Here is a 51,842-nt window from a genome sequence, read left to right on the forward strand (position 1 = left end):
CCTGGTCCCGCCTCCACCAATCACAAGCGGCAGCACGGCTCCATTGTGTGTGTGTGTGTGTGTGATCCGCGTGATGGAGAGAGTCAGATAGTTCTCCAACTCTGTCGCAGACAGTGAAATCCTGGTTGTTCCCCACCCACCTAGGTTATCTAACTATCGCGCCGCGCCGCCGCCACAACTAGAAACAATGACCTGGCAAAAAAAAAAAAAAATTATAATAATATATATATATTTTTTTTGTTTATAATTTTTTTTTTATCTGTGCAGGCCAGGCCACCGGGAAAACTCCCGGTGCTCCCGATGGCCAGTCCGGGCCTGCTTAAGGGTAAATCAGAGTGAAATCAAGGGCAAAATGGATATTGCAGACAGCTTTAATAATCATTTTATTTCTGCTGGCTCAATCTTTGATTCTCGCAACTCAGGGATGATCGCTGCAGAAGGAGAGCCAGGTCCTCCGCCACTTGACCCTGATCAACTGTTCACCTTTGCCCCCATCTTGACCTCTCAGGTTCACAAAGCCTTAATGAGCCTAGATGTAAAGAAATCTTCAGGCCCAGACAAGATAGAGCCGTTCTTCTTCAAAGTTGCTGCAGGTCTGATTGCAGAACCCATAACCTCTATTTTGAATCTCAGTCTTTGTGCTGGTGAATTACCTAGCTCATGGAAGTCGGCCATGGTTCTCCCCTTGTTAAAGGGCGGAGACCCCTCTGACCTAAATAATTATCGCCCTATTTCCAGACTGTCTGTAATGGCCAAAGTCTTTGAATCTCTTGTAAACGAACAACTGAAAAAGTTTCTAACTGACCATAATATTCTTAACGAGTCTCAGTCAGGCTTCAGATCAGGCCATAGTACTACTTCAGCCACTATGCTAGTCTCAAATGACATACTTGAAGCACTAGACAAGAAAAAACACTGTGCAGCATTGTTTGTTGATCTGTCTAAAGCTTTTGATTCTGTGGATCATGCATTGCTACTACAGAGGCTTGGCTGCATAGGTCTTGTTAAAATGGCTTTGAGCTGGTTTAAAAACTATCTATCTGAAAGAACTCAGTGTGTTTCAGTAGAAGATTATACCTCAGCTGCTCTTACTGTAAACAAAGGTGTTCCACAAGGTTCTATTTTGGCCCCTGTCTTATTCTCCATCTTTATAAATGAACTAGGAAATGGGATAAACCCAGCACGTTTTCATTTATATGCCGATGATACAGTTGTTTACACAATGGCTTCCTCTTTAACTCAGGCCATAGAGCTTCTACAGGATGCTTTTAATACACTGCAACACTCCTTGCTAAGGCTAAGACTGGTCCTTAATGCAAAAAAGACCAAGTACATGACCTTCTCTCGCTCTTGAGCTAATACAGCTGTCCCTCCGATTCTGACACTGGAAGGGACATGCCTTGACAAAGTAACATCCTACAAATATCTGGGCATATGGATTGATGACAAGATGGCCTTTGATGTTCATATTGGGAACCTACTGAGAAAACTTAGACCTAAACTGGAATTTTTCTTCCGTCTAAAGAAATGTTTCCCGTCTGTAGCCAGGAAGAGAATTGTGCAGAGCTCCTTTCTGTCTGTATTAGACTATGGCGATGTGATCTATATGCATGCTCCTTCCTCCCTGCTTAAAAAGCTGGATTCTGCGTACCATACTGCCATACGTTTTGTAACAGGTGCAGGCTCTCGCACCCACCACTGCACTCTGTATCAGTCCTTAGGATGGTCCTCTCTGTACCAAAGAAGACAATCACACATGTTGATTTTTATCCTTAAGTCATTGCTAGGTAAGCTGCCCTTATATATCTCCAGACTTCTGTCCTTTTATACTTGCTTTTTTAATACCAGACGAGCAGCTAATGGGATGCTTTTAAATGTTCCTTTGATGCAGTCAGAGCTTGGTAAAGCTGCATTCTCCCACTATGCTCCCTTTTTATGGAATACGCTGCAAGTAAAACTTTGTCTAGAGACACTTCCTACTGTGAATGCTTCTAAAGGTATGCTACGATTAGCCCTTCACGAAACATGTAACTGTTTTACCTGATGCTATTGTTGATGTGATTATGCTCCTTGCCACTGCACAAATGACCTTCGTTTTATGTTGAAACTTGTTGTGTGCCGTGTTGGTCAGGACTCCCTGGAAGAAGAGATCTTGTATCTCAATTGTAATCTAGTGTACTTATCCCACTGGTGGTGTCACACTTCAAGCCGACTACTGGGAGTCTAGGTGTCACTTTTGATCCATCTGGCTCACATTTGTCGTATATTTGGCTCGTACTCTGGTGATCTGGCTGGTACTCTGGTCTTCTCTGGCTACGTGTCTGGCTCGACCACCGGTCTTTGCAGGTGTATTCTGCAGAAGAATCGAGTCCACACAAGAGCAATTTGGAGTGGTATCAAACAGAGCTTTATTTAAGGCTTCCTGGTGATGGCAGTCTTAAAGCTCTCTGAATATCAAAATACACACTCTTTTCTGGATTTCCCAGTATTACAAAAGTATTTCAGCTGGTTCTGGTCTTAATCAGCATGGAGCAGTAGTTCAGCAACAGGAGCTGGGAGTCTTCATCAACGTACAATTCTGGTCTCCTCTCTCGTTCTCTCCGTTTTGTTTCTGTCTTGTGTGTTTTTTTATCTGTTCTCCGTGCCGTGTCTTAAACTAATAACCACGCCTCCCACCAGCATCGTCTGGTGACGACGCCTGTAAGAGTTTCAGCCTATCAGACCAGTTTGAGACCATTTGGTGCGGTCCTGGGTTGTATCAAAACTCCCCCTGTTAGTTCTTTAAGAGAATTTAGTTCTTCAAATTAAACCCTTTTGGATTAATTCTTTCAAATTGGCATTAGGAGATTAGTCTCTAACTCTTAAACACCAATGTATATTCAGATTCAGATTCAGATTCCTTTATTAGGCCATTTGTGTAAAAACACATTGGTAATTGTTGCAGCAATACAGTGTATGCATTTAATTCATTTCTTTTTTCACAGTAAACGACAAACACCAACACAGACACAGGACAAAAAAAACAGTGCAGTGGAGGATTAATCAATAAAATACATATATATATAAAGTGAAGAGTGCAGAGTTCCAGTGAGGACTAGTGCAGTGCAGTCAGTGTCAATGTGCCAGTGTCACTTGGGGGCAGAGGGGGGGGGGGGGGGGGGGACCTGAGGCATTGATCAGCCTGGCGGGGGAAGAAGTCTGTGACGAGCTTTCACAGCCTTTGGGATCCTCAGCCTTCTCCCAGAGGGGAGCAGGGTGAAGAGGCTGTGACCGGGGTGGGAGGGGTCGGCCATGATCTTCCTTGCCCTCTTCAGTGCCCTGGAGTCATGCAGGGACCTGAGGGAGGGCAGGGGACAGCCGATCACCCTCTCCGCGGAGCGAATCACCCGCTGCAGCTTGGCGAGATCTTTTGCCGCTGCAGCGGGGAACCAGGAGATGATGGAGTGGGTGAGGATGGACTCAATGATGGCCGTGTAGAATTGGGCCATCAAGGTCCTCTGCAGTTTATATTTGTTCAACTGCCGGAGGAAGAACATCCTCCCCTGGGCCTTCTTGAGCAGGCCCGTGATGTTGAGCTCCCACTTCAAATCCCGGGAGATGGTCATGCCAAGGAATCGGCATGACTCCACGGAGGCCACCTGAGTGCCTCCCAGTATGATGGGAGGGGGCAGGGCTGCTTTCCTCCTGAAGTCCACTACCATCTCCACTGTCTTTTGAGCATTGAGCTCAAGGTTGTTGCAGCTGCACCAGCTCTGCAGCCTCTCGATCTCCCTCCTATAGGCCGACTCGTCCCCCCTGGAGATGAGACCCACCAGGGTGGTGTCGTCAGCGAATTTCAGGAGTTTGACCGAGAGGTGGAGAGAGGCACAGCTGTTGGTGTACAGGGAGAACAGTAGTGGGGACAGGATGCAGCCCTGCGGGGAACCGGTGCTGGTGGTATAGACTCTTTCCTTAACATTTCTACTGTTGATTTGAGCTGAAAACAGTTAAAAGGATATTATACATTCATGGCTTATCACAGTTTTAATGTAACACATAATATTCATAGTTTTAAACAGGTGTTTGTCTGTTGATGGGGTTTATTTTAATTACTTTCAACCTGGAAATGACTTATTGATTAATTCAGTGTTCTTGTCTTCCATTTGATAAATGTTTTATATTCAGGTAATTGCCTGTTAGAAATATCATTAATGCCTTTATTTTTAACTATCTTCTGATTTGTTCTAGTCCTTTTTTATCCACTTTTCCAGTTTTCTGGATACAACTTAAATGCGTGTTCTGAATGGCTTCCTCTGTCTATTTTCAAGGCAGTTTCTTTCAACCACAGCTGGCGATGAGATAAGACTAGAGTTCCCCTATATGGTGTCTCATAAATTCCTACAGTTCTATTCTAAATAGGGATGCTCGATATTGGCTTTTTTACCGATACCGATATTGTCCAACTCTTAATTTCCGATACCAATATCAACCGATATCACATTTTAATGCCGATATCGGCTGATAATATCGGTAGGCCGATAATATCGGACATCATTTCTATAGAAATGTAAAAAAAAATTATAATAATAATATATATTTTTTTGAAAACCGATACCGATATTTTCCGATATCACATTTTAATGCCGATATCGGCCGATAATATCGGTAGGCCGATAATATCGGACATCCCTAATTCTAAACATGTCTTATCGGCTCTCGGCTAAACCTGGCCTGGTCACCTGCTGGTTTTGGTCACAGTCGACTGAATTTGACTAAAGCTTAGTTGTTTATGGCCCTTTATCAACAAAACCCATCTGCTCTCGCTCTGCAGACAAACGATTTGTCCTTCAGGGCTCTCTCCACAGCTGAATCTGCTCAGGGTCCGTTCTGACCAATTGGTAACATATTATTTATCATATAGAGTCATATTAGCCTGTAGGCCATTCGAACCCTTCTGGACGATTACCTCACATTCTTTTTTAGAAATATTGTCAAAATCAGATCAAACCTCCTGTCTCTTCCCAAACCTGGGGATAATCCTTAATCCGCTAATCTTACTTCATGCGGCCGGACAACGTGTAGCCACTCAGTCCTGGACCAGCTCCAACTGTGTCATATGCTGCACTGAGGCTTTTCAATAAATCGAATCGTCATCTTCTGGACTCCTCACGGTTGGCTACCGCTCAAGTTTAGGGTTGATTTTGAAGTTATTTTTGATTATTTACGTCACCTTCCTTCCTTCAGACACAACTCCGATCATCAAGCCAGTGTAGCTAGTGTAATTCATGACGAGGATGTCCAGATTGTTGAATCGTACAAATACCTGGGAACTGTGTTTGATTGTAAACTGAAGTTCAACTTAAATACAGAGTCCATTGTCAAAAAAGGTCAGCAGAGGATCTACCTGCTGAGAAAGCTGAACTCTTTTAATGTTAGTGCGAAGATCCTGATAGGAACAGCCTACAGTATATTGTGAAAGTGTGCTCCAAAATAATTGGAGTAAAACAGAGAGACCTATGTTCTCTCTGGACGGACCAGGTGGTCAAGAAGGGGACGAGCATCATAAATCAACCTCTCCACACTCTGTCTCAGCGGGTTTCACTGTTGCCTTCTGGCCGCCGTTATGACGTTCCACCAAGTAGGACCAACCGTTACGCCAAATATTTTGTCCCCTCGGCTATCAGACTTTTAAACACAGACAGTAGTCATTTTAAGTAGCCTTTTACACTTAGTTGTCTGTTTTTACTTTTACTTTTACTGGATTGTGTATTGCATGGAATGTTGTTGTTGCCGTGCTGTCATTGAGATGTTTTGTTTTGTTGTTTGTTGTTACTTGTTACCTGTGAAGCTACAAATATGAATCAATAAAGTTGTCTGAATCTGAATCTGAATTCTTTCTCTCTTCCCAGAACTGGCCTCCTGTCTGAAGGTTAAGACCTCCTCCAGCCATAGTAACTCTGTTGGTGGGGTGCGCTGGAGCTTCCCTGACGAGAATAGCCAGGTCCACAGCTCAGCCCCCAGCAGCCCCATCAAGACCAGCGGTACCTCCTCACGCTCGCAGGTTAGACGCGTTCTCATGCCTTGTGGCGACTTTCAATTGACGTATATTTATTCCCTTACCCCTAACGTTAACCATGAACACTTTAACCTGACACACACACACACACACACACACACACACACACACACACACACACACACACACACACACACACACACACACACACACACACACACCACACACACACACACACACCACACACAGATGATCATCAACGTAGGCATTATTTCATCATTGAGACTATCGACCCATTTCTCTTATCTCATTGGATATCAAATTCAATGTTTGTTCTACTTACCGACTGAATACATTTATAAACTATACAGGTGAGTTCCCTAACAAGGTTCATGAGGTTATGTTACATTTAATCATATACTGTATAGGTCTGCGATGTTATAAAATCCATGAAGATGAAATGCATACTGTATGTGTAAAGTACTATGAATGTGTATGTGTGTGTGTGTGTGTATCTAGAAGACAAAATTTAATTACTGTGAATTGACAATAAAGTAATCTTCTGATACATGTATACATACATGTAAATTGTAAATATTGGTAAACACAGTAAACATGTATTTACATGACCTCCTGATGTCTTGTCCTGTTGTGTCCTGCAGCAACATCCTCGGCAGAATGGTCTGAAGGACCTGCGCTCCTTGCAGGAGTGTGTTCAGTTCATCAACCACTGGAAGGAGCAGGTGGACCAAGTCTGCAAGGTAGAAACCCAGAGAGAGAGAGAGAACATTTGTTTTTTTGATCCACTTTTTCTCCTTATTTTTTTCTATTTTTCTCCCATCCCAATTTCGTATCGCCAATTCTCCCCTTCAATTCTCCCCTCCCCTGTCTTGAACGTTGCTAGACTATGCCTCCCACTGGTCGGCTGTAGTGAGGATAGAAGCCTTGCATCACGTGTCCCCTCCGGTACACAAGGAGGCAGCCTGTTGCATCTTTTCACCAGACAGCGCGGAGTCTCAGTGGCGAGGAGTAACGCGTGGGAGGCTCACGCTGCCCCGATACTTCCTGTCTCTGCTGTACAGGCGTCACCCAACCGACTTGTAGGAGTCGCTGTCCACAACGTCCAATCCCCACCCATCGACTTTCCACCCGCTACCTCTGCCAATTGAGATAGTATGACGACTGGCCCAAGCCACAGGCAACGCTGACTCGGGGAGTCGAGACCGGAGTCTCTTGCATTGGTGACGAGCGCAATCTCTGCTACGCCACCCAGCCGCCCCCAGAGAGAGATAATTTGCGATGGGATAAGGTTATCCTGGCTTAAGTGGGAGCCTGGGCCCTCATTCATCAACGTGTTCTACGCACAGATCTGTGCTTACCCTGTGCGTACGATCATTTCTAAGCAAAGAGTGGGATTCATCAATTTCGATTTGAACTTGACTCCGTGCTTACATCTACGCACAGGTCAGACCAGGCGTACCTGGCGCCCAGTGGTAGAATATCGTTACTACGCATAAGCACTCCTCAGTCCTGCATTAGTTTCAAGGCGGAAATAAGCTTCCGTGCATTAGTGTTCAACTTCTGTATGACCCGTAATTCATTATAGTTCATTGTAAAATAGCGACAGTAGTGTAATTATAACGGGCTCACACGCGAACAAGAGGTTGGCCTGCTTGTTTGGCACGGGGGGGCAGACGCAAAACACCAACCTCCAAACGCGATTAGATATTGTTTCAAATAAAAAGCAAATTATTTTGTGTGTCATGTTTCCAAATAAGATTGGTCACGAAATGCTTTCTACTTCAATTTGTTGGTTAGAATAGATGACCTCCGTTGAAACTTCACTGAGACTAACAGTCTATTTGTGAGCTCCCGCACAGATGTGATGATAATAATAATAATAACAATAATAATAATAGCTTCATTTTATATAGCGCCTTTCAAGAGACCCAAGGTCGCTTTACATAGATAGGGGGGGGGGGGGAATAACAAAGTAACAAACATAGTGGACAGACACACAACATATATATATGATGATGGAATTCATTCAAGATCCTCTCCACCCTCGGGTCTTTGCCACCGCGGCACGGTCCATCGTGATATTGGAGATGGATCGACCAATAGACTGTTACTGTAGCTGTCAAAGCTCCATCACAAATGCAGTTATGTGAATAGAAAGGGATTCCACTCAGTCAATGTTGCGATGCGCATTTGCCTGATACATGTTATTGCTGGATGCCGGGAGGAAGGCGATGCTGAATGTTTTCAATTCATTAAATAAAACGGATACTTTTTGCAAGGGTTTACTGACTGTCATACAAATGATCAACCAACTACATACTGTAACTTTTCAGTGCACGTTCTTATTTACATTGTGACAACAGCCTTGTGAGTTCCCGCAGTGACCCGCACACAGACATGATGGAATTCAAGTTCATGTTTGTATTGATCACATATAGGCAGGCTACACATGGCGTATCTGCTACATCATACATGGCAGTAAGATTCATTGTTCTTGTATAGCTCTCGTATTATTGTTTATGTAGGCTACCCAATACTGACATCAAAATGGATTGTAGTATGCCTCTAGAAATCATATGCAGCAGGTAGAAAATTGACGGGAGATCCATCGCGATTTGGAATCAAATTGAGGAGAACTTTAATCCCTGGGTATTAATCAAACAACACGGGAAAAGGCAGTCATATTCCAGCGCGGTCTTTATTAGCCGACAACAAAATAGATGCCTCTAAAAATCATATAGCCAATCGAACACAACTAATAAAGGCATTCATATTACAGCACGGTTATAATGACACACAACCAACGCCAAACAGTGGTCAACGAACGGTCTTTATTAGTATTTTGAGCTGTCCAGGCAGAATTGCAGCAATGGTCTTAGGGAGCCGTTGATATCTGACATCACCGTTTACAAATCCGCCTTTTATTTATCCCATAATACGCGATAGTGTCTTCTTGGTTCGACAGCAGTGAATTCTCCGTGGAGTTTCTCAGAGTTCCGCTCGGGTCAGTCCACTATGGATAATCATGCACGAGCATTGACGGTAGAACAAAGTTCTACGGAGGAGCGTAGAGCCTGCGTACGCACCGTGTGATGAATCCCGACTTCCCTGTGCGTACACTAGTTCTACATTCCGTGCTTACGTGTGGAAATAGAACATATTCTACGTCCACGTTGATGAATGAGGGCCCTGGAATGGATCTTGGTCAGCAAATCCACAATAATGAGGGGATTATTCTGTGGTGATTGGATATCCACATTTTCACATGAACTACCAATGGCCTTGTGCTACTGAGGCACACATGGTAAATGGTAAATGGCTGCATTTATATAGCGCTTTTATCCAAAGCGCTTTACAATTTGTTCCTCACATCTTTACCCATTCACTCACACATTCACACAGCGATGGCGGGGGCAACCATGCAAGGTACCAACCTGCTCTTCGGGAGCAATTAGGGGTTAAGTGTCTTGCTCAAGGACACTTCGACACGCTGCCCAGGAGGAGCGGGAATCGAACCGGGAACCTCAGGATTACCAGACGACTGCTCTACCTCCCGAGCCACTGTCGCCCCAGATGGCCCCACATGGGGTCAGAGAAACTTCGCCTAAACCCTGCTCAAGAGACTCCCTGACAAACGACTTGTGTTTTGCATTTCCAATCACTATGCTCCCCATCTTTGGGGTGAATATTCAATCTCTGTATAGCTGCCTTTCCAGTGTAGTCAGCCAAAGGGCGGACTGAATTATTATGTCAGGACTTCCTGGACGAAGAGATCTTGTATCTCAATGGGACATTCCTGGATAAATAAAGGATAAATAAAAAATACTGTATTATAGACAGATTATGAGTCTGAGAAATCCTGGGCACAAAAACTCTGGGGCCTCTGCATCCACAGAACTCATTCAGGGCCCCCGTGACATTTGGGCCATTTGGTAATTCAGCCTTGTTTGGCATAATCTAGTTTGACAGATTATGGGTCTGAGAAATCATGGGCAGAAAACCCCTAGGAAATCATTGGCACACGTAAGATATGGTACAATATGGTGCAAAGCTGTAAGGGCTGAAAGCGATCAGGTTGGTAACCAGCAATCAGGCAGGTTGGAGGACCATGTAGCCCTTTACACCCTATTTCTAGGGGTGTTCTTTAGTCACCCAGCAACCCTAGAGCAGTGGTGGGGCTTGCTCCATGACGTTTGGACCCCTGGACCAGTGCCTGGTAGACCCCAGTGCCTGGTAGACCCATTCTGTAATTCGGCCTTTGCACGCAAGCTAGGGGAAATGTAAGGTAGCAATGGAACGCTACAGTGAACAACTGAGGAGATGAGAGAGACAAGAGGAACAGACTGGAGGTGGTTGTTTCATGATCTCAATAATTAATTATCTCGATGCCTTCTGGTTCACTGATTTTACACCTCTGATACATATACGATGGTATAGACCTGTTCGCTGTTTACAAACATACCATGTTCGACCCAATCAGCAATACCAACTGATTCATGTGACTAAGTTGACCACTACCTGCGCGAGCAGCTGCGCTAAAAAAAAAGTACAACAGGGCTCTATGGAGAAACCATGACACTCCCCTGACTAAAAGTTGTTTCAAACGAAAACAGCTGGATGTCATTTAGCCAAATCAGCATGGCTGTGTGAGTGTGAGTCTTTCACGTTTTACATATCTAGCTTTGGCATGGATTGATTGTTTAGATCGCTATCATGGCTAATGCAAATTATATTGTAGTCTGCCCCATTGTTCTGACCAGGATTACATTCTTTTTTCCCCACTGAGTCGGACGTATATAGCGAACAGGTCTATACGAGGGCAAAGGACAAGGAAATGCTGAGGCTAACGTGCGTCACCTAGGCAACTATAGACTGGAAGACCGGGGCAACAAACTAGGAGTATTGATAAGCTTTCCTCTCATCATTTCATAGCCCGCTAAGATTAGGTAATCAATGACGCTTGACGCTCTGGAAAAGAAAGTCACTTACAAATTAATATTAGAGCCCTGTGGACTTGAAAGAGAAATGGTAATATAATTAATTTACTGTAGGTTAATTATTTAAGAAAATATGTTCCTTTATTGATCCCCTTGGGGGAAATGCAGGTGTCCAAGCAGCACGGGGGATGGGGGAGGGGAGGTACAGGTGTGAGCAGGGTCATTTGGTCCTGTTAAAAGTATCTTGTTAAAAGTTCATAGACACAGATAGAACTTTAGGATGTACAAAGGTCTATGGTCATTCCTACATAATCATAGTTAAATGGTTTTTCTCCAGAATGAAAAGGGAACCATGTAAATTAGTGCTACTGTAGGTGTTAGCTTTAATAATAATAATAATAATAAATTTTATTTGTATAGCGCTTCTCAGGAACCCGAAGTCGCTGACAGTAGGCAGAGAAACATAGAGAAACAAAGAAACAAAATGAACATAAGACCACGGAAACAGGGAAAACAGCATGAGAAACACAGAAACATAAAGCCACAGTAACAAACATCAAAACAGGTTGGAGGGGGGGTGGTTAAGTTTGGGGAAGGTTGAAGGCTAGGGAGAACAGGTGGGTTTTGAGGCGGGATTTGAAGGTGGGGAGTCTCTGATGGTCTGAGTTCCAGAGTCGAGGTGCAGTGCGTGAGAAGGCCCGATCACCAAAGTGCACATTCAGAGTTAACGAAAGGTTATGTATATAACCTAGTTATATGAGTACTGGCTAAGCGTCCCGCTCTTAAGCCTATCGAGATATACCTCATCTCATGTACCTACTGTACTCCACTAACGAAAAACAAATACGCCCACACCTGCCGGGTCCCGCCCCTATGGAGGCGTAGCCTATAAGACACTAGGCATGGTCACCAAACACTCTTCCTCGCCAAAAAAACCCGTTTCCAGGAAAAGATTCCTCAAAAAGGGACTCAGGGCCGTTAAGAGCGGGACGCTTAGCCAGTCCTCATATAACTAGGTTATATACATAACCTTTCGTTATATTATCGTACTTGGCCATCGCGTCCCGCTCTTAAGCCTATGGAGATATGGGGTAGAGCGGACGCGAGGCCCGACAGATGCACCCCCTGAGGACCCGTAAGCCCACATCAAGGGGTTGGGGAGTCCCATCACCCCATCCTTCCTAATGAAGGGGGGGCGCAGTCAACTCCACCTGAGTGCGAGCAAGAGGGAACTAGAACCCCTTGAACACACAGCACAGGCGGAACCACGTGTGACCTAACACACTGTGGCCCATACCCACACACTCCTGCTACCCTACCAAAGGACGGGAAGCAGGAAAGGCCACAGACCCCAGAACCGCCTGGGAGACAGAACCCCCGGTCATGTCCATGAGGTAAAACCTTACAAAGGGGCCCGGGGAGGACCATGAAGCTGCAGCACAGATGTCCTCCACCGAGGCCCCACCCAGCAGAGCGGCAGAGGCAGCCACCCCACGAGTGGAGTGCGCCCTGACGCCCCCAGGGGGATCCAGCCCGGCTAACGTGTAGCAGAGGGCAATGCCCTCGCACAACCAATGGGACAGGCGCTGTTTCGATAGTGCCTTACCGGCACGAGAACCACCGTGACAGACAAAAAGCTGATCGGTAACCCTGAGGTCCTGAGTACGGCTGAGGTAAATTCCCAAAGCACGGACCGGACATGACAGGTGAGGGGGCGGACGAAACGCCTGAACCACAATATCCCTGGAGCGGAAGGAACTCCAGATATTCTTAGGCACGAAAGCAGGATTAGGCCGCAGAGTGGCACCGCAATCGGAACGAAAAGACAGGCACTCTGGACGTACCGAAAGAGCACAGAGCTCACCCACGCGTTTAGCGGAGGTGACAGCCAGCAAGAACGCGGTCTTGAAAGACAGCTGTCCCAACGGCGCTTGCTCAAGTGGCTCAAACGGGGCCAAGGACAACCGACAAGGACCAATTGAAGATCCCAACTCGGAGCCAAAGAGCGTTGCACCGGCTTAACGCATCGAGCGCCAAGCAGGAAACGCTTCACAAGAGGGTGGCTGAACAAGACATCCCCCTCAAACCCCTCATGATAGGAGGATATAGCTGCTGCATATACCCTCACCGTCGAAGCTGACAGTCTACCAAGGAGAGACTGGAGATAACTAAGGACAGCATCCAGGGGGCATGAGACTGGGTCCCGGCCCCCCGCCTTACACCCCCAACAGCTGTACAGGAGGAAAGGCGTACAGAAGACCGGGCGGCCATGGAAAGATCGAGAAGGCATCCACCCCCAAGGGGGGATGATCTGCTCGACTGACCGAGAACAACAAGGGGCACTTGTGAGAGCGTCGGCTCGCAAACAGATCTACCGAGGCCTCCCCAAAACGATCCCAGATCTGTCTGACTATGTCGGGGCGGAGTTCCCACTCATCGTAACGAGGACCGCCCGAGACATCATATCCGCGCCCACATTCTCTGCACCAGGGATGTGGAGCGCCCTCAGACTGCGCAGCCTGCGAGATGCCCATAGCCAAAGTTCGACCGCCGCCCGGTGCAGGCGGATGGAACGAGTCCCACCCTGCCTGTTGATATACGCCGCTGCCGTCATACTGTCCGTCCTGACCAAAACGTGCTCGCCTACCACCAGGTGGTCGAACCGTTTGAGGACCAGGAGGACCGCCTTCAATTCCAACACATTGATGTGCGGGGTAGACGGGCCAGCATGGACCTTCGTCCAGCTGCCCCCCACTGCGTGGGTCCGACACGTCCCTCCCCAACCCGTGAGAGAGGCGTCAGTGAAGACCGTGACGTGTGAGCGCCTGCTGCCCATGGGGACCCCAATGGTGAGGATACCCAGCCTCCTCCAATGGGCGAGATCTCCCCATATCGACAAAGGAACCGTCAACCGTTTCCATTTGTCCCTCACCGGATCTATTCCCATAGAGAAAAACCACCTCTGTATCCTCCTCATGAAGAGGAGGCCAAGAGGAACCACCGTGTGAGCAGATGCCATCATACCGAGCAGGCGCATCACTTGCAGCGCCGTGACCGTCCCTCCCAGACGGAAACCCCCGAGCGTGCGAAGGATAGACACCCGCCGCTGCTCCGAGAGGGTTACAATCATGGGCCTTGACCTCAACGTCAAGCCCAAGTACTCCACCTGTTGACTGGGAAGAGGCGTTCTCTTCTTCCAGTTCACAGCAAAACTCAGCCTGGTGAGGAATTCCACCACCAGCCTGGTATGAGACCTGGCAACCTCCTCCGAACGACTGAGGAGTAAAATGTCGTCTAGATAGAACAGAACCCGTATTCCCCGACGACGTAGAGGCTCCAGCGCAGTCGCTACGCACGTGGTGAATGTGCGGGGAGCCAGAGAATAGCCGAACGGCAACCTCTGGTACTCGTACGCTATGCCCTGAAACAGGAACCGCAGGAACTTCCTGTGAGGAGGGAAAATCGGGATGTGAAAATACGCATCCTTCAGGTCTATGGAGGTGAACCAGTCTCCCCTTCTGACAGCAAGCAGAAGGAGTTTGACGGTCAACATCCTGAACGGTCTCGCTACAATCAACCGATTGAACGCAGACAGATCCAGTATAGGTCTGACCCCCCCCCCCCGTTTTCTTGGGCACCAGAAAATAACGGGAGTAGACACCTGACATCGCGTCCTCTCTCGGGACCACGACTACGGCCTGCTTCGCCAACAGAGATTGGATCTCGTCGGCCAGGGCTGTCACTGCTTCTGACCCTGACAATAGGGTCGGCACCAAACCTGAGAAAGGAGGTTGGGGTTGCGCGAACTGCAACACAAGCCCCTCCTTCAACGTTCTCTCTATCCACCCCCCCAAACGGCATTCTTGTCGCCATATGTGAAAATAATCCCACAGCGCACCCGCCGTCAACTGACGCTGGGCCGCAAGGAACAGTAGATAGTTGGCCCGGTCCCTCCCGCTGTGCGACGCACCCAAGGGGGGACCCCGACAGAAAGGGCCGGTTTGATACGGGAGAAGCTGTCATCAAACTGGTTGACACACACCCCCCCCTGAACACCCCTCTAGCGCATGCTGAGGAGTTGTTCTACAGCTAGACACACAAGGCATGAGGACCCCATGGGCTCCTACACGCCGAAGCCCTGCAGTGATATTGCTATCACCCAAATCACGCTCGCCTCTTCTTTGCAGACCACTGCCGCTCTCACGGGAGTGGGAGGCATCAGCGTGATACCCCGCCTGGCGAAGGCGAGGCCGGGGTAACCCTTGCTGTGCATTCAACAGAAGAGGCCTCGAGTCCCCCTGCTGACCACTGTAGCTAGTGGCAGCCGTAACACCAGGCTCCCCCATCACACAACGTGTGGTGCAGGAGCCACGCGACAGCACAACATTCTCACGGACAGACCCAGGCTCAGCCATCAACTGGGTGTCAGCCCCTGTCCCCATGATAAGTGAATAATGGGGCCGCATGCGCTTCAAAGAAGGTTCGCGGCCCGCAGCCAAAGGAAAGCGATCAGAGCCCCGCTTCCGTGGGTAACAGAGAGAGGATTGAACGGGGAGCGGGCTGCTCGCGGCAGAATGACAACGGCTTGTTTTATCCAAGCCGCATACACCCAAAATGGCCGATCCCTCAGACGTCAAGGCTGTCGGCCTTGTGGATCCCTGTTGACTCTCCGCCCAGGGCACCACTGGCGAGAGAAACATGGCCGCCTGTCGAGGGCCTCGCCACAGTCGTTGACGAGGCCGTGCTCCCACCTCTGGCTGCACAGCGTGAGGCGGTGTGGGACCCAGATCAACAACCGCCTGCGCCTCCACAGAATGACCAAAATGACGTTCCGTGGAAAAAGGAGTCGTGAGGAGAGAAAACCTATCCTCTTCTCCAAGAGGAGAGTGCTCCAACCAAACATGCCTAACAACAAACGTTGATAGCATCCTAATCCTCCCCGCAGTTATAGCTTGCGACTGAGTCAAGATCTCTATAACACCACAAACATGCAACATGTTTACAATGTCGGCTGGACCCATAGCCCCACTACCCGACGCCAATGTGCATAGGAAACTAGCCAGCTGAGCCATAACACTGGCCGCCGCTACAAACCATCCTGCAGCAGTATACCACTCATCCGTCCATACTGCCACCCTCCGAGCCGATTCGCTCTCAAGCATCGGCCGGGTGGGACATCGTTCATCCCCGCCGGGACACAGGATCAAAGCTACCTGGCTACGCAGCCACGGTACACTCGGCCTGCACCCTGTTGTTAGCCCTTTTACCCATAAAAAAGGTAAATAAGACTCAGCGAAACCCCCCACATTAGCAACCGACTGACCTTCATCAATGAACCGGGCAAGAGGAGGGAAAAGCGGCAACGTCCCGCGGCGGGGAATATTAGAACAACGACCCATTTCAGCATCAACATTAGCATTAGCAGTAGCATTAGTAGCATTAGTGTAAGCAGCATGCTCCAGGATAGCCAGGAAATCGTCCACTGCAGGAACGTTCACCAAGCCACCCCGGCCCTGGCGCCGAAACACACTTCACAGCATTACTAACACCAACATCAATGCCTGATGACACAGGGCCTACCTGTGTACAAGCTGGCCCGATAGCCAAACCTTGTACGCTGCTCCTTGGTCTGCTGCCATCAGACGAGGAAACATCAACAGCCTCTCCCTGAACGTCAGCAAAACAAAGGAGATGATTGTGGACTTCAGGAGGTCGGGGGTCAAGGACTACAGCCCCCTCAGCATCGACGGGGCACCGGTTGAGAGAGTCAACAGCTTTAAGTACCTCGGAGCCTACATATCCGAGGATTTGACATGGACCACACACATTGACAGTGTTGTGAAGAAGGCACGACAACGCCTCTACTTCCTCAGGCGCCTAAGGAAGTTCCAAGTCAGTCAGAAGATCCTTAAGAACTTCTACTCATGTACAATAGAGAGCATCTTGACCGGCAACATCACCTCCTGGTTTGGGAATAGCACTGCACAAGACCGAAGCAGACTACAAAGAGTGACACGTTCAGCCGAACGCACAATTGGAGGGGGGCTCCCCACCCTCCAGAACATTTACAACAAGCGTTGCAAGGGCAAGGCGAAGAGAATCATTAAAGACTCCAGTCACCCGAACAACTGCCTCTTTGAACTGCTGCGGTCAGGCAAGCGATACCGGAGTCTCAAGGCGAGCACAGAAAGACTCAGAAGAAGCTTCTATCCCCAGGCCATCAGGCTGCTAAACGAACAATGAATGAACACTACACAACAACAACCACCAACAACACCAACACCAACAAGCACATAGCACACACATCCACACGCACACACTCACTTTAAACAAACACACTGTAGCACCCACTCCACACACTTTATAGCACACACCCACTTTAAACAAACACACTGTAGCACCCACTCCCCACACTTTATATTTATTGATGAAGGATTGCACTACAACTCGTACACCTTACTGTAAATTGTACCTAAATTGTACCTCATCCCATTTCTGCTTTGCACTATATAGTACTGTACACTGCATAGTATTGTATATTATATGGTAACTCAGAACATTGTACATATGTCTATACCGAACACTGTGACCTCATTTTCTTCTTCTAAAATTACATGCTATACTATGTTATTTGATACTATCTTGTCTAGCACAGTCTCTGGAGCGTAACAGTAAGAAGCATTTTGTATGAAAGTATTCTGTACTTCTGTATGACAACTATTAAAGAAACTTGAACTTGATCAACATAGGCCCGACGTGTCGCTGAAACATGCCCGAAGATTCCAGGGGTAAGCAAACCTCCGGTAAGCTTTCAACATTACGCAATTTCTCTAATCTTTTCATAACAACTAGTTACATAAGGCGCACTGCAACCGTTATGATGGAAACAAAATAGAGGAAGAGTGTTTGGTGACCATGCCTAGTGTCTTATAGGCTACGCCTCCATAGGGGCGGGACCCGGCAGGTGTGGGCGTATTTGTTTTTCGTTAGTGGAGTACAGTAGGTACATGAGATGAGGTATATCTCGATAGGCTTAAGAGCGGGACGCGATGGCCAAGTACGATAATATAACAGGTGTTGGGAGCATACTACAGTATCTAGTTGATGGATGTAATCAGAATTATGAAGCAACAGTGTTTGGAGCATATCGTCACCTTCTTAAAATAAAAAGTCATATTTTCAAGTTTTGAGAAAAACAATGAATTGAACCAAATATAGAATATATGATGATCAATTCACAACTGGGTAGGAACAGCATGGTGTAGGCAATTTTACCAGAGGTGGCCAGCATCATGCAGAGATGACAAAAATGAAATGTTCCTCAAAAAGTGAGAAAAAAAGCCATTATTTTAAGAAGATGATGATATTGTAGTATATATTGATGGGTGTAATCAGAGCATGGTGTTTTTACAAGGGAGCTGGTGATAGATTTTTCAACTGTAATGACCACTCAGATAACCTATGTCACTATGTTATCTAACCAACCATATACAACATCTTGTGTAATCTATGAGCATTGACCCTCAAATGTCAGTTGATCTTTATAGCCTGTATTTCTAGCTGCACATCATGCCAATGGTATATATACCGTAATGTTATCAAGAACTAACATGGAACTAATGTTATGGAACACACTACCTATGGACATTAGAGAAGCTAGATCTCTTAATATTTTCAAAAATAAGCTAAAAACATAGCCTTTTAATACACTCCGCTGCTGATTGTACTGTAGATTGCACTATTTTACTCTGTCCATTCTATTTTACTCTTTTATTCAGAAAATTTGTATTGCACCACTTTGCATCATTTTACTCTGTCCATTCCATTTAACTTTTTATTGCACTGCACTGTTGCATAATTGTACTATCTATTCTATTCTAATATTTTATTGCACTGCACTATTTTACTCCGTCTATTCTATTTTACTCTTTTTATTATTGTCTATTTTTAAAACTGAATCAAACCATAAACAAGGTGACCTATTGGGATGTTAGATCCTAATGTGAAAAACAGATTTTATATGTCTGCACTTTATGTGCTTATTTTGTGACTGTCTTTTTTCTGTTGTGAAGTCATGATACATTCCACCGGCCGTCCCCCTGTACAGGATAGGCCAATCGCAGGGAGGAACCGTATAAAAATAGGAGTTGCGGGGATACTCCCTTTAGTGTCAGGGAATTTAGAAGACACAATACATTCCACCGGCCATCCCACTGTACAGGATAGGCCAATCGGAGGAGGGGAGAAGAGGAGGATCCCACCAAAAACACCGGACATCCTACGAAACGGATACGCGGTGAGACGGTAGGACATGAAGAAACGGCAATATCTCAGACCCTTCAGTCAAACGATGGTGTAATCTAAATGGATATTACTCAGGTCGATACCGGGCCCGAGGGTACGGATGTTGTTGATGTTGCCCCGTATCCGGCAGGGGGACCGGTAGGTGAACCGGCAGGAGGTGGAGGCGCGATACCACCTCCGGTCCTGATTGTAAATCGGGCTATATGGAATGAGAGAGATGGACATGTGATCACAACATCCACAAGGAGGTTCTTCTTCCACAATGAAAGAGTCTTAAATGAAAGCACGATGCAGTCATGGAAATCAAACACCGTCCCCTAACAGCCCAATGGAGCCGTACATACACAGGGATCTGTGAAGTATGACTGGTACTATGCAGACTATAACAGCATGAAGGGACAGTGGCAGCCCAATGATCTACAAAGGCTATTAATGGACTATGACTGTTACAAGCCTATGATAGTGGAAGCCGAGTATGCAAACTTCCAGTGCGTAACGGAGACCGACATAGGTGGAACCAAGGTTACAACCCCTATGCCTACGGGTCTCATCGCCGTTGCCAGGAGGACTAATGACGAATTCCCCTTTGTCATGACAGGATATCAGATGGAATATGACTCGCATAACAAGGAATGGGACAAGAGAACGAACTGGCCCGATAACATCATACAAGCGCCACCCCAAAGGATGTTCAACGTGTGGTGGAATTCGCCCATAACATCTATGAAGGCCGGCCAGATGGACTGTAGTGTGCCAGTGATAGAGGCAGGTGTAGTGGAGGTTATCAACCAGCAGGGGAACATCAAGGTGCGGTACGGTCTGGAATGTGAATGGGTTCAGAATAACATTTATACCATGCCACCATGGCAGCCTGATTACGCCTACAAATGTAATAGTGACGACCTCAATAAAATCATGACAGAGGATCGTCAGAAGCTATGCTCCTTTCTACCGGGAAGGGCTAATCCCTCAGAGTGCATTGGCATGATGGGCACAGGGACCGCTGTAGTCGGAGAGTTAGACGCAGAGAACACGTTCCCCATTCGAGAACAGAACGCTTCTGATGAATGCACGTAACAACGACAGTACGAGCGCACTATACAAATTCGATCCAACATTCTCGGGACGTATCTCACATCACGCAGGGCTCACCCAAGCAATTAGGGTACAAAAGGTGGCCGGTAAGGACGAGGTAAAGACGTATGGGTCAGTGGATAGCGACGGTGCAAGAGGTAGAGTGGGCAATACCGATACCAGAGAGATAGACCTGAACAGACCTATATTCAAACCGGCCCCTGCCAACAGTGACGTGACATGTTCCAATCTGGGGGTTCCAGTATGTAGACGCCCGCCTCCACAGGTATTCTTTCGGGTTCTCCCCACCTTAGGTGTTGATGGTATGTCTGAGATGAAACAAACTGTCAGCTGCACAGTAAAGGTATCCATATTATGGAAGATTAAGAAGACGCCTCACACAAGACAGAACTGGGCAGGGTACATTTCCAATGCCCCAGGCCCGGGGGGTTTGAACCTAGTTGCAGGCGGTACCTCCCCCTCTGTCGTCCCCCAGAACGCACAATACTGGAAGAGGGATCAAATTACAGGACCCAAGATGGCAACATATTAATGTAACATCACACACCGTAATGGGCTGCATAAATATGTCATTGTCCTTCAATAAAGAATAATTAAACGCAAAGGATTTCATCTGTATCTTATTCACAATAAGAGTCATTTAATAAGACCACGTCAGCATGTCAACGAGGTCATATTAGAAGACATCTGCCATCTTCCATAAACTAACCATAGACTGTCTTCAGGAGTGGTGCAATGTACCCATCTGCCTGAGCCTTATATAGATGGAAGGCAGTGAGCCACAACCTCCAACACCACTAATCACACACACACACACACACACACATGCAAAGACAGAGACAGAGAGAGAGAGAGAGAGAGAGAGAGAGAGAGAGAGAGAGAGAGAGAGAGAGAGAGAGAGAGAGACAGAGAGAGAGAGACAGAGAGAGAGAGACAGAGAGAGACAGAGAGAGACAGAGATAGACAGAGACAGAGAGAGAGAGAGATAGAGAGAGAGAGAGAGAGAGAGAGAACAGAGAGAGAGAGAGAGAGACAGAGATAGACAGAGATAGACAGAGATAGACAGAGACAGAGAGAGAGAGAGAGATAGAGAGAGAGAGAGAGAGAGAGAGAGAGAGAGAGAGAGAGAGAGGATCTACGTCAGAGGGCGTACACACATAAATCAACTTCACAATTTTATCCAAGTAATGAAGCCTTAACTAGCCTCATGCAGAGGTCCTGTCCCTCACCCTTGCAAATCCCTCCCCCTGGCCTCTCGTCCAATGTCCTCTCTCCTGCTGTGCCACGTGTCCTTCCCCGCTCCTTCCTCCTCCCCCTGCCCCTCCCTGTGCACGCAAGCGAGAGAGAGAGAGCGAGAGAGAGAGAGAGCGAGAGGCGGGGCCGGCCGGCCATAGATTGATCAATCTATCGGCCGGCCCCGCCTCTCTCTCTCTCTCTCTCTCTCGCTCTCTCTCTCGCTTATTATTATTATTATTATTATTATTATTATTATTATTATTATTATTATTATTATTATTATTATTATTATTATTATTATTATTATTATTATTATTATTATTATTATTATTATTATTATTATTATTATCATGAGTCTGATTATGAATGGATTGTGTGCTGTGTTGCTGCAGAATGACCCGGGGGAGGGTGGCAGTAAGCGAGAGGCCCAGAGGTCAGACCCCCGCACCGAGCGCAGCCTGGAGGAGAGCAGGAAACTCATCCTGAAGTGGGCCGACGAACTCCACCACGTCGACAACGTCAGTATAGATGCATCATGGGATATATGCATGCACTGATGTGACTTACAGCAATCGGCAACCAATAGAGGAAACGGCCATTGCTGCCACATTTTCAGCATGAAATCAAAACATTGTATGAAAATTATGTACAATATAAGATATTCCTTTATTGATCCCCTTGGGGGAAATTCGGCATCATAGCAGCATGGGGGAAGGGAGGTACAGGTATGGGCAGGGTAATAGTAGAAAGACATTAATATAGGTAATACAATTTGAACTGAATATAAAAAGAAAAATAAACAGTGAATGTATAGAATGTATAGAAAATGTTTTATTAAAACTGACTCACTGTTACTTTTCTTTAGAAGCAAAGAAAACATTTGTCACTTAACACTTTGATCGGCAGGGTTAAATTCATAATTTACCATCCTTCGCCAGCTGTAACTGAGGGGTACAATTCCCTGACTGTATTACTAGATATGATACTTACTACCACTACCTTTGTACTTAATATTCGGCCACCCAGTACACGGCATAAATATATTATGATGAACACTGTCACGTAGATGAAACGGATCCAACACAAATGTACGAATTAGAAATAGGTCTTTATTTCTACACAGCGATGGTGTGTAGAGCAAGCACTTAATCAAATCAATCACATTTATGAATGGAATTAGTATGCACTTTTATGGCAAGAGTATTCGTCGGTATATCAATAGAGAATGTCCAATCTCTGAAGGCGCAGGTGGTACATATACGACCTGGAATAGTTTAAGGAATAACAGCAATGATACTTTAATGATTATATACTGGATACACTAGAAGGGGTTAATCCGGTCGCTTGTAAGCCGACAGGCGTAGGAGGGGGGGGGGGGGTAGAATCCGACTGCCTCATCCGGCCAAGGGTATCCCAGGTGAACCCACTGTAGTGCCGTTCAATGCGCCGGCGATCCTTGGACCACAGATGAAAGCAGGTGGACTCTTTGTGGGCCGGCGTCATCCGGTCCACGGAGGAGAGACGTGAAGCGACCTCGTCTTGCAGAGCGTCTCCTCACCTTGCGTCCTCTCCAGGGGGGGGGGTTCCAACACACGGCAGTGTCGGGGGTCTTTATCCATGGAATAATCAATGTGTACAAAGCATAATCCGTGCCTGGGAAGGCGGGCTGTCGTCGGTAGAATAATCCGGTATACAGGTCCACTCGCTCGTCGGCTCTGGGGCTCCTCGGGTGCAGCTTCACGTGGGGTCAACCACCCTGGGTAAGCAGCCAGTTCTCTGCCCGAAACGATGGGGTACTGACTACGTTAGTATTCTCACCGCACGAAGCACTATATATTAACAGACTATTATTAGCTTAATAGACTACGTCCAACTCGACGATATAGTGCCAAATATGACTATTCAAATATTAATATACACGATGTCTCAATACCGATGGTAGGCGAACTTGGCCTTACTCCCACACGTGGCGTCGCGGGGAGGCTTTACGTCTGTGACTCTATTGGAGGGTAAGAAACTGGACTGAAAAGAAAGTCCTACTTTAGTAGCGCAGTATATATACGCACTATGAACAAATAGTCCCATTAGTGGTGCGGTAGTCAGATTCCTACGCGGAACTAGGACTTGTTCGTACATGTGGAGCGGTACGTTTGAACTGGGTCTGAGGGGTATGGCAGCCTGGCACCAAGGTCTCGACCAATAGTAGAATGGAGACTATTATGGGATGTTCAGTAGGCTAGAATGGATATTCAATGCATATTGTACAAGGAATATACAAGGGATATCAGGGAATATTAGAGAATATACAAATACAATTAAATATATATATATAAATAAATATATATATATTCGGTTTAATCTGGCCCTTCACAACACCAGCCCTATTTAACATGGAGAAGTTCCCCTTCTTTGCAGGGCTATAACTTTTAAAATTGTATTGCTAAATTGACATTACTATGGCCCATTCAACGTCCTATATCTATTGTTCAGGGTGTAGCAACGTTATACTTTTTCATTCACATATTCATACTAAAATACGGTCTAAAGTATAAGTATGTTTTTATCGTTTTCTGCAGCTTTCTCCAGAAAGTGATTTATAGCCCCAAATGCATTATATTGATGATGAAATACAGTTTGATAGGAATCTGCGCGAGATAAAAAATTTCAAATGGACGTGCTTCTAGAAGTTACTAAGTATGATCTGATGATGACCGGATGGGGGGGGGGTCGTTTATAATTCCGTGGCCAACGTTATATGATTCATCTAGTGTGGGTGATATGATCATTAGAGCAGTTAGTATCGAACACATTGAAAAATAACACTGAATCTTACCGTAGCTTCCTCGCGCCGTTGGGCGATGAGCGTGGAACAGAAATTGTCCTATTATGGGATGTAGAAATATCCGATCCATTTCCAGGTTGTATAATAGTATATACGTCCAAATCATGTTGTTTACCGAGTTATTTGCAACCGATCGATGTCCAGTGTATCAAGATGGAGTCCCGCTAACGATAGCGAGTGCCCGGACGAAATATGGGCGAGCACCACTTCAGGCGCATCACTTCCTGTTTGGGCGATCCGCCGATCGGCCACCAGATGGCTCTCTTGAACCGTTGGAGAGTTGAGAGGGGCTCAACAGTAGATCTCAGGTCTCCGGGGGAGAAATATGATTTCGATCACAGATTTTTGAAATATTGATATCAAAGACGTGGTCCAGCGTCTTTGGCAGAATGAGCATGGCGGGGAAAGACGTGTTCCAGCGTTTTTGGCGAAATCAATAGGAACAGTCATATTAAACTCTAAATTCACCTGTGTCCTCTACAGCTACTGAAAGCGACCCCCTGGGTGACAGAGAAGATTGAAGAAGAAGATGAGGAGGAGGGGGAGAAAGAGAATGGAGAGGTGGTGGCCAGTGAGAAAGACCAACTGAGGATCATGGAGTGGGCAAGGGAGCTCCAGGAAACGTCTGAGGTGAGGGCTCAGAGCAGACCCAGAATTACTACTTCAACTAAAGTCCAGGTTGTTGTTTTTTCAGACCATATAGCTATACCATGTATAATAAATGCATATAATCCTTTTTACATACAGTATCTGTACATATCCCTTACCTACTCTTACCAGCTATGCTGTTTTTTATACCCAGTTTAATCACCTGTACATTGTATATTACTATTGCACTTTACTGTTACATTTGCATTTTAACTTATTTACATTGTACTGTATTTGTGCTAATCTAATCTAAACATATTATTTTCAAGGACCTTTATTTGTGGATGGTCCACAACGTCAATTGTGGTTCTCTTTAAATAGTTAAATAATTTCTGTGTGTGTGTGTGCGTGCGTGTGTGTGCGTGTGTGTGTGCGTGTGCGTGTGTGTGTGTGTGCGTGCATGTAGACGTGCTGTGGTGTGCAGAGTGAGGAGCTGGGAAAGTTGCTGCGAGTCCTGGGACTAAAGAAGAAGAAGCTGGTCAACCTGATGCCTCTGTTGGAGTTCATCACCTGGTCCCTCCTTAAAGAGGACAACAAGGTGAGACACACACACGCACGCACGCACGCACGCACACACACACACACACACACACACACACACACACACCCACCCACCCACAATCATCAACGTAGGCACATTTAATTAACTTAAATGTTAACTTGATTAATCATCGAGACTATCAACCCATTTCTCTTATGTCATTGGATATCAAATTCAATGTTTCTTCTACTATACAGATGAGTTCCCTAACATCCATGCACACGTATGTACACACATGTGTTGACTTGGGCCAAAGTTGTGGACATAGCATTGACATTGACATAGCTTTAATTTTAACATAGTTTTTTAATTGAACCCTAACACTAACCCAATAACCCAAGAATCACACACACGGGGAGCTCCAGTAGCTCACCACGTACCGCGAGTGCTATTTCAGCGCTGTGGACAACCGCGCTCGTCACGGATCTGGGGCTGAGCGCGTTCGAATCCCGGACGGCAGCCGTGCCTTTCCCAGAGTGTCTTTCCCCCCATCTGAACCCTTTCAGCCTGCTTCTGTCGGTCAAACTTGACCAAGTATGAATGCGAAGAAAAAGCGATAAACGCTAAAAGAACCAGGTGACTGGTCAAAGTAAAAAAAAAAAAAAAAAAAACACACGCACACGTCATGTTAGCAAGGGCCGTAGCTTTCCCTCATGGTTAAGTCTCTTCACAGTCTCAAAACAACAAAGCCAGTGTGAGCGATGGCCATCCTAAGTTAACTGTGCGCTTGAATCAGACAAACGCTGTATATAAGAGTAGCACACATACTAAAACACGTTCAGAGGGAAGACAGATATGGGTTAATCAAGGGAGTTAGGCAACCTGTATGTTATGTAAACTCTCCTAGACCTCCAATGTACAGAACATACTGTGTACTGTTGTGACCCCCTACACCTGGCTGGTTTCCGGCTGTATATGTACCACTGCTTGCTTCATCTCACAGCTGTATATGTACCACTGCTTGCTTCATATCACAGCTGTATATGTATTGCTGCTAGCTTCATATCACAGCTGTATATGTACTGCTTGCTTCATATCACAGCTGTATATGTATTGCTGCTAGCTTCATATCACAGCTGTATATGTACTGCTGCTTCATATCACAGCCGGGCAAATGAACATTGTTATGTTGAGACAATGAACACACAACCGTGTAGTTTCATAACTTTATTCTACTGACGTTTACGTTACACAACCCTTCCTGGAGCGCTACCCACGCCCCTCTCTTAAAGGCACAGTAGCCTACAGTGTAACTGCTAGTGTGTCACAACCTACACGTAGCATAACAGGACATAACAAACATAGACTGAAACAAACTTTTGATTGTGACAGTATTTATTTGACTTACTCAGAAACACTTTATATATTTTACTTTACCAAAACCGGGCCACAACGCTCACCCCCAAATAGTTGAAATGATCCAGCTTCTCAAAACGTGACTCTCAGTTAAAATTTTTAGAAGTTGGACCATTTCAACAACTTTGAGGTAAAAGTGTTTGACAAATAAGTGGCTCAGATTTAACGCTTAGGTGATATAAAATTCTTCTGAGTAAGTAAAATTAAATAACATGACGTACTGTCGCCCAGGAGATCTAAAGTCAAGTTCAATCTACAACACCCTGAAGAAGGCCATGTAGGCCGAAACATGTCGGTTTTTTTAAAAATATTTTTCTAAATAATGTAAGCCAATAAATAAAGGCTTTTTAAAAAATTGCCTTGGATCTCAACCTTTCTTTTTCAAGTTCAATCTATGTTGATGATGATGATGATGATGATGATGATGATGATGATGATGATGATGATGATGATGATGATGATGATGATGATGATGAATGAATACTTTATTTCGAACAATATAAATAAAATAGAAAATAAATAGATAAACAATTCAATAATTTTTTTTAAATATATATAATTATAATTTAAAAATAATAATTGTCTGAAAAGGAATAGGAAGAAGCAAGATGCTTATCGGGTCCTACCCCTTACAATACACTTACAATTTTTTTTAGTTAATCATTAGTCCTGAGATACATAACCAAGTACACCTTCAAACTAAATCTTCAGAAGTCTTCATCTACAAACAAAATCACTTCATTTTGTTAATTTGTGATATGAAGTGAGCAAAGCGTAGTGGTACATACAGTATAGAGCGGGGGAACCAGCAACCCTACACCCAGCCAGAGTTATCAAATCACTTGACGTGAGCTGTGTGACACTAATCCCAAAAGATGACACGTACAATAGACGTGATCTTTGGAACGGGCGTGAAATGATAGCGTGAACAAGAAGAAGACCTGACCAGGACTGATAAGCCTGTCTCATCCATAATAACCGGTCTCCTCCCTGATAACTTTCATGGATAGCTCAACAAATCAATCACCTCCAGATTCACAGTTGATAGGAGTTTGAAGAATTGGTTTTGTGCAAAAGTGAGAGAATATGAAATGAGATCTAAAAAAAAGATTCAGCATGAAATAAAAATTATTTCCAGTATGGCATTAGAATTCATCAAGGAGTATCATTATATATTTTGGCAAAGACCTTTGCTTACAAAATAGTACATTTAGTAATGATCTGTATTAGGTAACAATTTATTTCTAAAATCAACGCTATAATGTTATGGAATGAAACCATTCAAATGTATTGTGGTTCATCTAAATGAACTTAATCATATTACCATATTTGTGTATTAGTGTAACGCAAGTATGGAATTCAGAATCAAACGAAGCAACATTTCCAGCACCGATTATAAGACTATCCAATTGTGTCTTGTTTTAAGGTGAGACACCCCAGGTGAATAGGCAAAACAAATATTTGAATAGATATCACTATGAAACTTTCCCAGTTTGTTATGTACATAATAACTTAGAAAAAATGTATTGCAAGTTTTCTGAGATCTTATGTTTATATATGCAAAATAGTAGGGGTGGGGGAAAATATCGATACGTAGTAGTATCGCGATACTTTGCGTGGCGATACTGTATCGATACAGGGATGCCAAGTATCGATATTTAATTATTTATAAAAAGAAATATAATTTTTTTGTATAAGGAAGTTGCATTGTTCATTTCAATACCTGTAATAGTACAGTAGTCCATGCACACATGTGCATTCAGTTATGTTGGAATATGACTGTAATACAAACAGTTCAGTTTGTCAGGTACATGCAACACAGATTACAGTGTTTACATCTGTCTGCTTGAGAAAATTGCATGTTCTGCAATAAAAATGATTGAAGTGAGATGAACAGACTGAACTTTATTTTATTAGATAAAACAGGTTGACAGTTTTACTTTGCAGTTGAAAAAAGGTAATAAATCGCAATATTAATATCGCAATACGCAGCATATCGCAATATATTTAGTATCGCAATACTATCGTATTGTGACTCAAGTATCGTGATAGTATCGTATCGTGAGGCCTCTGGTGATTCCCACCCCTACAAAATAGGCATTACCTCATTAAATATGCACTAATTTGCATATGACGTTTGGGTATAAATACCAACATTGGATGATGCCAGATTTTTTTAAATGGTTTCATTATGTTGACACATAACACAGTGAACTTTTTACAGAAGGGATTGTGGATATGTCTTTTTATCATCCCATGAATCAGGAAATGCTGACTACAGTCATAAAAATTCTATTTTCGCCATGTTTTTTGGTCTAAATGTACTATAAATCAGGATATGAATGATATATCAACAAACCCCTCTGTAAAAAGATGCAGGGTATATATAGGAAGAAATGTGGAAAGTATGGTGTGTGTAGGTGCTATGGAATGGTACATGTCTACCCTTGCGTGAAAACAGCAATTTATAATTTGTAAACAGCTATTTACAAACACAATACCTAATCAAACCATTAGTACTTGACAACCTAAACACATGCCTGATAACTGAATAATAATAATAATAATAATAATGATGTTATTGAACTGAACATAACTACACACAGTACAAACAGTGTAGTAACAGTGTAAACAGTGTAGTACCCCCTAATAGGCAAACAAATATTTGAATAGATATCACTATGAAACTTTCCCAGTTTGTTATGTACATATAAACTAAGAAAAAATATATTGCAAGTTTTCAGAATTGTATGTTTATATATGCAAATGAGGCACTTCCCCATTAAATATGTGCACATTTATGGATGCAATAAGGCAAAATGAAGTAAAATAAACAACTAAATGTGTGTTATTGACATTTTATTGTCACTAGTTTCATAGAAAACATGTTTAGGAAGCAAAATATAACAAAATCTCAAAATCAACAAAAAAAAGTACATTTGCCTATTCACCTGGGGTGTCTCGCCTTAATAAAATGAAAATAGAGAAACAAAAAGCCCACACATCATCCGGTGATTTAGCTCATAGGGTCCTGCTTTCAGTTTGACTGTAAAGTCTTCTCTAAACTACTGCCTCTCGCATGGTTGTAAAATCATATTGCCTGTCCATATGGCTGTATATTGCGAGTCCTTTACGACATAATAGACCTCGTGGCATCAGCGTGGCACGGTGTTATCTTCTCATGATAAAAGATCTAAGACTGGAATGGGTTCAATATACATGGATGGACATGTGTCACCCAGTCCTCGTAATCTACACCCTCAATGCAAAGTGTCTAACATACACTTTTCTTTTAGCCTGGGCTTGGTGATTGAAGGGCGCTACGTAACGGCCCAATGGCTAGGCGCTGCCCATATTTGGGCCTCCGCTTCCAGGCGCAACTGCCGCTAGAAGGCCATCAAGACCAGCTAGCGAATCACGATGCGATGCGCGTGTTGAGGAGAGTGAGCAAATAGGGGCCAAGGACACATGCTCACTCTCTCATATCAGGGGTGAGGAGACAGACCGGTAAGCGGAGAGAAGCCGCCCCGGCAGACAGTCTAAGTGGAAGTCGGCGAGAGTGTGGAGAATCGTGAAATGTTTTGTTTGATTAGAAAATAAAGAGAAAGTATTATTTTGGGAAACACAACTCGTCTGTCTGTTGTTTTCTTCTGCAACCCCTACACCTGGAATTGCCACACTAGCTAACGACATAAGTGGCTGTTGGACACTTTGCATCGCGGCGGTTGATTAGGAGGACTGAGGGATCAAACACGGGGGCAGCCATCTTCAATACAGTCTCTCCAATTTGTCCAGGAAGTAACTAGTCACTAGGCCTTGCATCACCACGTGCCCATCCTCACTGTAGCTTGGGAAATACAAGTAGGTTTGAGGAGGTTGTTGTTATCATAGTTATCACATAGCTACAAACCCTTCCTGTGTTTTTTTTTCTTGTGATATTATTTTTTCTTTTCTTGTGCTGCTGTTTTAGATTTTTAGATGTTTTTAACTATGTTCTATTGTTATCTTTTTTTTTTTTACTAATAATTATTTTCTTTTTTAACTATGTTTTAACCCTGTAGCACTTTCGGATCCCAGCGAACAAAAAGTGCAATACAAATTCAATTTATTATTATTATATTTGTCCCCCGGCTCTTTCCTCTCTCAGACTATGATTCCACAGCTGTGGTTGTTGGCAAAGCAGCGCACCTGGAAAGCGGGAATTCCAAGATACATCCCCAACTCAGGTTGGCATTTCCGTTTTTTTTGTATGTGTAACAAGAAAACATTGTCTTCGCTCACGAGACTTGTGCTCAGCCTGAGCCAGAATGTTTATTTATTGTTTATTGTTAGCTGTCACCTAGGCAACAGCTATTCTTCTTGGGGTCCACATAGAACAAAACAAAAACATACATACCATACCGTACATATACCTATATTTCCAGAAATCTTACAAAAGAAAGAATTAAGTAACAAACACTCTAAAAATCCAAAATTAAAAGAGTCAAACACAAAGAAAGAGAGAATAATGGACACTTTCAAATAAGAAATGGCGTTACGAAATACACACACACTATGTCCTCAGATTTACAGTGGCATGCACAGATAGGGCCGAAGGGGGGGCTTGAGCCCCTGACCTTTTTCCCCAAGTGCAAAAGGGCAAATATGAACACTGGGTGTTGGTGGGTTAAGTGCCCTTTTTGTAGCTTGAGCCCCAGCCTCCCGAATTGTCTGTGCACACCCCTGCCTCAGAATGCAATGATATTGAATGTCTTTTTCTATCTTCTAGTGTGGAGTTGGATTTGCAGTGCAGCAGGTAAGAAAAGAAACGGTCTCATCCTGGCCTTTTCACCTGTCCATATAGCACAAAACAAAGAGTTTAAATCTATCGTCAGCTTAAATCACACGTGAAAACCACAGTCTCTCTCTCCCGCTATCCCAACAGCTGACGTGACCCTCGACCCCATGACCAACCACCCGTGGCTGCTGCTGTCCGACGACCAGCGCAAGGTCCAGGAGTCTCTCTCCGAGTCCACCCTGCCCTACAGCCCCCAGCGCTTCGACGGCTGGCCCTGCGTGCTGGGCTGGGAGGGCTACGGCAGCGGCCGCCACTACTGGGAGGTGGACATAGCCAACAAGGGTTACTGGCGCGTGGGGCTGACCACCGCTGGCTCCAAGCGGCACGGCCGCTTCGCCATGACCCCGCAGACGGGCTACTGGGCCCTGTGGCGCAGCACGCACCAGTTCTACGCCTGCACCAAGCCCGAGATGGCGCTGCCCTTGGAGCTGGTGCCACGTCGCATGGGCGTCTACCTGGATTACGAAGAGGGCCAGGTGTCCTTCTACAATGCCGACACCCAGTCCCACCTCTACACCTTCACCGGCACCTTCAGGGAGAAGCTGTACCCGCTGTTCGCTCCGCTGGACGGACGCACGCTGATCACCGTCATCCCGCCGCACGCCGTCAAACGGTTTTGAGAAGAAGAAACCGCTTTTTTCCCCCTCCCCCCAAGCCTGGACCTTGATACCTCCTTAATGGGATATCTGGGAATTCTACCACACCAACACAGTTGAGGTCAATTCCCGAATTTGAGTAAACATTTTATGTGGTGAATTTGAACTTGAATTGTGAATTTGGAAATCAAACATCCGGAGGAGCTCGGTTTGGAATTGAATTGAAGGAAGGAGAGTGAAAAGTGATTTGAGGAAGTTGAAGTGACTTACTGTATTAGAATGTCGCGTTAAATGTCTTGAAAGACACAAGTCAATTCTGAATTGACTTCAACTGTGGCACACAGGCCAATGCCTTATCAATAGCAGGGATCAATTGGTGTATAGTATACAGTATCTACTCAGTAGAACCTTTGAATGGGAATAAAAGCTGAATAAATCCATGAAAGCACAACATTCTAAATATATTTATTAAATAGCTTCAGCACAGCAATAAGCTAGACATGTAAGAACCAGTCTGGGATCTGGATATGTGGGCCCCGAGTGCAGACAGACAGGAGACACGGGAGGCTGAGGGGACAAGTAACAGTGGTGTATTTAATGATGACCAGACAGGCAGGATAGCAGGCGGGCAGGCAGGCAGGATAGCGGGCAGGCAGGCAGGATAGCAGGCAGGCAGGCAGGCAGGATAGCGGGCAGGGAGGCAGGATAGCAGGCAGGCAGGATAGCAGGCAGGCAGGATAGCAGGATAACGGGCAGGCAGAATAGCAGGCAGGCAGGATAGCGGGCAGGGAGGCAGGATAGGAGGCAGGCAGGATAGGAGGCAGGCAGGATATCAGGCAGGCAGGATAGCAGGCAGGCAGGATACCAGGCAGGCAGGATAGGAGGCAGGCAGGATATCAGGCAGGCAGGATAGCAGGCAGGCAGGATACCAGGCAGGCAGGATAGGAGGCAGGCAGGATATGAGTCAGGCAGGATAGCAGGCAAGCAGTATAGCAGGCAGGCAGGATAGCAGGCAGGCAGGATATGAGTCAGGCAGGATAGCAGGCAGGCAGGATAGGAGGCAGGCAGGATAGGAGGCAGGCAGGCAGGATAGGAGGCAGGCAGGATAGGAGGCAGGCAGGCAGGATAGGAGGCAGGCTAGTATTCCCACTAGTATTCCCTCTCCCACTAGTATTCCCACTAGTATTCCCTCTCCCACTAGTATTCCCTCTCACTAGTATTCCCTCTCTCACTAGTTTTCTCTCTCACTAGTATTCCCTCTCACTAGTATTCCCTCTCACTAGTATTCCCTCTCTCACTAGTATTCCCTCTCACTAGTATTCCCTCTCCCTCTAGTATTCCCTCTCTCACTAGTATTCCCTCTCTCACTAGTATTCCCTCTCACTAGTATTCCCTCTCTCACTAGTTTTCTCTCTCACTAGTATTCCCTCTCTCACTAGTTTTCTCTCTCACTAGTATTCCCTCTCACTAGTTTTCCCTCTCACTAGTATTCCCTCTCACTAGTATTCCCTCTCTCACTAGTATTCCCTCTCACTAGTATTCCCTCTCCCACTAGTATTCCCTCTCTCACTAGTATTCCCTCTCACTAGTATTCCCTCTCACTAGTTTTCTCTCTCACTAGTATTCCCTCTCTCACTAGTATTCTCTCTCACTAGTATTCCCTCTCTCACTAGTATTCCCTCTCTCACTAGTTTTCTCTCTCACTAGTATTCCCTCTCCCACTACTATTCCCTCTCTCACTAGTATTCCCTCTCACTAGTAGTTCCTCTCTCACTAGTATTCTAGTATATATTGCATATATTTAGCATTTAGCATTTTTAGATTATATATTAGATTCAATTTAGACTATTGGATTATTAGATTATATATTGTATATATTTAGCATTTAGCATTCTAGCATTTAGTTTCTTTAGACTATATATTAGATTAGATTTAGATTATTAGATTATATATTGTAACTATATTTATTGTAGGGCAAAATAACTGAGAGGGCATACATACCCTCATCTTGCACCTTGTTGCCCATGTGCACAGAGTTAATTATATTGTATATTGTTTACACTGCCTTTTTATTCAATTTTAATTTGTACTTCTCCACTGTACTATAATTCTGACCTGTACCTGTATGTCTTCTACTACCTGTACCTCCCCTCCCCCCTCCCCCATGCTGCTATGATACCGAATTTCCCCAGGGGGATCAATAAAGGAATATCTTATCTTATTCCCTCTCACTAGTATTCCCTCTCTCACTAGTATTCCCTCTCACTAGTATTCCCTCTCACTAGTATTCCCTCTCTCACTAGTATTCCCTCTCACTAGTATTCCCTCTCACTAGTATTCCCTCTCACTAGTATTCCCTCTCTCACTAGTATTCCCTCTCTCACTAGTATTCCCTCTCTCACTAGTATTCCCTCTCACTAGTATTCCCTCTCTCACTAGTATTCCCTCTCTCACTAGTATTCCCTCTCACTAGTATTCCCTCTCTCACTAGTATTCCCTCTCACTAGTATTCCCTCTCTCACTAGTATTCCCTCTCTCACTAGTATTCCCTCTCACTAGTATTCCCTCTCTCACTAGTATTTCCTCTCACACTAGTATTCCCTCTCTCACTAGTATTCCCTCTCCTTCCTTTCTAAAACACTTGAACGTGCTGTATCCAACCAACTTACTGCTTATCTCTTACAGAATGACCTCCTAGACCCTAATCAGTCAGGCTTCAGGACTGGTCACTCCACAGAGACAGCCCTCATTGCGGTCACAGAGGCACTTCACTTAGCAAAAGCGAAAGGCCTCTCCTCTGTCCTGATTCTCCTAGATCTATCTGCAGCCTTCGACACAGTCAACCACCAGATCCTCCTCGCGGCCCTCGCAGGAATGGGAGTGGCTGGCTCTGCGCTGACATGGTTGTCATCATACCTCAATGACCGCTCCTACCAAGTGTCATGGAGAGGGACCCTGTCGGCCACCCGCCCCCTGCGGACGGGTGTCCCCCAGGGCTCGGTTTTAGGACCCCTTCTCTTCTCCCTCTACACTAAATCACTGGGTAACATTATCACGTCTCATGGCTTCTCCTACCACTGTTATGCCGACGATACTCAACTCTTCCTCTCCTTCCCTCCCTCAGATATCCACGTCTCTGAGCGGATCTCGGCCTGTCTGTCCGACATCTCTGCCTGGATGACGACCAACCACCTCAAACTGAACCTAAGCAAAACAGAATTGCTCCACCTGCCGGCCAAATCCTCCCCCCTGACCGACCTTTCCATCACAGTCGAGAATGCAGCTGTGACCGCGTCCCCGACCGCCAAGAACCTTGGTGTTGTCCTCGACGACCAGTTGAACTTCTCTGCTCACATCGCAGCGACAACCAGAACCTGCCGATTCCTCCTGAGCAACGTTATCTGAATTAAAAAAAAAAAAAAAAAAAAAAAACTAACCCTAACTAACCATACTGTCATGCACTTGTCCTAATAAACTAACCTACACTGTAGCACTCAACACTTTGATGAACATTGTTACTCAGCTGATAGAGTTGTGCTCTTCCTGATGGCTTGTCGTACAGAACTTGTAAGTCGCTTTGGATAAAAGCGTCAGCTAAATGACTAAATGTAAATGTAAATGTAAATGTCAGAAGGATCCGCCCCTTCCTGACAAAAGAAGCCACCCAACTCCTCGTCCAATCAACAGTCATCTCCCACCTCGACTACTGCAACGCACTGCTCGCTGGCCTCCCGGCCAATGCCACTAAGCCTCTTCAACTCATTCAGAACGCAGCGGCCCGCCTGATCTCAAACCTACCGAAGTCGGCCCATGTCACCCCACTTCTTAGGGACCTGCACTGGCTCCCCATTGCTGCACGAATCCGCTTCAAGGCCCTCGACCTAGCATACCGTGCGGCAAAGGGAACTGCTCCCGCCTACCTCCGGTCAATGGTCTCTAACTACACACCCTCTACAGACCCCTACGCTCTGCATCTTCTGGCCGCCTCAGACCTACTCCTATCCAAGCTCCGGGAGGGTCATCAAAGAGAAGTCGCCTATTCTCAATCCTTGCCCCACAATGGTGGAATGAACTACCCACCCCAGTTAGGACAGCCGAAACACGTCCAATCTTTCGCCGTCGACTAAAGACGCACTTCTTCAACCATTATCTGAAAAAAAAAATAAAAAAAAAATATTATCTAACCCTAACTAACCATACTGTCATGCACTTGTCCTAATAAACTAACCTACACTGTAGCACTCAACACTTTGATGAACATTGTTACTCAGCTGATAGAGTTGTGCCCTTCCTGATGGCTTGTCGTACAGAACTTGTAAGTCGCTTTGGATAAAAGCGTCAGCTAAATGACTAAATGTAAATGTATTCCCGCTCTCACTAGTATTCCTTCTCTCACTAGTATTCCCTCTCTCACTAGTATTCCCTCTCTCACTAGTATTCCCTCTCTCACTAGTATTCCCTCTCACTAGTATTCCCTCTCACACTGGTATTCCCTCTCTCACTAGTATTCCCTCTCTCACTAGTATTCCCTCTCACTAGTATTCCCTCTCTCACTAGTATTCCCTCTCTCACTAGTATTCCCTCTCTCACTAGTATTCCCTCTCACTAGTATTCCCTCTCACACTAGTATTCCCTCTCTCACTAGTATTCCCTCTCTCACTAGTATTCCCTCTCACTAGTATTCCCTCTCACACTGGTATTCCCTCTCTCACTAGTATTCCCTCTCTCACTAGTATTCCCTCTCACTAGTATTCCCTCTCTCACTAGTATTCCCTCTCACTAGTATTCCCTCACTAGTATTCCCTCTCTCACTAGTATTCCCAGTCACTAGTATTCCCTCTCTCACTAGTATTCCCTCTCTCACTAGTATTTAGGGATGTCCCCGACTAAGGATTTGGATGGTCGACTATGATTCACTAGTATTCCCTCTCTCACTAGTATTCCCTCTCACTAGTATTCCCTCTCTCACTAGTATTCCATTTATCACTAGTATTCCCTCTCTCACTAGTATTCTCTCTCACTAGTATTCCCTCTCTCACTAGTATTCCCTCTCTCACTAGTATTCCCTCTCACTAGTATTCCCTCTCTCACTAGTATTCCCTCTCTCACTAGTATTCCCTCTCACACTAGTGAGTGACTCTTCAAATGGCTGGTAGAAGTGAAGTGGCCAGGCTGGTCACAGCACAGACAGCATTTCTGGAGAAACACGAGGACACCTGCAGGACCTGGGTGGAAACACACGGAGAGGAGAAAGGATGATGGGTTGTTGTTACATAGTGTCATTGTCATTGAGCATCCTGATGGCCTGGGGATAGAAGCTCCTTCTGAGTCTCTCTGTACTGGCCATGAGACTCCGGTAGCGCTTGCCTGACAGCAGTTCAAAGAGGCAGTTGTTTCGGTGACTAGTCTTATTATTATTCTCTTAGCCTTGGCCCTGCAACGCTTGTTATAAATGTCCTGGAGAGTGGGAAGCCCACCTCCACTGCATAACGATGTATGCAAGCATGTTAACCAAGAAAATACTAAATAAAGCAATAGGATAAGACAGGATTGGATTGATCTTTGATCTGTAGATAGAAAACCAGCTATGTGGAACTTATAACCCATTCTAAATCAGAGTATTGATTTGTTTTACTTGTGTTTACATTACCAGTGTGACGAACCTTTTGCAGCCACAAAATACTCAAGAACTCTTAAGACAGGATAGTAGGCTTTTAATATTCCAGTGAGATCAGCCCAATAAATCTGTATAATTATATTTGTGAACATATACATATATGTAAATCCAACTATATTCGGTATCTGTTTCTGTTTGTATAGTATATGCACGTTATAATGCACTTTCCTAATTTGTACATAATAAAAAGTCCATCTTTGACTCTAGTAGGGCTGTGCCCGACTAAGGATTTGGATAGTTGACTTTGATTGGCCGAAATTGAAAATCTTTTTATTTTCTTTATCATTACATTTGGGCTTAATGTCTGAAGGAGTCGACTGAAGGCTTCTTGATGGATACATCTTGATATTTGTCTAGTCTAGTGTGTTCATTAGATGGGTGAAATCCTCTTTCAGTGCCTCTGTGCCCGTTTTCTTAGGCAGTTAGCCTCGCTGGTATGCGCGCCATTAGCGCTAGCCACGCTTCTAGGTCTCTTTGCTTTTGGAAAGAACGATTAAAAAAAATATTTTTTGCATTCGACTAAGAGGTCGACTACGGCTCCTTTCGAACGATTGGTCGACTAATCTGGGTCAGCCCTAGACTCTAGTGAAGCTTTTCTGTGTAACGTGACTGGGGGGGATATAGTACCCCCAACCTCAGTCAAACATAACTACGGCACCTGGGGGATTTCACCCAAAGGACATAAGTTAATTTGTACAAATAGGAGCAGAGACACAGTTTCCAGGTCAAAACTAAAATGTTCAGTTTATTTAAAACACTGCGAGCCGGAAAAACAAGCAGACCAGGTTATCAAAATAGGCAATACATTTAATTTACTTTATAACATTTAGCTGACACTTTTATCCAAAGCGACTCAAGTCAGCAGGAGGGGTACAACTCTGGCAGCTAAGGGTCAGTGGTCTTGTTCGTTAAATAGTGTTGAACTTGAGTGTTACACTCTGAGTGCATAGTAGTATAATGGGTAGTAGTACATGTATAGTAGCATAGACATTAGCATAATGGTTAGTAGTGTAAACATAGTAGTATCGGTAGTAGTACAAGTATAGTAGCATTGTAGTATAGACATATTAGCATAATGGGTAGTAGTATAAGTATAGTAGAATAGTAGTATAGACATATTAGCATGATAGGTAGTAGTTTTGAGGTGTGTTTAGTCGACAGCTGTCCGGTTCGTTCCATCATTGTAGAGCGAGGACAGAGAATAGCCTGCTTCACTTTGATGACTTGCTTTGGATTCTAAAAACATGTTTAAAATCCATCAGCCCTTGACATTGGCTACAGTAGATGAATAGGCTAGCTGGAAGAAGGGCTATGGACTATATATACCTGTTCGCCGTTTACAAACATACCGTGTTCGAGCCAATCAGCAATACCAATTGAGTCACATGACTAAGTTGCCCCGGACCTGCGCGAGCTGCTGCGCTAAAAAAGTACAACGGGGCTCTATGGAGAAACCATGACACTCAGCATGGCTGTGAGTGCGAGTCTTTCACCTTTTACATATCTAGCTTTGGCATGGATCGATGGTTTAGATCGCTAGCATGGCTAACAAATGTGAATATATTGTAGTCTGCACCATTGTTCTGACCAGGATTACATTCCTTTTGCCCACTTGATGCAATGTACACACCGAGTCTGACGTATACAGTGAACAGGTCTATATAGGGAAGCCAGCTGGCTGTGGGGGAAACAAAGCCTACTGTACAAAACTTTATTTTTCAAATTTCTTTTTAAGTACCTTTAACCCGGTAACACGGGTGAAATGCTTCCCTCTGGGAAATTACGTGGGCCAGTAGGACTAACCCTGAGTGCAATCACTACACCAGTCTACAGTCACATTACTACAATCAGTACATTTACATGTTACAAAATGTACATTTTGAATTTACAGCAGCCAACAGATACCGTCACAGCAGTAAGTTGAGACAGTGATCTCACTGGTGTACTGAACTCTACACCCAACAACACAAGTTAAGATAAGGCACTTCCTTGGAACACGAAGCAGTCAACTCACTAATAGTACACTGGGAATTAGGGATGTTCGATATTGGCTTTTTTACCGATACCGATATTGTCCAACTCTTAATTTCCGATACCGATATCAACCGATACCGATATATCGGACATCCCTACTGGGAATTTGACAAAATGGCACAATGATATGTTCTACAGACCTGAGTTGAAGACGGAGCCCTACCAGGAGGGGTATCTCACCAAAAAACACATAACAGGCAATAGGGAGGTGTAGTGGTTACTTCCTGGTCTATAGGGAGGTGTAGTGGTTACTTCCTGGTCTATAGGGAGGTGTAGTGGTTACGTCCTGGTCTATAGGGAGGTGTCGTGGTTACTTCCTGGTCTATAGGGAGGTGTAGTGGTTACGTCACTGCTGTTTCTGGCACGGGCCGCACGGCCCACCTTGCTTGAAATTGCAATGTATTTCCAATGGATACATTTCTAAATCGTCTCGTTTAAAACAAATAAAGCATGAACATTGGCATGGTGTACCTTTCTGTGTGTGTTCATCCACAATCTATAGCTCAGCATGAAACAATTCGCAATTAATCGTAAAATAATTACGTATAATTTTATTTCAACCAAAAATGCTTAAACAATAATGTACAGAATAAAAGTATTACGAGAGAAGGTTCTGGGTTGGCTTCCGGTATAGGATGTGGTAGACGTGTTTCTCCACGCTGCAACTCCCCAACTTTACAAACCTATGCTAAAAAGCCTCATTGATACTTTATTATTATTTTTTTTTTTTTACTTTCTTTCTTCTGATATTTTGCTACTAATGAATTTTTGGCTGTGACAGGCATAATGGCATCGAAATGGCCAAAGAACAAGGACACTAGGGACGCGGATCTACCATTCACAAACGACGAGCCGACGGATTTGACGAGCATTGCCATACTAATTCAGAACCTCACGCTCGAATTCAGAGTCTCCGCCGCCTCGGCCGACTCCAAACTAGATAACCTCCAGTTATCCGTGGCTGACCATGCCAAGCGTCTGACATCCTTGGAGGATGGACTTAATACATGGTCCGATAGGATGGTGAGCTTAGAGGCTAGGTGTTTGACTCTGGAGGAGAGCAACGCCAAACTGAAGAACAAGCTTATCGATGTTGAGTCGCGTGGCCGTCGGTCAAACATACGCATAATAGGGCTAGACGAGTCTATCCAAAGCGACCGACCCAATGATTTTTTTGCCGAGGTGCTGGTGGAAATTCTGGGCAAGGAAGTGCTTGCTACACCACCCGAACTTGATCGCTGCCACAGGGCGCTGACGGCCAGACCAGCCCCTGGCTCCAGGCCCCGGGCGGTGATCGCCTGCCTACACCGCTTCAGAACCAAGGAGATTATTATTCGGGAGGCTCGGAAGAGGAGAGGTTCGCTGACCTACAGGGGGAAACCTGTGCTAATCTTCGAGGACTACTGCCCCGAAGTGTTGGAACAACGCTCCCGCTACCGAGATGTTATGGGATCCCTCTACCAGCAGGGATATAAACCATCCTTATGGTACCCAGCGAGACTCTTCATCAAAGACAAAGACGGCGCAAAAAGACATCTTGCTTCACCTAAGGAAGCTACAGACTTTCTGAAGAAACAACACACATCGACTCCAGCAGAGTGAAACTTTGGGTAACACACCGAGCACCACGACTCTATAGTTATATCTCCGTGCTTTCATCCTTAGACGGCTAAAGTTGGGACATATGTCGCCGGGGAGCCTCTTCTCTCATTTAATTTTTTTTTTTTTCTTTTTTGCTCGTTTTGTTTACAACGTTATATGGATAATTGTATCTGCTATTTGCCGTGGTACTAGCGCTATGCTCTCCGTTCCAAGTAAATTGTACATTTGTATTTACTCTGAGCTATGCTTATCGATATTATTTATATTTTGTATTGCTTTTGTGCATGACACGGTTTATCCTACCCATGTCTACTTTGGGTAACACACTAAACATCACGACTGTCTGTCTATCTCCGTGCTTAGATGGGTGATGTTGGGACATTGTGTGTCGCTCGGGAACATCGCCCGTATTATTATTTTTGTTTTGTTTTGTTTATTTATAATAGTTTCCACTGCAAATCGTGCATTTTGTTTACTCTAAGCTATGCTTATCGATATGATTTCTATTTTGTATTGCTCCTGTGCGTGACGCGGATTTATCGTCTTGTTTATCATGGAGGTATATATATATCTATGATATTTATGACCGTCGCCGAGTTGCTCCTGCTTACTTATTTCATGAATGGGGGTCTTGTAATTTCATTGGCCATGCTCTTTCACTATAGTTAAACGTCACGCCCAGCACCTGGCTGCGTCGGTGACCAGACGCGTCACTATCTGCTCATTTACATGTTGAACTCTGAACTCGCTGTGATGGCGGACGAACTCATGCACATCGCCCCCACCCGGTGCGGCAAACTAATTGCACTACCCCCAAACTGCAGGCAAAGGTTTGATTGATTGGTTGGAGGTTTTGCTGGCGGTTTGCAGAGTGGGTACAATGCAGTATGGCCCAATGGTTGTTGATGGGATGCAGAACAGATAAGGACTGGTCTTGTTTACATCAGGGCCCCCCTTTTTCTTTTTCTTTTTCTTTTTCAATCTTAATTCATAATATTTGTTACATGCAGATATATAGTGCTGTGGCAACCATACATTTATGACATACAGGAGAATACATACATTTGAGGGGGAGGAAACTGTACATTGGCAGGTACCCTCTGCTCTGAGTTTTAAGAGCATACTTTAAGAAATAACAGACTAATAGTCAATGTTGCGCCCTCCCCAGTTTGCAGGATGTGCTGCCCATTGGTTATCATTCAGTTGTGGGTGTGTGTGTCGACTTGTTTAAACTTAATTAAACCACTACGGTTTAACAATAATGATAATAATTATTATTATTGATATTATTATTATTATTATTATTATTATTATTATTATTATTATTATTATTATTATTATTATTATTATTATTATTATTATTATTATTATTATTATTATTTTTTTCTTCTCCTCTCTACCTTTTAGAGGCATTTAATTATACTTTTTTTTGTTACTGTTGTGGGAGCGTGGCGTGTAGCCACTGAGAAGGAAGTCTGCTTTTTACCTGGCTGTTTGCATTTTAGTTTGCAGACGACCAGGTGGGATGCAGCTTAATCTCCGGATAGGAGAAGTTATAGTAGTGGGGGGGAGGGGGGAGGGAATGGGGGATTGTGTTTTTTGTTTTTCTTTTCAGTCGACTCGCTCTGTTTTATTTTTGTTTTCACGCTCACGCTCGGTACTCAATGGAACCTTAACAAGTGAATATGTATCTATTATAGTTTTCTACTCCAAACGAATTACATTCAACCAGACTGCATCCCTTTTAGACTATGGCTAATTTGAATATCCTGATCTGGAATACAGGGGGTCTCAATATACCACATAAACGCACAAGTGTACTAACGTGGCTAAAGAGGAAGCAAGTGGATCTGGCTTTGCTGAGTGAAACTCATCTTTTATTGGCGGATAATGCAAAATTGGCAAATAAATTTTATCATAACATAAGTTCTTCTTCTTTTGGCACCAAGACCCGAGGGGTAGCCATAGTGGCGAAGAAAAATTTGAATATTAAACTGTTAGATGTGTGGTCTGATGCAAATGGTCGAATCACTATTGCTAAAATAGAATGCTCTAACCGGAAAATTGCGCTGATTTCTGCATACGCCCCTAATTTGTATGACGCTAACTTTTATGCTGCACTAACTTCAGCTATGTTGAAACTACCTGATTACTCTTTAATAGTAGGAGCTGATTTTAATGCAGTTTGGGATCCATTGATCGATAGATCCAATCACACGGAAAACTCTGATCAGAAGCAAGCTACCACAGCCCTACAGGCCTGGTCTAAGGACACAGGGGTAATTGATATGTGGCGTTTGCTCAACCCATCTGCGAGGGATTACTCCTTCTTCTCGTTGAGACATAAGACCTCTTCCAGAATTGATTATGTTTTTTCTTCCCCACATCTCTTTGATAGCTTTGATGTTGACTTAGTGCCCATAGCACTCTCAGACCACAAAGGTATCCTCCTCAAAGGTTCACTCAGTAAAATAACATCCCGTGCCCCTAGATGGCGTTTTAACTCAACACTTCTGAAAAACGGAGAGTTTAACTTGCAATTTAAAGAGAAGCTCACTGAATTCCTACAGTTTAATGTTGGCTCTGTACAGGACCCCAGAATCCTATGGAATTCGGTTAAGGGATTTATCAGAAGTAACACTACTCTCTTTGCATCTAATCTCCGCAAGGGACGTCTCTCCAAGCTAGAGGAACTGGAAAAGCTTCAAGCCATGTTGATCTCTTCCTTGCAGCACAACTACTCTAATCGACTGGAGCTTCAAATTAAGGTAGTGAAAAAAGAGATTAACTCTATTTTAAGACAACAATCTGAATTTCAGATGCACAGAACAAGACAGCACTACTACTTTCACGCCTCCAGGCCTAGTCACCTATTAGCTATGAAGATACGTGCCAGTGAGCAATTTGCGGATATCCCTTCCATTAAGAACCAACAGGGGGAGGTAACCACCAACCCAAAAAAGATTAATGATACATTTCGTTGTTTTTATTCCAATCTGTACAAGTCAGAGGTGGTCTTTGATCATACCAAGCTGGAGGATTTTCTTGATCAAATCAATCTACCACAGATCTCAGAAGATAGTGCTAGGTTGTTAGCTGCACCTATCACGCTGGTTGAACTTAGAGAGGCGATTGCGGATATGCAACGGGGCAAGGCTCCCGGATGGGACGGCATTCCACCGGAACTCTATCTTGCATTCTGGGATGTACTCGGCCCCTTATTACTCTCAATGATCTTACACTCAATCAAAGAGGGCAATTTTTCTAGAGATGTCAATATGGCGCTTATATCTGTTTTACTCAAGAAGGATAAGGACCCCACCGAATGTGGCAGCTACAGGCCCCTAAGTCTCCTCGGAGCCGATCTTAAGCTATATGCCAAGGTTCTAGCCACCAGACTTCAAAAGCACATGACATCTCTAGTTCACCCTGATCAGACCGGCTTCATAAGAGGCCGCCTGGTTACTGACAACATCAGACGGTTACTGCACGTGATCAATGCCAGCAAGGATATTGCAGCCCCTACAGCGGTCATATCCTTGGACGCAATGAAGGCATTTGACAGATTGGAGTGGTCTTACTTATGGGCAGTTCTCAGAAGGATGGGGTTGGGTGAGGGTTTCATTCATATGATCAAAGTATTATACACTGAGCCTTCGGCCATGATCTTAACGGGAAAGTTCTGTTCGCCACTCTTCTCTGTCTCGCGTTCTTCTAGACAGGGTTGTCCTCTTAGTCCCGGACTCTTCGCTTTATCCCTCGAACCCCTAGCTCAATACATAAGACAATCCCAAATTATGTCTCCTATTTCAATTCAGGGCACACATCATCATATTAGCTTATACGCAGATGATGTACTCCTGTTTATGCAAAATCCCTCCATCTCTCTACCTCATCTGCTCGGCGTGATAGATGAATTCGGCAGCCTGTCCGGCTTTAAGATCAACTGGCCAAAATCTGCTTTTCTTCCACTTAATGAGCCTGCGAAGGCTACCATCTTACCGGCAAACATGCTTATGGTGGAGCACTTTAAATGTCTCGGGATTGAAATATTCCCCACTATAGGCCAGACGGTAAGGTATAATTACTCCAGCTTGGGTGACAGGATTACGAATGACTTTAACAGATGGTCCAAATTAAAAAATTCATTACAGGCCCGTGCGTCAATAATTAAAATGAATATTTTACCCAGAATTAACTTTATCAGCTCCATGCTCCCGTTACCTCCTCCTGTTGGTTACTGGCAGAAATTGCACTCTGCCTCGTATAAATTCGTTTGGAACAATAAACGCCCGCGCTTGAAGAGATCAACTGCCCAAAGGAGTAAACTCGATGGGGGCTTAGCATTTCCAGACTTTAAATATTATTTTCAGGCTTTCTCTCTGAGACCTTTGATCACTTGGTTTGATGCTCAAGCAGCTGTATCTTGGCGACCATTGGAGGAGAAGTTGGTGTCCCCATATAGACTTCAGGATATTGTGTATACCAACATATCAATTAAACAATGTAAATGAAGATTTGGCCCTTTAATCACACATGTGATCCAAACTTGGCGTGACACTCAGAAAGTGGGTACAAACCGCCATCAATGGCACACGCATTCCCCTCTATTTAATAACAATCTTCTCCTTATTGAACAACAACCTATTAGGTACCCTAGATGGGAAAAGAAAGGTATCCACACATTGGGGGATATCTTTGATAACTCTGGCCTCCGATCTTTCCAGGATATATCCAACGGATATGATCTCCCCGGAACCTCCTTTTTCTTTTATTTACAAATAAGAGCAGCTCTGAAGGCTCATGGCGTGCCATGGGATGCTCCACTAGTGCATCACCGCTTTCACAAGTTCTTTTATGACAAGGAGACATCGAGAGGCTTTGTCTCTGACTTTTATCGCCATTTACTCATGACCTCGTATAAAGAGCTCCCCCTGGATACGATTTGGAGAAAGGATGTTCCGGAGTTGGATGTAGATTTTGATTGGGATGCAGTCTGGGAAAATGTTCGGTTATCCTCACACAACCCAGATCACCAACAGATTCATCTGAATTTTATTCACAGGACTTATTTAACCCCTAGACGATTGAATTCAATGGGTCTCAGACCTGACTCTCTGTGTACCTTGTGTCCAAGTGGCGCCACAGGTACATTTATGCATATGTACTGGGAATGCCCTCCTGTTGTGATTTTTTGGGAAAATGTTACATATCAGCTCTCAGACATTTTCTCTCTAACCATACCTGTATCTCCTTCTGTACTATTACTGAATGATCTCTCTAAATTACCGACCTCTATACAGGTGAAAAAACTAATTTTGGCCGGCCTCACAGCCGCAAAAAAATTGATTGCCTCACGTTGGTTTCATCCAGATAGACTCTGTCCAAAGGTATGGTTTCTCACCTACCTTGACGTGATCTATTTGGAGATATCCACGGCACGTGTTATAGGGGTTAGGGAATCTGATATCGTAATTTGGTTGGCTACAGTGGCAAAGTTGAGGGAACGCATATAAGTTTGGAAATGTTTGTTTAGATTTTTTTTTTTTTTTTTTTTTTTGCTGAGTGATGTATTGTGATGTATTATGAGTGTGACTCATGTTGAGGTCCTGGGGTGAGCGGGGGGAGGGGGGGGGGGGAAAAGAACGAGCGAGTGTCCATGTTAGGATGATCACTGTACAGTTGTATCAGTAGTTGTCTTGTCATGTGGTGTTGAGTAAGTCTTTTTATGTATTGTTGTTGTTGTATTGTGATATGTTTTGTTTCATGTTGGAAAAAAGAAAAGAAAATAAAAATATTTGATCAAAAAAAAAGAATAAAAGTATTACTTTTCCACAAAAAAGATTATTGATTACCATCACTCGTACTATAATTTGTGGCCATCTTCTGTAGCTTGTCACTCTGACTGTCTATTCTTCTGATAGCAGGTGTTAATTAATTTTCCATTAATGGGGATTTGATTGTCTGTTTTTAAATAAAGTGCGGCGGCAGGATTAATAATGTTAACGTTAGTTCAGCCAGAGAAACAAATATACTAATTAAAATGGTTGGACCTGCGAGATTTGTACTTTGTAGCTCTGCATTTTAAATGTAAGGAGTAAAAGGTATGTTTTTTTTCTCTGAAATGTAATTGAGTAAAAGTACAAGTATACAAACCTAATAATACTAGAGTAAAGTACAAATTCCCAAAACAGTACTTTTTTTTTTTTTATCCACTTTTTCTCCCATTTTTTCTATATTTTCTCCCATCCCAATTTCGTATCATCCAATTCAACCCTCCCCTGTCACGAACGCTGTTTCTTGCCTCCCACAAGCCGGCTGCAATGTGGACTAAGTCATACATAGCACAAGTCCCCTCCGGTACTTGAGGTAACAGCAGTCGCATCTTTTCACCTGCGCAGCTCGATCTCTCAGTGGCGAGGAGTAACGCGTGGGAGGCTCACGCTGCCCCCGACACTTCTTGATTCTACTGCGCAGGCGCACCAACCGACCTGTAGGAGTCGCTGTCCACAACGCCCGATCCCCACCCATCAGTTTCCCACCCCCTAATACGGCCAATGTGTATTAGTATGAACAACCAGCTAAACTGAAAGCAATGTGGAGCGCTGGGCTCGAACAGGCAAGCCCAGCGTCTCCGTCATTCGTGGCGAGCGCCTTGCCCACTACGCCACGTAGCCCAGCCGCCAAATTCCCAAAACAGTACTTAAGTATTGTAACGAAGTACAATTACTCAAGTACTTTACACCCCTGGTGAGGAGGTAGATTTAACCTGTGCACACTACTGACTACCTCACCGGCTTGATTAGCTTGACCCAGGGCAGGTGATGCTTAACCTTTTCACTGCCGCACTACCAAAACGGTTAACCCTTTCACTGCGACAATCACACAGAAGGTTAACCCTTTCACTGCCACACGACAGCCGGTTAACCCTTTCACTGCCACACGACAGAAGGTTAACCCTTTATTTTTGTTGTGTGATAGTAAAGGGTTAACCTTCTGTCGTGTGGCAGTGAAAGGGTTAAGTTTAAGTTTATTTGGATCCCCATTAGCCACAGCAGTGCTGGGGCTATTCTTCCTGGGGTCCATAACACGTCAAATACAGTTACAGACTTATACACTCACAACATTCACATGTCATACAGACAATTAAAACAACAATAAAAACCCTAATCAAATTCATAATACAAAAAGCAGCCATCCCCACACTACATAACCCCCACACCAGACTGAGGCTTATTAGCATAGTAGGTAGTAATATAGGCAAGGGAGATTCCTTAGTAGCAAAGTGCATAATAGTAAAAGACAGTACGAAGGTTCATTTTTATTTATAAATTTTTATTTCAGATATTGATTGACGAAGTGTGTTTTTAGTCTGTCCTGACTGTGGTGGGGAGTTCGTTCCACCATTGTGGAGCGAGGGACAGAGAATAGCCTGCTTCTCTTTGATGACCCCCCAGGAGCTCAGATAGGAGTGGGTCTGAGGTGGCCAGAAGATGCAGACCAGAGGTAGGGACTTGAGTGACATGATATCCACATAATACATTTTATTTCATAAATAAGAAAAAGAAACTATTTAAGGTGGTACTTACTAAAAAACTATTTAAGGTGGTACTTACTAAAAACATATTTAAGGTGGCACTTACGAAAAACATTTAAGGTGGCACTTACGAAAAACATTTAAGGTGGTACTTACTAAAAACATATTTAAGGTGGCACTTACTAAAAACATTTAAGGTGGTACTTATTACTAAAAACATATTTAAGGTGGTACTTACTCAAATGGAAAAAGCTGTAACATTTTGTGAAATGTACAAAATCTGAGCATGAGACGATCAGTACAATCAAGACAAAGGCTAAGCAAACAAAAGACAAATCAACAGCACAATTCAATAAACTAAACAAACATATATCTAAATGACTAAGGATCAAATATTGGCTTTGTGGCTTCATTGTAGCAGACTGTGCACTAGCATCATTAAACAGTATTCTTTCTGAGCAAACAGGCCAGGATGCAGAACCATGTCATGACATTATACATATACACAGCATACACATATAATACGCCCATCTGTTCATATGTAACTCTGTGTGTGTTGTGTGTATCCTGTGTGTGTGCGTGTGTGTGTTTGCGTGTGTGTGTGTGTAGTGTTTGCGTGTGTGTGTTTGTGTGTGTCTGTGTCTATGTGTGTGTGCGTGTGTGTTTGCGCGTGTGTGTGTGTGTGTGTACGTTGTGTGTGTGTGTCTGTGTGTCTGTCTGTGTGTGTGTCTGAGTCTATGTGTGTGTGTGTGTGTGAGCGTGCACGTATATGCTTGACTTGAATTCATTCGTTTTTCCACTTGAGTTCCCAGAACACGTTCCTTGTCAATGTGTTCTCAAAGTACTGCTTCAACTGCAAAACAACACAAAGACATAAATAAAGATCAAATGAACACAACAAACACAACGTACTGGACACTCTTCTCCTATTGAATCATGGTACCAATACTAATCCATAAAACATTCAAGGTACAGCTGTAAACTGTAGGGATGGGAGAAATAGCTGATTCATGTAAATAATCGTGATTCTCAACCCATGGAGACTCCGCATAGATTCGGAAAAAATTCAACAATCGTTTTCTTGGTCCAGTTTTCTGGGGTTTTCAATTTCAAGTGTTATTTTTCAGGATATTGTGTTTAAATCCTCCAACAGTAACCAGTGTACATTTTTTATAAATTTTTTATTATGTTTTTGGTAGATATTTTATTGGTTTTTGCTACCGGGCAGCGACCTCACAACGATTCATTTCTATTACGATTATTCAGGCAACGATTCAATGCATCATGAAATCTCTTCATTTGACCACGATTCGATTCGATTCGATTTATTTTCGATAAATTTTCTATCAGTTAATTCCCCAAAATAATTTGAATACACAAATGTAGCTGGGGGAACTGATTCACTCAGCATGAATGGACTATAGGTCAATAAAAACAATACACACAAAAAAATACATAACATAAATTTTCTTCCGATAAATTTTTATCTATTCTAGCATTTTCAAATCGATGCAGTTGAATCGTCACATTAGAAGCGATGCATTTCGATTAATCGATGCATCGTTACACCCCTAGTATATATATATATATTACACTCAACACTCCACTAACCGCCTCAGCCAGGTTTTGCATAATTTAATCAAAGTTTAACAAATATTACCCTAGCCAAGAAATACCCAATAAAATGAGATCAACCGTCGGGTGAAGAGACCTGCCTCATGTTCAGGACTGACCTTTTCAAGAATCCCTGTCTGGAATGGTGCCATTCTCACATTCAAGAGCCTTAGTGGTAGAACAGTGCAGACTCAGGATCAGATCCGTCTTCTCAGGATCTGAGAGAGAGAGAGAGAGAGAGAGAGAGAGAGAGAGAGAGAGGAGAGAGAGAGAGAGAGAGAGAGAGAGAGAAGAGAGAGAGAGAGAGAGAGAGAGAATGGAGAGAGAGAGAGAGAGAGAGAGAGAGAGATAGAGAGACACATGGAGAGATGAATAAGAGAGAGAGAGAGAGAGAGAGAGAGAGAGAGAGAGAGAGAGAGAGAGAGAGAGAGAGAGAGAGAGAGAGAGGAGAGAGAGAGAGAGAGAGAGAGAGAGGAAAAACAGACCTGCAAGAACGACAGAGTAAGCCAAGCCAGTAGAGAAACGAGGAAGCCGATTGGCTCACCTGTGAAGCCGAACGCTCTGACCTTATCGCTCAACAGACCCCCTGCCAATGTCTGCACCTCAAAGTCATACTTGGTCCCCATGCGCAGGCCCTCGAACACATACACGGTGTCGTTGACCACGGTCTGGCTCCACTCCTCGCCCCAGAACCTGGCGCGGGCCGTGACATGGTACGTGATGGCCAGAGTCTCAGGAGGGGCGACCCACGTCAAGACCATGCTGGTCTTATTGCTGTGTGTCACTTTGGCGCTCTGCGGCTTGACAGGCACTACGATTTTTGGCGAGAAAGATAGAGGGAGGGGGGGGGGGGGGGGGGGGGGGGTCAGGTGAGAGGTTAATAAAGGTTAAAGGTTAAATGGGTATACACTGGGGATGGTACTGGATATCAAACCGATACTAGGCTAGCATAGAGTATCTGGGTAGAAGC

The 51,842-nt window shown here is 44.5% G+C and overlaps 2 protein-coding genes across 2 annotated transcripts in view; one reads left to right on the forward strand and one right to left on the reverse strand.

Moving 5' to 3' along the window:
• Positions 1 to 424: 424 nt before the first annotated feature.
• LOC311226718 (uncharacterized protein) lies at positions 425 to 32,432 on the forward strand (the record flags this gene model as incomplete). Its single annotated transcript, XM_084312130.1, has 9 exons — positions 425 to 593; positions 5,889 to 6,040; positions 6,658 to 6,756; positions 21,981 to 22,106; positions 24,914 to 25,060; positions 25,485 to 25,616; positions 31,123 to 31,201; positions 31,744 to 31,770; positions 31,900 to 32,432. 9 exons carry the CDS (start codon positions 425 to 427, stop codon positions 32,430 to 32,432), a joined length of 1,464 nt encoding a protein of 487 aa, XP_084168256.1.
• Positions 32,433 to 50,995: 18,563 nt separating this feature from the next.
• Positions 50,996 to 51,842, reverse strand: part of LOC311226719 (receptor-type tyrosine-protein phosphatase eta) — a gene marked incomplete at its 3' end in the record, with an annotated part of 102,669 nt that continues 101,822 nt past the window's right edge. Inside the window, exons 8-9 of the mRNA XM_084312131.1 lie at positions 51,417 to 51,683; positions 50,996 to 51,090 (exon numbers count right to left, since the gene is read on the reverse strand). Of these exons, the coding sequence (XP_084168257.1) occupies positions 50,996 to 51,090; positions 51,417 to 51,683 (362 nt within the window). The remainder of the gene's footprint in view (positions 51,091 to 51,416; positions 51,684 to 51,842) is intronic.

Source organism: Notolepis coatsorum (genome assembly GCF_963971535.1).
Source record: "Notolepis coatsorum genome assembly, chromosome: 4".
NCBI classification, from domain to species: domain Eukaryota; kingdom Metazoa; phylum Chordata; class Actinopteri; order Aulopiformes; family Paralepididae; genus Notolepis; species Notolepis coatsorum.